The sequence below is a fragment of the Cydia pomonella genome, chromosome 14 (assembly GCF_033807575.1).
Source record: "Cydia pomonella isolate Wapato2018A chromosome 14, ilCydPomo1, whole genome shotgun sequence".
NCBI lineage: Eukaryota > Metazoa > Arthropoda > Insecta > Lepidoptera > Tortricidae > Cydia > Cydia pomonella.
The window spans coordinates 9,429,530-9,497,347 of NC_084716.1; the positions used below are offsets into that span (position 1 = coordinate 9,429,530).

Consider the following 67,818-nt stretch of genomic DNA (forward strand, 5'->3'; position numbering starts at 1 on the left):
CGAGAAGCTCAATTTCTCGAACTAGTGCTTTTTACTTTTTAGTTCCAAACTATACTTTCGAAACGCAGTAATTTTATATTAGATTTTTTACTTGGAAATTATGAAATTAAAAACGCTTACGAATACTAGGAGTATTTATTTAAAGTATTCATTAATATATAAATGACGAAAAAATATTAAGAATTTGCATTTTATAGCCTACTCTGTCTTAGGTATCTATGTATGAAATATTTACTTTCCTAAAAATCGTTCTTTGATTTGGCTGAATGATACAAGCATAGGTATGCCTAGAAAAAAAAGTTTAAAAGCAAATCAGCCCGCCCTTTTGAAATAACTTCTAACATTATTTAAACACATTAACGCATATAAATATATAATTTGGTACGAGAAGTTATAAAAAAATATTGAAAATGAGTGATTCAGACATTGATATGACACCACCAGACATTCGTGCTAGAGCAGCAATTGCCAATTACTGTGTTATTCCAGAAAAATCTAAAAACCAATATAATGCCGTCTATGTAAAATTTATCGAGTGGAAAACCTTACATAACGCAAAGTCTTTTTCAGAGACTGTTTTGATGGCCTATTTTCAAGAGCTGTCTGAAACCTATCGGCCATCAACATTATGGTCAAAATATTCTATGTTGAAAGCTGTTATAAAGTTAAAACATGACATAGATATAAAAACTTACACCAGATTGACTGCTTTCTTAAAAAGGCAAAGTGCAGGATTTCAGAGTAAAAAATCGAAGGTACTAACAGCTGAACAAATTGAGACGTTTATTAATGAAGCTCCAGATCAGCAACATCTAGCTACAAAGGTATAAACTTAAATATAAATCTAATAAAATATGTACACAATTTAAGTAAATTAACTCTAAAAATAAAGTAGGAAGTTAAAAAAAATAGAATGAAATAAACAATTGTCTTACAATATATAATAAATATGTAACTTTGTTCATAGGTTGCTCTAATATTTGGAGTCTGTGGCGCATGCAGACGCGAAGAGCTCACAAATGTATCAGTAAAAGATATAGAAACACATGGGGACATACTTCTTGTCAAAATACCAAATACAAAAAATAAAATTCCCCGGTCCTTCACTATTGACGGCCCATTTGCAGAAATAGTCAAGAAATATCAGAGTCTGCGGTCTTCTAAGGGCAAAAGTGACCGTTTCTTGCAGAATTTTCAAAGAGGAAGGTGCACTGCCCAGGTAATAGGCTTAAACAAGTTTGGGAATATGCCGAGAGATATCGCTCAGTACTTAAATTTGCCTGATGCAAATCTTTACACTGGACATGCATTTAGGAGAACCTCTGCTACATTACTTGCCGACTCAGGAGCTGACATAACAACTTTGAAGAGGCATGGAGGTTGGCGGTCAAGTAATGTAGCAGAAGGATACATAGAAAACTCCGTTGATAACAAATTAAAAATAACTCACAACATAACTATGAACTGCGCTAATTGTACCATTAACTATAATTATTACTGAAAATAAAATATTTCTGATATCAACCTTGTTTTAATACAAATATATATTTTTTTAATTCTCATTTAATCACAAAAGCAAGTAATTCTTCTTAGACCTCATTTGATATAGTTCTCTTTTCATAATGTTAAACATAATCATCATTTCTTCTAAACATGGTCATCAACGTGGCACTTGAGCAGCAGTTGTATGTACATAAGGACCGTGCCAGAATGATAGTGGACAACTTTATGATCATATAAATACTTGTTAGTCGTTTGTCAGTTAGTACTGTGTCAAAGAGTAAAACTTTTTAGTCGTTTATAAAGGCCAGTTAAGTGTATTTTTTGACAGTGACAAATACCAGTTTAAATTCTAATGCATTATCAAGATGGCACGAATAAACTTAGAAGTTCGCAAAAATATTTTGGACGACTGGTGCAAATTAAAGGGTATGACGTTCAGAAGACTCGCTAAAAAGTATAACGTTAGTCCATCAGGTGTGCACAAATTAATAAAAAAGTTCGGTGAAACTACTAGTTTACAAGATCTGCCTAAGTCTGGCAGAAAGCGAGGTACGTGGGACTCGTCACTGGAGAAGAAAGTGATACGGATGTTTCTACAAAAACCGTCCCTTTCGGTACGAGACGCCGCGAAAAAAGCCAATACGTCGTCTTCGACGATTCAGCGAATCAAACTCAGGTGTAACTTAAAAACATACAAGAAACAAAAACAGCCCAAACGAGATGATAAGCAGACGGCAGCTGTCCGAAAACGTACTAGAAAACTCTACGATATTGTACTAACCAAAAAAAAGCTATGCATAATAATGGACGATGAAACATATTGTAAGTTTGATTTTAAAACCTTACCAGGACCCCAGTTCATCACGGTACCCGCTAGTAAAAAGGTTAATCAAAAGGATAAGGCCATCTGTATTGAGAAATTCGGCAAGAAGATATTAGTTTGGCAGGCAATCTGTCAATGCGGGATGCGGTCTAAAGCATTCTTTACCACAGAAAACTTGAACACCGAATTATAGCGCAAGGAGTGCTTGCAGAAAAGGCTGCTACCCTTTATCAAAAGGCACAGGATACCGACTTTATTTTGGCCAGACTTGGCATCATGCCATTATTCTAAGGTCACACTAGAATGGTATAAAACCAACAAAGTGGACGTAGTTCAAAAAGACATGAACCCGCCTAACTGCCCCGAAGTCCGGCCTATTGAAAGATACTGGGCTATAATGAAGCGGCACCTACAAAAAAATGTCAAAGCTGCAACGTCAGTCAATGACTTCAAGAAAAAGTGGAATAGGGCATCAGAAAAAGTGACAGACTTCGTCGTCCAAAATCTGATGAAGAATATAAAAAAGAAAGTCAGATTGCAAGCAAAATAAGTAGTTAACAGTGAATTCCTAAAAATAGTTTATTAAGAGGATGTTAAAGTTTGGTTTATTTTATGTTTTATTTTTATATATTACTCAGAATTAAAAAAATGCACCTTTCCAGTTGTCCACTATCATTCTGGCACGGTCCTTAGTAATTGACTGGTTGACTTCCTAGGAGCCGCTTTGAGTGAATATTATCCTTCCGCCAATTTGTTAGGGACCTGCAAAATGTTAATAATTTAGTAACATTTATAGATTTCACCAGCTTCTTGTTCAAAAAATAACCTTAAACATAACTAATAATGTGATTTAATGTTTCTTTTACCTCTAATTATCCTTGAAAGTCTTCAAATATTCAAACAATTCATGATATTTTAGTTGTAAACGTGTCCTTGGTCACATGTCGCAGATCACAAATTTGGCACTAAAACTCTTGTTGCATGATCTGTTTCTGTTTGTTGATACTGTAATGTCTTGTACTTCTGTTTTGATAATGTTAAAGGTTCTAATTAATGTCGTTTCAGTATTATAATTAATTATCTGCATTCAATTTAGTTTCTCAACTCGAGGCCGATGGCGCTGATTCCAATAGTATGTTGTCACTGTCAGTGTCATTTGTAAAGTATGGGTTCGTTCAAAAATAACTTCGAAGCAAGCATATTTTATCGCAATGATATATTAATTTATTATTTTTTCGCAACTATATTAAAAAACGTCGTTTACAACTAGTGTGAAATAGAATGTCTTTTTACCACTAGTACCGAGGTATCTTGCCACGAGCTGAAAGAGACATTCTTTTCACACTAGTTGTAAAATGTACTATTTTATTTCAGATGTCAAATAACAAGAGGCAATTTATTGTGGTGGAATTTCTGGTGTTATCTTATGAAGGTATTGACAAGTTTATTGTCGTACCAGACCTGTGGCTTATAATACGGAGGCCGGTAAACCAGAGCACCTTTGTATCATATCCTGATAATGAAGATCATGAAGTAGTTAAAGATCGTGTTAAGAGACGAGAAGAATATAATGACCAGTGGAGGTTTTATACAGCAAAAATTAAACATATTTCTGGTGAGTATTTAACGGTTATGGTTAAAAAAAATAGTTATGGTTTAGATTATAGAAAATAGTAATATATTTTTATTTTTTTAGAGACATACGAAGGTGCAGAAAATTGGATTGCAAGAAATAATTGTATAGAAAAAGAAGAAGTTATTACAAGAAGAAATTACCGATTTAAAGCTAAGAAAAGAGTAAGGTTTAACCCTTATAACTTTAAAGCACCATCTACTGACCACCTGTACTACCAAAGGGAGGAAACTCATGATCTAGTTTCTAAATTCAAAGATATGGCAGTAACTTACCTAGAATATCAAAAAACTACGACGTAGTACTGAGAGATGGCGCCCCAGTAACTGCGTTACTGCCCCTCACTAGTTATGACAAGTAATTAACTTTTTTTATAGCCGTCCATAAAAACCCGGCATTATAATTTTAGGTTAAGTTGTAAATAAATAAGTTTTACTGTAATATACACTAATATATAAATTATTAGGTACTATCACGTAGTATTATTTCCTACTGATCTCACTCTGAGTCACGGTTACTTTATGCCTACTGAAGTTTATGATATTTTTCCCTTATTCCGTCAGCGATAACGAAATATTTAAAATATGGCCATATATTATTTATTGTGGTCTCAATCCTTATAAGGTAAAAGTATCCATTATGAGACACTTTCCGCATTTATGATACATACCGGAAAAATACTAATTTATTAAAATAACACGATATTAAACTCTTCATAGAATCAGCACAATATTTCATTAATTTTGAAAGTAATTAATACGTTTTGCTGTTAATTTTTAAAATCAACTTAATATTTAAAAAATGTTGAACCTACTCTAAAATCTGTCACGAAATCGGCTTTTTTACCATTACACATACAGTAGTACACACTTGATAAGGCGCGTTGTGAATCTTCGTTCGCGCAGAAAGAAAATACGGCTCCGAAAATTAACGAAAGAAAACTTAAAACTTACAATCAACCGTAAGATCACAGCGCAAGGTCTATAGTACACTACAGGTGTTAGTTCCGTCTCACTCGCACGAGCCACGTCTCTCTGCAATTACACTTCTAGCCAATTTTACTAGCTAGTGGCCTAGTAAAATTGGCATTATATTTTAATTATATTTTTTTATTATATTTTTGATGCAATTACTGTCGTATTACAAAAAACATAGTTTTACCGCTTACTAGGTACCTTAAATTAATGTAGGAATTGTATTGTATTGTAGGTAAAAAAATAATTGTTCATTTCGGACCACAAAAAAAAACCATAGTTTTGTTAGGTAATATATATAGTATTAGGAGTACAATATAATTATAAAGTTAACAATCAAATGAATTTAATTAAAACAATTTTCAAGTTATATTTAATGTACGATATTTAATAAACAAAGCACATATTTGTCATAATGCAGTGTATAATAAAAAAAAACTTAATCTAAAGGGCGCACTCCTGCTATCTGAATATCGACCTGACCATCGCTGCTATCACCATCACTATCATCACTCGAACTATCCGATGACGATGACGTATCTTCGTTGGGGTTTATTATAAATTGGTCCAATCTTTCGTCGATGGCCTCCTCCAATGTCAGAAATTCGTCTTCGCATTTGATGGCATGATCTACAACTGTTTGCCACTCGTCTGGCCCAATGGATGCAAATTTTTCTGACAAAAGACGCTGCACTTCGGTCAAATTCATGACGACATTGAATTTGCTTACGTGACCTTTCACCTGCGACCAAATGTTCTCTATTGGGTTGAAGTCCGGATGGTAGGGAGGGAGTCTTAACACTGTATGGCCATGAGCTTCCATTATGGTGTCAAGCGAGTACTTTACGTACGACTGTTTATGGCGTAAGATTATATCATACAATTCCGGTTTAAATGCCTTGATATCAAAAGGTATATTTTTCTCTTTCAACCAATCCTGCATCACCTTTTTCTCGAGTTTTTGACCGGTGCCCTGTCCTCTAATGTGCTGTGGTATGGCGCATTATCAATGACGAATACAGAATTTGGTTGCAGATTGGGAATCAATTTTTCTTGCAACCATCTCTCGTAATTCTCTTTGTTCATTTCGCTGTGATAGTCGCCTGTGTTCTGAGCCGATTTATATATGAGCAAGGCATTAGGAATAAATCCACTAGCACCCCCAGCGTGAACTACAATCAACCTCGCGCCTTTCGAAATAGGTTTTTTTACACCTTTGCCTTGTACGTCAGACCACGCTTGTTCTTTGGTGTGGGTCGAATGAACATAAGTCTCATCGCCATATACAATAGGCCTTCCTTCGAACCGGTACTTTTTTATTTTTCTCAAATATTGTATTCTTAACAGTCTTACTTCGTCTTTTTCCGCCAGCAACTTACGGTTGGTTTGAGTTTTCCTAAACTTAAATCCTAATTCTTTTACAATTCGGCGCAGAGTTTCTCTGCTCCCTCCGAAGTCAATGTCTCTTTTTAATTTCTCCAATAACGCTCTATTGTGACCACTTGTTTTTCTTGTATATGAAAATCATAAATTTTCCTGCGTATCGCTTGATATGAAAAATCATCTAAATCCATCCGATATTTTTTTTTCAATTTACCCTTTTTTGGTGTTCTAAAGGAAGGGCCTGCAGTGTTTGGACACATAGGTTGCTACTTCTCTTTCAGAATTCTTGTTGTCGTCCTTTTTGAAATTTGTGTCGCTTCAGCCGTTCGGTCAATAATTTTCGAAAATCGATCCTTTGTAAATGTTGTGTTCTTAGACTCCTGAGCTTCTTTCTTCATAAATTCGTGTACATTAGAAATAATTTCCCTAGCTTGTCTTTTAAGTGGTCGTCCTCTTTTTAAAGAACTCATTTTATATCACAAAAAACACTTTTATTGCCACGATGTGTACAGTTGCTTGCTCACGCGCGCACTCGATCAGGAATATGGCGGCTGACTAACATGCGATGCGGTGCGCGCCAACATGGCGACGGCTAGTGACCAATAGCAAACCCGGAAAAAGACGCGCGCTGCGTGGAGCGTGATGATTGGCCAACACCATTTCGCGCGCTTATAAAACTCATCTTCTGCGCAGGTACATCGACGCGCCTTATCAAGTGTGTACTACTGTACCTCTAAATTCCTTGAAATGACCAACGGCCGGTCTGATGTCATTCCTTGTTCTTTGTTATCGACAGGACGTGAGTAAATTAGGTCGATAAGCTACTGACAGTAGGTAGCCATTAAAAAATGTCGCCATAACATTAATTATTTCGCGAAAACATTATTAAGAGGATAAAGGCCGCTTCGTTTATTAAAATACATATTGTGGTTTCGTGATATAGCCGTAAGAATTTGTTTGCGTACTTCCAGGGTTATTTCAGGCACTCTGGGTTTTTCCCACTAGATAACTCGGCTGTTTTCATGACTTCATCCCACGCCCTGTTCGAACACGCGATGATACTTCTCACAAAGAAATAACGTAAGTATAAATTGTAGGTAAAGTAATTTGCGCAGTTGCTAAAATAACAAAATTGTTTGCAAAGATGTCGATAACCCAGACAACCTTCAGCCGTATCTAGACACGCAGATTACTAAGGTGACCTAGCAGTCAGGTTCATTTAAATAACTGCGGCTGCCCAATTTCAAAACGCAGTAAGTGACAAACAAAATTTGTTGAATGAAATCAGTCAAATCGGGCTCATACGACTTCATCAGTACAAAAAATACAAAAAAAATTTTTTTGAAAACATTTGTCTCTTACTGTGCTTTGAAATTGAGCAGCCAATTTGTGCGTTTCTGTATGCATACATTTATTTTATCGATTGGGACCGAATGTTATTTCTAGATGCAAGTTAATTAAGTTACGGCTAGGAAAAGTCGATATAATATCGGTAAAATATATGAAGAAGAAATAAAGCCGGTAAATTTTCCGCTGATATTTTATTGGGACAATTGTTTATTGTTGAGCAGTAAATGTATAACACCTGAAATTTTTTAGTATAAACATTTTAACTTCAAAACAATAAAGAATATTTTTTTTTCTTATGGTTCTTTTATTAGTTACAAGGACAGGAGAGTATATATAAATATATATAAAATATACTATGCAAAAGTACAGTAAAAACAATTTTTTTACTTAGCGGCTGTCTAATTACCGACGGATGGTAAAAGTTAATATTTACCCTCCGTCGGTAATTAGACAGTTGGTAAGTAACATTTTTTTTAATTATATTTTGGTATATTTACCACAAATAAACTAGTTTCCTTACAAGAAAGAAAAACTTTTTAAAAAATATATTTTTTTACGCCTTAAGCATCAATCATTGCCCATCACTATAGCAATTCCACTATATAAGGTGAAAAGCAACGTTTGTTGCTTTAGTTACGCTTCGACCACGGTCAAAGCAACATCTCCCAGTTAATATTCACATTAAAATTAGAATCAAAGGTAATTATTGTGCAGACTTAGAGTTTAATTTTCAGGTTTTGCCTCATAAATACATATGAAATGAAATGATAGATATAGATATAAAATGAGCAACAATTTACTAAATAAATTGTCACTTTTTTTCAGATGGAGACTCGTTGGGCGCGAATGAAGCGTAGGAGTAACCGGTCAAAGCCAATGACTGAAAAAAAAACGGTGAGTGTTTAGCTCTATCACTTAAAGAAAAAGACGTAAGATTTAAACTAGCATTTACTTTTTTTCTGTGTGTGTTTATAATTTCATTAGATTTTTTCTAAAATAATTATTTTTTAATTTCAGTTAAGGACCCGAAGCTGCGGTTGAAAGTGGTATTAGACCCAAGCTCTACCAAACAGTTATTGGAAATTCTGACCGGAAATGTCAAGCCTACAATCACAAAGCCAGTCCAGAAGGATGAAGATGCTAACGAGATTGTTTGTAGGTACAGGTGAATTTCATTTTATTAATAAGTGTTTCATGAAAATAAATGCTAATTTGATTTAAATTTGGTCGGATGGCTAAGCGGTAGGATGCTTGCCTAAGAGCTAAGGAGGCGTAAGTTCAAATCCTGGTCTGAGCTGAAAATATATTTTCCATTGATTTTTAATAAAAATATAATTTTCAATTTACAGATAGCCAACGCGGAGCCACAACAAATCCATCCAGAACACACATCGCGGAGAATATAGAACTGACTCGGCAGCTGAGGGTTGTCTTAGACCGGATATCACCCAAAAGATTAGCGCAATTGAGATCTGGGCAGCCGAAGGCAAAGCGCTCAAAGTCGACGAACACTACAACAAAGAGAGTCAACTTGATGCCTGACAGCGCTGATGACGATGTCTCAATTGCGGAAATGATTGATAATAACGGCGACGTGGTAGGTACCTACTTAAATGACAACGGCCTTACAAGTGCAGGTCCTGAGTCACAACAGTGCGGTCATGAGTGGCAAAACTTGAGTCGTGCTGCAGTGTCTGCTGACCTGTTTTGTGTAAGGCGACCTTCAGCGCCGGGCCATAGTTCAGCCAATACCGCGGATGGATTTGATGGCAGCTCCGAGGTTCATCAACAAAGTCATCATCACCGAAAACTGTCCCCTATCCTCGCCTAGTAAGTCGTCAAATGTCTGGACCATCTAATATCCAAGCAGTTCATCATATGACGGCACCATCTTCTGAAAGAAACGATCTTGATCATCATCAGAGACAATCAGTCCCTCATGTTGCCTCATCATTTCCTCTAGTAGGCAGCCCTCGGCCTTCATTAACGGTCCATCATCAACCATCTCACTGGATGAGTGCACCATCTCATCAAATACACCATCCCAGGCCTAATAATCCAGTCCATCATCAACCATCTCATCGGATGAGTGCACCATCTCATCAAATAGATGGTATTGGGCCTACTTATTCATCTCACCAGTCGGTGGATCAAATAGCCTCTTCGTCCCTCCAAATACCGCATCCCGGGCCAATAAATACCATGCAAACTTCCACCGAAAATTGGTTTGAACGAGATCTAGTGAGTAGGTTTTTTTTTAATACGTCATAAATTAAAAAAAAAATTTTTATCAAACCCTTACGTGTGGGGTATCTATGGATAGATCTTCAAAAATGATATTTAGGTTCCTAATATCATTTTTTTCTAAACTGAATAATTTGTGCGAGAGACACTTCCAAAGTGGTAAAATGTGTGTCCAAAGTGGTAAAATGTTGAACAAGATCTAGCAAGTAGATTTTTTTTAATACGTCTCAAATGGTACGGAACCCTTCATGCACGAGTCCGACTCGCACTTGGCCGCTTTTTTACTGTAGTATACGTTTCCCGCGCGAATATAATACACTTGTTTCGTGTAACATTTAAATAAATTAATGGACTGCAGAGTAAGTTTTAGAATAATTATTTTAGAATAAGTAAACTGTCGCCATATAGGGACCGTGCCTCTAGACTTTCACGCTAACTGGTGACAACAATTTAAACCTTTTGGGCAAAAATTTTGATCTTTAACATGTGTTTTATTTCATTTTAATTTTAATTTTAATAAATAAATGGATTTTTAGCAGTATCTTTAATAATGAAGTTTTGTTATTTCTTAAAGTATCTAATTACACTAGGTCGGAAGTGTAAAATACATTAACAAATTAAATTTTATTGTTTTTCTGTGACTGGTTGGGGCGCGCGGTAAATAAATAACTCTGACAGGGGCGCGAGTTGAGTTGGATATAACCTAGTGGTGATGTTTTCTGGAGTAAGAAAATGTTTTTCTTCCACTAAATTCGATAAAGACCCGAACTTAATTTTTTTTCACATTGTGCATTTATTTCTACTTTAAATATGATCAGTTGTTGTCTGTAAAAAAATCCATTTAATTATTTTTTTCCATTTTTCATTATTATTTCATTAACAACTGACGGTATTTTTGCCCAAATGTTGCAAAAATTCAACACCAGAGCGCGTGGTTTTCGACAGTAGTGCTGCCTCCTATAGTTCCTGCACGGTCCCTATAGCGTCTAAAAATAGTCTTTTTTTTTTCAGATGGAAAAAACGAGCAAAAAAAAACGTTTTTTGTGGTTAAGTTTAACGATATGCCTTTTGAGGACGTGGACAATTATGTCTGCGTGCCGAGAAAGTGGATTAAACTGAGGAAATTGGGCAAAAATCGGGTGATTATTATTTACCCGATTGACGAAGATCGTCAAATAACGGCAGGTCGTGTTGAGCTATGGGAAAAGCCAAAAAATGGATGGAGGCTGTGGGCAGCCGAAATAATATTTAAATCAAGTAGGTAGAAAAAAATAACGGCGCGAGATTTAAATTTTTGGTGGTAAATTAATAGGAAAATTTTGTATGTTTTAGGATCTTTTGAGAGTGCCGACCAGTTCACGTTCACGATGAACAATTATAAAGAGCTGAAGGAAGTTAAAGCGTAATAGGTAAGAAAATGAAATTATAATTGTTTTAAACTAGTCAGGATTATAATATTGCTATCACAAGTTACTACGGGCGTCATATTTATTTATATCAATATTGTAATAAAAATTTATTATAAATATTAGAAATATTGATAATATTTAACGGGATGGTGTGTAAATTTATGACTAATGAGTATGTAAAACCAAGTACAGAAAATTACGATTATAAACAATGATTCTTGTGGTTAAATTTAATGATGTACTGTGAATAATAACACGTCAGAGCCCTCACTATCAGTGTTGCCAATGTGTGGAAAATTTCCCCAAATGTGGGATCGTTTTGTGCGTGAACTTAGGCAAACAATTTAGAATACATTCATTTTCACCTTTGCCTAAGTTCACACTCCTTCTCACTCCCAGTTTGGCCAACACATTTTTCCCCCTTAACTACGGAAATATACAGAGTAGACGCGTATGATAAATTCCTTTACCAAATATTAATGCGGGCGATTGTACCGACAATCAGCGCCATCTGTAGCACTCAGAACGTATATAGTTCGAACGACGAAGGACAACACTACAGTTTGTTGGCTGCTGCTGGACTGACTGGTCGGCTTCTGAAGTATAATTTATTAAAATCAGTGAATATTTTTATAAAATTAAAGGTACGTTGAAGTGCTTTCAGTTAGCTTTTGTGATTTTTATTTGAATTTTTGGTAAAATTATTATTTGTTTAATAGATAGCTCTGACTTTATTTTGTGTTATGTGCTACTTATTTTAATTAAATAATTAAACTTTTTACTAATTTAAATGGCTGTAAGGAGTCTAGTTTATGAATTAAGGCGGTAAAGTAAATACTTTTAATTCTGTTCTATGGGCAACTTTATATCGAAGTTATGCTTAAAAATTTAAAATAGTTTTTGGGGTAAAGGCATAGGGTCAAAAAACAGTAAATTTTTGTATAATTATTAAACACACATTTTAAAACTCCATCCACTTATAATTAGTAGATTTCATAGAAATCTAACTATTGCATTTGTCTTCATGACGCAACTTTCCAAAAATTTTGTCATATTTGACTAAACTCGACAAGCTGAGTCAGAAAATATATAGGGTTCAAAAGTTTATATATGTATGTATATATATGTAGTTATTGAAAAACGCCTTAGATGGTACGGACATATACAAAGACGACCCGAAGACCATATCGTCAAAACAGCCTTAAACTTGCCGACGACGAAGCGTGGAAGCGGAAGGCCCCCCGCCACTTGGTTGACGACGGTCCAAAAAGACCTTATAGTACAAAAAATCGACAAGAACCTAACCAGGAATCGTGCCACCTGGAGGCTTAGGACAAGGAAGGCCGACCCCAAATAGGGATAAAGGTCCAGGATGATGATGATGATGATGATGATGTATGTATATATATATATATATATATACGATATAACGCGGCTTGTCACGACGATGTCGTCCACAATTCTTTATGGATCTTAATAAAACTCAACATACTTATTCTGTGGACGATTACGAAGGTCAAGTTCAAATTTGAGCTCAATCGGTCGGTTAGTTTAGAAATTACTGCATTTTAAAATTTTGAAAATTCAAAATTATCATTATTTCTGTTCTTTTTCTTCAACTAACTTTTGAACGTGTCAATATAATCAAATTCTGTAAAATGCATCCGAAAGCTGAGAAAAGAGCTTCAATTTACATATTCACGTATATTTTTTGAGCCAGAAATGTCCATCGTAGAATCAGTTTAATGAAATTTTACTCTTGCAGTCGTTTTGACTCGCAGTCATCTGGTTTGGTTGTTATCCGATAGTACATAGATATAAACGTTCAACTATTTTTTTTTCAAGTGGAATATATAACATAAGAAATCTACTTCCATTTCGGCTGCCGAATGGCTTTATTTTTTTTTTACATTGATTTAAAGTGCTAGTGTCCAGTTTTTCAATTTTTTATTAATTAATTATAAACAAATCTGTGGGTTTTGTCACCTAAAATGCATATTACCATATTTTATAAATAATATTCTTTCGATTAAAACAAAAAAAATTCTGGCTAAAATTAATTAATTAGTCGGGTAAGAGTAAAGTAAGTTGACTATTTTTAATCTTTCCAGATGCCACAAAACAAAAGATCGTATGAAGGATCAGCAGACGAGCCTAATTCCAAACGCCAACGCCCTTTACCGGTTCAGGCTCACTATGATATTCTCAGACTTTGTGAACAAATGCTGGAGAAAATAGAGAACGTCATATACTGGGCCGAACTGGCGAAGGACGTGGTGGACGAGATATTGAGCTCGTCTGCTGAGTGCCGTCAAATAGTGGTCGAGATGATAGAGAGAAACGCCTCCGAAGATACGGAAAATGTCGAATAATGGTAATGACAGTGACAGTTAGGGCCAGTTTTTCAATCCAGGATAAAATTTTATCTGCATTGTGAATTTATCTATATATTATATATATATAGATAATTCAAAATATAGTTTTTAATCGAGGTTTAAATTTTAGCCTGGATTGAAAAACTGGCCCTTAATATTTTAGTTACGAGTATCGGTAATCGGTATATAAAAGTATAGATATTTATGAGTCTACTGTATAGGTTATGTCTCCTAGGGTACAGTCTTAAGTAAAAATGTTACATCACTTAACTACAAGCTCGTATAGTTTTATGTTAAGGCTATAACCTTTCACTTTTTGCCAATATTGTACCCCAACAACCTCAATGGAATTTACAAAAAAAAAAATTGAGTATTTATTAGAGCGGCTTTAAGGGGGGGTTAAGTTATAGCATCTTATCTCCTTATCGTAAGGGTGTTCCTTTTCTACGAGATTCGAATATAAGCAAGGAAGGAACGGAGAGAAATCGTAGTCAGTCGTCGAGTAATCCAGCAACAAGAAGCCTCAAGAAAACCAAGAAGAAGCGAACCGGAAGCGGTTCAATAGCGCAGTAGGGATTGTAGGAGTAAGTACCTATTTTTATACCTTGTATCGCGAAAGTAATAAAAGTGAGTTCGTGCGTATCAGTAGTTTATTTTAGCTATCTCTTCTCGCGCATCGTATTCGTTCCTCTTCACGCGGCGACGTAGAGGGCCGTGGTCACGGTTTTGGCAGTAGGAGTGGTGGCGACAGCCCGGTGCCTTCTCCGTGAGCTATCGTCGGCAGATATAGCGCCGCGGGCTGCTATATTTTCCTGGTCTGGGCTGCTATATTAACTTAACTATGCTATAACTTTAATAAAAATCTATTTTCTTCACTTTTTTTTTTTAATTGATTCATTATATATTTGCGAACACAAGGAATACAAAATTGAAGCGTCAAGTCGTTTTGTTTAATTACAATGAATTTATTTCGGTTGGTCTCTCGAGAGATTTTGCTGTCTTTTAGCTGTCTTGTATCATATTTTTTTTCTAAATACAGCTGGAAATAGCTTAAACTATGCATACTATATTATAATACCGAATGTCGGTAATGTAGTTATGATATTATTGCATGCCTTAAGCGCCAGCGTAGTTTTTTTTTTCAATCCACGCGGAAAAATTCAAATCAACTCGAGTTAAATGATACTTTTTTTGTTTTTTTTTTGCAATATATAAGCAAATATTCAACGCAAATTTTAGTACTTACGTAAGAATTTTGTCTTAAAAATGTGGGTGAATAAAATTAATAACAAAATTCTATTGTTTTTTATTTGGAAATCATTTTAAATTTTTAAAACTTGCAAATATTGTAGACAAATTTTGTTCTTGTAAAAGCAAAGGATTGCTTAAATTTATTTTCTTTTTAATTAATAACTTCACGCATTTTTTTTCAATTCGAAAATGTATTATAAGTCTATCTAAAAATCAAAAATATTAAAAGGACTTTTTTTTGTGTTATCAAAAACCTTTGTTTAAATAATATACGAATAACACGAACGCTTAAGGCATGCTCATTTGATTTTACCAAACTTTTTTATATAAACAGGGTGGAGAAATAATCTCAAGTGATTGAATCTGAGGCCTTAATTTTACACAATTAAAATAATTCGTTAAATTTTTTTGATATTCTTTTAATTTTGTCATTGAAATTTATACTGTTATGTGACGTATCGTTTACTATCGTATATGTATATATTAATGTTGATGAATTATAATAACTTTTTATTTGTTCTGTATTTTAAACTACCTACTCATTAAGTGAAATGTAAATTTGTTTATGTCTTTAACCAGAACTTAAATACGTTATTTATGGGTGTGTAATGCTTAATATAATTTATTTTATTAATGTGCACCGTTCACTATCAGAGGGACGATTCCCTAATCAAGTACATGGTGAAGGAAGACATCCTTATCCGTACGAAGACGTCGTACTACAAGCAGTCTTGGGTCTTCTTCCAAGTGTTTTTGTACGTGCAATTGAATCAAGCACAGGTGTATCTAAGAGTTCCGCCCACCGAATCTTCAAAAAGAACGAATTCCACCCGTATCATGTACAGCGAGTACAATCATTACTGCCACGGGATTATGCTCCTAGAGTTGCGTTTTGCCAAACGATGCTAGAAAGGCACAGAGAAGACCCTCTATTCTTAGTGAAGATTTTATGGACCGATGAGTCAACATTTAAAAAAGATGGTTACATGAATTTGCACAATTTGCACGAGTGGCATGTAGAAAATCCAAATCTGATGAGGCAAGATAAGTCACAGTATCGATTTAAAGTAAACATGTGGACCGGGATACTAAATGGCAAGATAATTGGACCTTTTGAGCTGATGCCAGAGATTTTGAATGGCGAAGTTTATTTGGATTTTCTTCAGAATACTTTACCAGATCTGTTAGAAGACGTGCCACTGAACATTTACAGGGAAATGTGGTCTTATCAAAATGGCTGCCCAGCGCATTATGCCCGTTTGGTAAGAGAACATCTTGATGAAGAATACCCGCTCAGGTGGATAGGGCGCGCTGGGACAGTTTTGTGGCCACCCCGTTCGCCTGATTTAAATCCCCTGGATTTTTTTTACTGGGGAGCGGTCAAAGAGAAAGTTTACACAAAAACAATAGAGAATTTAGCCGAGCTGCGTGAAAGAATAACGGAAGCGGTTGAATTTGTAAGTAGGGGAAGATTTGCCCGGAAAATAACCAGATCTTTTTTAAGAAGATGTCGTGCGTGCATTGCCGTCGAAGAGAAGCAGTTTGAACATTTACTATTGTAAAAAAATTTAAACCTGACATTTTGTTTTAACTCATTTTTCTAAGATGGGAAAACTGATCCTGACTTAAAGTAAAAACATTGAGTCATTATCATAACGTACTGACTTGTTTGTGTGAGCGTCTGCGGTTACACAACAGAATAATAACACTGCTGTCTCACTCGCACTCGTCGGTTATTTTATCTATCCGTTTCATCTTTGATAAGGGTGGCGTCGCTCTCTGTCTCGCCCACACTTCGTAAAATGACTTTCTCCGTGTCTCTCGACCTTGAAACGAAGTTTAGCAAAGCTTTAAGTAAGCCAAAATCATTTTAAGGTAGATTGAAAATTATGGTCAAAACTGGAGTTCTTTACAAAAAAAAAACTTGACCAATTATTGAAAACGTATTCTAGCAAGTGTTATACCATTTTTGAATCCTTATTAAACGCGCCAATTTTTAACGTTACTTGCCAAACTAGCGTAGTACATTTTTTTTCAGTACAGTCAGTTAAAGTTAGGCCAAACAGTAAATTTGAATAATTTGATTTCGTAAAAGTTTAATTTCCTTCCAAGTAGGAGGAGTTGGTTTTCAGTTTTAGGCAAACATCTACAGAAGCATTATTCAAGATTACATTAATAATAATAAAAATTACAAATTATGGAATTTTTTATTAATAACAGTTAAGAGACCATTACAGGGTGTGAATTTTCTAGTAAATTTTTAAAGTGAACTTAATTTTTGAAGAACATGAGATTGTTTTTTTTTTGTTTTTTTCTGATAACTGTTATAACTTGGCCTATCATCCATTCACGGTTCGATCTGTTCGATTTCTGGGACACCCTGTATGAATCACACTTTCTGAATAATCCCTCAGATAATTCTCTGGAAGCTGGGTGTTTAGTCCCGGCCCGGCCCGGTTAGTCTGCAGGATTCAACAGAAACTCTGCCAGTTCCATGCACCGCAAGATCACAACATTGACGGTGTGTTTAATTGTGTACCTATTTAATATGTCATAATTTTAATAATATTATTTTTATGGTTTATGGTTATCCTTTGTAGCTGGATTCTCTAGAACTGCTTGTGTAACAAAATGGGTCAATTTGCAGGGCACTGCCAGTGTTACTGCACCTTTGCAAGTTATAGGTGCCACTCAACTGTCTGCATTAATGGTATGCTTATAATTATATAACTAATATGTAAATTACATCAAAAATAAATGAATATATAAAACAACAACTTACATGAAAAAATTAAGTACCAAAAAGTATTCGTAAATTTATATCCAATTTTATTTGTAACTTTTACTTTATACTTTCACGTATTTATGCCATTTATGGATATTACGATAAAGATACAAGACCGGTCTGGCCAAATGGGGAGTGAACCTGTCTATGAAACCGATGGTCCTGGGTTCGAATTCTGGTAAGGGCATTTATTTGTGCTAAAATCACAGATATATCCTGAGTTACCGAGTGAGTGAGTGTGAGTGAGTTCTTGGCTTACCGTGGGGCTCAGTCAACTTGTGTAAGAATTTCCCTATAATATTTATCTTATACCTTTAAACGAGCAATTCTTGTATATATATACAGGCTGTCCCAAAAAGGACACGCCATAGCGACACTGGAGGTAGACCAGCCTGAGATGGTTCCAACCAACCTAACATGACCCTAGTAAAAGTTGCACCGTTTTCAAGTTATTGGCAATTTAACGTTTTTCGTGAATTTTGACCGTTTTCAGCATTGTTAGGCTCAGTGTGCACTTATAAAGCCCTTAAAATAAGTTTTTTTTATGTGTACGACACCATGAATAGTTAATTAGGATAATAAAAGAGATATTTCATCGATAACCTACGTGAAATGTAAAAAAACAAGAGCTTGATCTAAAGTTTTATTCGCAGCGAAACATCAATTTCAACTTTGAACACCTGCCGTGAAAAAAAAAACTACTTAAAAGGTAACAAAAAAATAACGCTATAATATTAAGCATATTATGCAGATTCTAAAATGGTATAAAACATGCACATTTCTGCCATAAAATAATGAGTTATTATCATCTTTCGAATGCCTCATAATTCTCATAAAGCTAAGTTATAAATAAATAAATAAATATTATAGGACATTATTACACAAATTGACTAAGTCCCACAGTAAGCTCAATAAGGCTTTAAGTTGGCCTAGGGAATCTGCAATCCTTTTTGGATATGTTTCGAGCTGCCTCCAATGACGCGTACCTAATTCATCTTGGATTCTTATTGGCTTTGAGTGCAAGTTCTCAAATGGTTAAGAGAGTGAGACAACATGAAATGCACTCGCTCTATCTTGCTCTTTTTATCTCAACTTTGTCACACGGTCAACTGCTACCTGGGATTATCCTACGAATTATCTCTTTAAAAACAGAAGGAGGAGGGATAGCCACTAGTCATCCTTATCTCTAGTAAGTATTTAGGAATCCTAATCCTGATTAGTTCGTTACCGTGTGTTTCGTGCAATTGTTGTGTTATCTTTGCTGCTGTGTATTCATGGTCCTAATCAAATCTACTTGGCTTTCATCTGGACTCTGATTTCTTTTTGACTTGGTATGTTTGTGGGACTGAAACGACAACTTGGCACCGCTCACGGACACTGATTATTGCTTTTTGGAACCTCTCCATCACAATGGCAGATCACAACTACACCGATCGTGAGTACAGTGACATGCACATGATCTATGGAGAAACTAGGCGTGTCTCTAACAGAGGAATTGTCTCATACAACGCCAGATCGGCTGCAAGACTGTACAATCAAAGGTATGCCAATCGTCATGCCACGAATCATGAAATCATTTTAAGAGTTGTGAATGCATATCGAAATGGCAGAAGGCCAGGACAGGCTTACGCTGAAGGAAGGCCCCGGACTATTGACGACGACGTGGTTTTAAATATGGTACAAAGAGAGCCAGAAATTTCTCTAAGAAATATTGAACGTCGTATCGGCGTAAATAAATCCTCAGCACAGAGAATTTTAAAACGTCATAAATATCATGCGTATCATGTTCAACGCCTGCAAACACTTCTTCCGACAGATTACGCACCCCGCGTTGAATTTTGCCGACAAATTCTTCAAAAACTGGAAGAAAATGAAAACTTTTTTAATGAAGTGATGTGGAGCGACGAATCCACGTGTAGAAGAGATGGGTATCTCAATCTCCACAATATTCATAGCTGGCAAATTGAAAACCCACACGAAGGGAGAGAAGACCGGTCCCAACATCAATTTAAAATTAATTTGTGGACGGCAATATTTAATGGCCAAATAATAGGACCGGTCGAGTTGCCAGCTATTTTAAATGGGAGAAATTACCTGCAGTTCTTGCAAAACGATCTGCCAGTTTTACTTGAAGACACACCGGCCGCACTGAGACAGAGGATGTGGTACCAGCAAGATGGCTGCCCAGCACATTTCGCTCGCGATGTTCGCGACCATCTCTCGCAGACATTCCCAAGAAGATGGATCGGCCGATTAGGACCAGTATTATGGCCACCGCGTTCGCCGGACCTAAATCCATTGGATTTTTTTTATTGGGGATGCTTAAAAGACAAGGTCTACTCCGAGCCAATAAGGTCCCAAGACGAACTACGGCGACGTGTATTTCAGGCAGCACGAGACATATCCGAAATTAACTTAAGGAAATTAACAAGAAATTTCAGAAGACGCTGCCAAGCGTGCATACGAGTCGTTGGAAAACAATTTGAGCACCTGTTGTAAAAAATAAAAAAATCAATGAAACTTCAACCTGTATTACATTTTTTTCGGACCTTTCTTACTTCATGATATCCTTACTTAGTAGCAATGATATCATAACAGCTTACGCATTCCGGAATGCTTGGAACGCTTGCGGAATGAAAAGCTTACACTTCTGTCTTCAAAGAGATAAGCCCTACGATAATTCCAGGTAGCAGTTGACCGTGTGACAAAGTTGAGATAAAAAGAGCGAGTGCATCTCATGTTGTCTCACTCTTTTACCATTTGAGAACTTGCACTCAAAGCCAATAAGAATCCAAGATGAATTACGCGTCATTGGATTGCAGATTCCCTAGTCCAACTTAGCTTTATGAGGCATTCGAAAGATGATAATAACTCATTATTTTATGGCAGAAAGGTGCATGTTTTATACCATTTTAGAATCTGCATAAAATGCTTAATATTATACCGTTATTTTTTTGTTACCTTTTAAGTAGTTTTTTTTCACGGCAGGTGGTCAAAGTTGAAATTGATGTTTCGCTGCGAATAAAACTTTAGATCAAGCCCTTGTTTTTTTACATTTCACGTAGGTTATCGATGAAATATCTCTTGTATTATCCTAATTAACTATTCATGGTGCCGTACACATGAAACAAACTTATTTTAAGGGCTTTATAAGTGCACACTGAGCCTTTTACTAGGGTCATGTTAGGTTGGTTGGAACCCTCTCAGGCTGGTCTACCTCATATGTGTATATATGTATATATATTATATGTATATATATTTCTGTGATCTCGGAAACGGCTCTAAAGATTTCGCTGAAATATGGTATATGGGGGTTTTTGGGGGGTATACAATCGATCTAGATTAGTCTTATGTTTGGGAAAACGCGTGTTTTCGAGTTTTCATGCGTTTTTCTTTCGAAGCAGAATATGGTCGCTAATTTCGTTTTGCCGGCCACTGTCCGTTTGGTCCAGCGGGTTAAGACGCAGACTGCTAAACGAATGTTACGGGTTCGAATCTCGCCCGGTGACTAACTTTTGTTTTTTTTTTATATGTTCAAGTTTATACATAATTTTTTAATTTTTATTGTTTTAGACAAGTTTAATTTAGTAAAAAAATGTAGTTAAGATTATCACCTATACACCACCATATTACAATAAATAGTTATAACCGAGCAAAGCTCGGTCGCCCAGGTACTTATTTATTATGTCCAATAAAATTTAACACTCAATTGATATAAGCCTAAATTATGCTTATCAAAACGTTATTATTAATTTATTTACTAAATGGCAACTTTGCACTTCCAAGCCTATTTCGTACAGAGTAGTAATTAAAAATATGTAACTCTCACAGGCGGATTCTCCGGTAGCTGGTTGCTCTACAGACCCAGCCAGGCTGCAGGGTTAAGCAGAAACTCTGCCAGTTGCTGCTACTGAACCAGCTACAATGATAGTATGTTTAATTCTATTGTATACCTAATACTAATAAACAGCACTGGTAACATAACTGATCAATCAAGGGCTTCGCCGCAAGGGGGTTGAGTTACCTGAAAATGAAATTGGCGCTAGGCCAAACATGTACACTGGGCCAGCAAATTTAATGCCGTTTATTACATAAGTCACGCTAAAATAATACAGCATAGCTCAGCATTCGTAGAATTCGAGTCCTATCAGATCGCCCAATTTCGATGAGTTGAGCACCATACAGATCAAACACTCCAGTTGGCTCCAGCTTGTCTTTAGGGTATGTTTGACGCGGCGCTACCGCCACTGTGTGGAAAAAAAGTTAAGATTTTGATATAATATTAAGTACATCCTAAATATTACTGTGTAGGTGTATGTTAAATGTTGCACTAATTATATCTGTTTATGTTATCTTTTTCGAATTCAAATTTGAACAAAAGCAAAAAATGGAAAGGAAATGGTATTTTAAAACGTCTGAATAGAAACAAACGTAGCGAACTATCCGAGACTGAAAGAAAAAATTACAGAAATAAAGTACACGGAATAAAACGATTAAAGAAGAAAATTGAAGGAAAAACTAAAATGAACCACATTGAAAAAATATGCAATGATGAATCTGTCAGACGACTATTTAATTTAAATTTAAGCCACTCATTTGCTCTATTGCTCAAGAGCCAACTTATTAATTGTCAAAGACAGGCAAGGCAAGGCAGGCGGTATAATTTACACCAAAAAATAATGGCTTTAACCTTATACAAAAAATCTCCATCTTGTTATCGTCTGCCTACACGAATTTTTTCATTGCCATGTCCGTCCACATGAAATAAATTGTGAAATAAGGTCCCCATGAAGCCGGGAATTAACCAACAGGTCTTTCCTGGAATAAGATCAATGGCCGAAACATTCGTAAACGATGACAAAATTTGTACTCTGGTATTTGACGAAATGGCGATTAGAAAACATGTAAATTACAACACGCAATTAGACTGTGTTGATGGCTTTCAGGATCATGGAACCAACCACGGAAGAAACGACATAATTGCTTGCAACACTTTAGTATTCATGGTATATGGACTAAGAAAATCATGGAATAAACCTGTGGCTTTTTATTTTTCGGGTAAATCGGCGACTGTCTGCAACCGAGAGTGTCTGCAACTCTCGGTATTAATTCAAGAGGTAGGTTTTCACCAGACGATAATTAATACATACGATATAAACATGCACTTACTTTCGGCAGCACGACAACGACCTTGCAGTTGGTGTGAACTCAACACAAAATATCTACACAATTACATTCACTCGTATGTTGTATTTTTAATACACTGGTTGTACACGTCATAGGCAGGTTTCAGCTTAAAAACATGTTTCGGCCGAAGGTTGATTGATAGTGAAATTTCCGTCGGGCACTATTTTTAGTGTATTAAAGCTTGGTTGATTGTGATCTCTTAAAATTAAAACTCGGAATACATGCTCAGTTTCGAAAAAAAAAACATGTTTTAGTCGGATAGTAATATTTAATTAGACACTGATATATTTTAGGTACTTACCGAATACTTTCGGAGTGGACTAAATGTCGTAGCAACCATCTGCGATATGAGCTTCGTAAATTTAAAGGCGTTGCGTTCTCTTGATTCAACTGACAACTGACTGACTTGGTTCAGAGTCACCATATTTCACACACGATGGCCGAGAAATAATCACAATAGTGGACCCGCCTCATCTTCTAAAATGTCTAAGAAATATGTTCATGGCGCATGAACATATTTCTACCATCATTCATCATTGAAATTCCCGTAGATGTTCTAGCCGATGGAAACGTCACAACAGGTGTTTACAAAGTATTTAATTGCACATAGTCGTAAAATATTATTGATTGATTTATTTCAAAATAGATTGTGGAACATGTACAAATATTTGTACGCAGTATCTTAGGGGGCTGTTGACCGAGCAATAAATTCCGTTTCAGTTTGAGCAAAAATCCTTTTATAATTATGTCTCTTCGTATATTCTCCTCTGAAAGTTCCATAAGACCCTCTCGTTCGGTCATTTCTCCCACTTCCCACGTCTCATCCAGTAGATACTATATTCATAAATTGCATAATTCGACTTAGATTCATAACATTTATCACTCCTCCTTATGACATCAGGAATGCGTGGTTAAAATTGAATGCCACCATAGCACAGTAAAACAAATAATCGTTAGTACTTATAAATAAGTAATCACTCAACCATTCCAATAGTTTCAAATAGAACATTGATTGTCCAATGCCCAACGATTGTAAATGTAAATATATAGGAACGGAAGGAACATCTATCTACATTTTGCTTACATTGTCATGTCCTGTGAAAAAGCCCGTGAGGCATACTCGAAAAATAAATGTTTAATTTTTAAATTTTTAAACTTCATAATGTGTATAAGTGATAAAAGGTAATAATGATACTGTATTGATATTGCTTTATTGTTTCAGATGGCACAATTAACATTGCTGGGCAGAAAGTATATTTTTTTACCCATCTTCTGAAATGTTTGAGAAACAATTTTCTCAATAAAAACATTATTTAGGAAAGAAAGAGGGTCTCATGGAAAGATATTCAATTTATATACGACATAGACAATAGATGGGGACACACAAGGGTCTTACCCAAATCAACTGCACATCACGTTGACTCAGACAAAATAAAAAAAAATTAAGGTCGGCGTAGCGGCGCTAGTTTTCAGTTCTCAAACGGCGGCTACGGTAAACTATACAGCAGCGCTTAGTAAGTTCCTATATTTGAATTTAACTATTTACCTGTTTCATGTGTCATATATTGCCATAAAATTACGAAAACCTTATAAGTATGTATAGGTGGCGCTGCAACAGTAATAAAAACTACGATAGAATAAAGACTCTTTTTGCGTCTGGACACTAAGAACCATTTACGAGTATAATTTGCGGTATATTATTTTATTAAGGGGCTAATGTAATCACACTTACTAATAATTTACTACTGTCCTTTGACTTTCAGATAAGCTTCACACTGGTTCAGACTCAAGTGACACCATGGAAACTACAGCGGAAATCATCGAATTTTTCGACACCCTATTCGACAGTGTCAACGGCTTCTTGGCGCCACCACCACAAAAGGGAAACTGAGAAAAGCAGTTAAAAAAAAAACTCAGCACACTCGTTTCTGGTTAGAAGCCATTGATTTCGAAAAATCCATTATGAAGATACAAGTAGCAAATTGGCTGTAGCAAGGAAAGCTTTCGAAGCAGAAATTCGAAATCCAGCCGTTCTTTTTTTCGACAAATTTTCATGTGTGTGTTAACGATCCCGTTCGTAGACTTGTTTTCATCATTTGCAAGCCTGAATGTAATTTACTTAATTATGACTCTATATCTGTCTAAATATTATCTTAATATAAGCATCTGAAGACGTTCTAAAGGCACGTTGTTTGTTATGCGATCGGAACACGTTTCAAAGTGCATGCAGTGATAACCCCTGATATTTATTAGTAGATTAATTAGAATACCTAGATATATAAGTACCTCAACTGCAGGAGATACTCGACTAATGTCTTCCGAGGCAGTTTTCTTCTGGCTAGCTAAGAAAACTCTAAATACAATGACGTGGCCGAAGAAGTATGCAGTAGTTATGCTCACAGGAGTAATTCCACCGGGCAAAAATCCTTACAAGTGTGTGCCAAAAACCTGGTTGGTGTTCCAAATTTCCGATGAAGTGGTACTGCCCTACCCCACGGCAGAGCAGCTGCCGCTTTCAATGGACCTTATCATGAATTATGCTCCGCCGATTCTGAGTTGGCCGAGTCACGCGTCTACTTTTGTTTGTGAACTAGGTGAGTATTATTGTTTGATAAAATGTTATCTACTATGTCAGCAAACGTGATTTGTGCGTATTTTGTTTTAGATACTTACGACCAAGGCTTGTTCCTCATCACACAGATGGATGACAATATGCTTGAAGAATATGCTATTATGGTGTGCCGAGAAATTAGTCGTGAAGTCAGAGACAGGCTGGGTTGTAAGCGTCTATTCTTCGTAAGGTGTGGGAATGGTTTCTGACTTTTGATTGATTAAAACACAAAAGGATCACAATCATCTTCATTTATAGACATATTGGATACAAACTAATCATAAGGGTATGACTAGTTGCTACGTGAGTGTAACGTGATGTACTTTTGAAGAGCTTCAGAAGCTTCTTGAAAAACAGGACGCAAATGATGAGACACTCTCTCTGTTACTAAGCAAGGCTCTAAATGATTTGACCCAATTAGATCAATGGAGCGCCGAGGCTGTCGATTAGCGTCAATTTCACAATTGGTGGAGATTGATTGATTCTGATCGTAGAAAACTCTTCAAGTTTTTGCGGGCTGAAGTTATCGCTCCTCTGACCTGCAGGATTGCTTATTTGTTATTGCTTATCCATGCCACGCTGATCAACAATTATTTGCACTTTTGTTAACCAACTGGTTCGATACACTGAACATTAAACACTGCCAAATGAAAAACTGGTAGCTATTTGTTTCATACGTTCTATCGCAAGAAGTGGTTGGAATATTATCACAGCATTTATAGGTCACCCAAATTGTTTTCAATGAAAAACTAGTTCGAGTTCCACTTAAAACCTCACCGATCGCAATACTGAGGCAATCGATGTAATCGACTGATTGCGTAAGACTGATGTGATACCAGAATAATGTACATGTTTTCAATGTCACGTACTGTCTAGTCGTACATTTGTCTACGAAACCGGTTTATCATTGAGCTACGCCTCGAATTCCGTCGCTATCGCGTTGGAATTGACTTTGGCCTTCTCAAGGTTGGGAAGAATGATAAGGTACTTGTTTGTTTACTAGGGCACTATAACACAGCGGATGTATATTTACAGTCGTTAAAGTAGTTTATGGTATTGGTATTATTTAAAGAGTGTAATGCCTGAATGTTTACTTTCGGCAAATGGCTTTATGGCATATTGGAATTCGTATTATTTGTTCAGAAGTTTCTGTTTTTTGACTCGAAACAAAGCATTTTTTTCCCGATCGTTAATAGTGTGTCAATTGATAAGACATAAACTTTGTATAATATACTTCTAGCGTAGGGTAATTTAGTGCAACGTCTACTTAAAACGGTTCTTAACAAGTCTTGGTGTCAACAATCAATTGACGCCCATCAGTCATTGCTATCGGACTATAAAAACCGTGATAAGTGTTGTGGTTTGTCTAGAAACCGGTTCGTCGGTAAAAAGGTCAGTCAGGCACCAACTCAATAAACTTTTGGAGAGCACGATGCCGATGGGTAATAGTCAGAAGCCGATATCACAGCCGATGTCTCCTGATGACGTTACTCCTGACAAGAAGCCTGAGCAATGGAAAAAGCATAAACGAAGCTCAGAGTCACTGGTTTCTGTCCGAAGCTATGGGTCTTCTATAACCGTTTGGTCCACAACTAAGCCCCCAAATCATTCTCCATCCAAATTTGCGCCTATTATGAGGTCAAAGAAGAATGTGACAGTTTTAATTTAATTTTAATTCTTCAGCTTGTTCACACATGTATTAAATAAAATCTATTTACTGTCAGTTTGTTTTATGAACCTGACAAACCTTTCAGCCAGCTCAATAAATACTCAATAGAATAGAATAGAATATTTTTTATTCGTAGACACAAACAAGACACATTAAATTACATGATATAACAAAAACAAAGGAAGTATAAAGTGCCACGAAATGGCCTCATCTCAGCATGTTGCTGGTGGCCAGCGCTGATCTTCCGATGAGACCATCAAGTGAGAAAAATCACGATCATCAATAGATGACGTCACAATTTATTTCGAGTCATAGTCGATCAATGAGATTCACTGCAACTGAAATCTAAAACACATTCTCGCTGTTAGTCAGTCTCTGGAACAAGAAAAAGGTGTTGATACTTTACTGATTTTCTAAAAACTTGATTTCAAATAAAGAAATCCACTTACAGCTCGGTGCAATGAGCACACGGTATGAAGACCGAAAGGTAGTCGCTCAATTCTGGAGCTTCACTGTCATCTTGAATTCGCCGCATCCAAGGGTGTTCGTTGTAGAACCGAAGTAAGGCTGCCACCCCTTCAACGCGAATTGAACAGCCCATCAACTCGTCGCCATTTCGGAAGTGAGCTGAGATTGCCTTGCACAGCACAACTTCTAAGCTGTCTGCAGTGAATCCGAGCCACTGACGTGGTACTATGCACAACTGTCTGTGAATTACTAAAGACATTGTTGCAGTAGCGTTGTATTACTGTTTGACTAAATATATGTGCAGTTCGATAACAGCTGCTATTTATAATACCGGAGCACTCTTATCACAAATGAGATTAACTAAGAATGCACGTAGGATGTAGTCAACTACTCATTTTTTTTACTTCGTGGCACTTAGTACAGTATCTTCCGATCTAACACAACGAACTTTATTTTACCACTGCTTTAAATTTGACTTTGCTGGTACACACTGACTTTGTTGACAAGTCACGTTGCAATGACATTCGCACAGCTGCGATCTGCGTTTATCTATTGATTGTCCCGATGGCTTTATTGGCAATTGAAGCTGATTGACAGGCAAATATAAATCTTGGACGCCATATGTGTTCTCACTTTTCTGTTAGCGACGAAAATGGGTGCCAGTTCTATTGTTATTATTGTAGTTTGTGGGCCTTTGAATGCCACGTCGACCAGGCATTGGTCTATTGTGACAGCCCTTTAAAGTTCATTACTGATGCCCGTTGAATCCAGGAAATTCCAGATTCTTTGGGCCGTAATGTTCTGTACCTCATAGGGTTGCAATACGTGCCGCCCTAGGTGGGTACTACTTTTTGACATTAGTGGTCCACAGGAGCAGAGAATGTGCATTGCAGTCTCCTCTGACTCATGGCAGAACCTGCATGTCGCGTCTTGTTTCTTTCCGATTTGAAACATGTGTTTGTTCAATTTACAGTGTCCAGTCAAAATTCTGGTCACCGCGCAGGCTTTGTGTCTTTTGAGCCCTAGAAGCTCCCTAGCAGTTTTGCTGTTGAACCCTTTGATTAGAGCTTTCGAGTGTTCTTGTCCTTTTACGAACTTCCACCAATCGTTTGCCCTTATTTTTTCTAAATTGCTGAGCAGTGAATATGCATCCCGTTTTGTGATTCCACAGAACGGTTCTGGGCCACATTTTTCCCTAGCTTCTCGTGGGATTTGTGCCAGTTCTAAGTCCACTCCTTCCTGCAATCACAAAAGTCACGGACATTCGTCACGCTTGAACCAGAGTTACCCACCTAGCCCAACTAGGTCTCGTAATTTGGCTTCGGATCATAACACTATTGAAAGAGCTGCGCAAGTTATGGAGGATCATCTTCTTCGTAGGCTGCACTCTGTGTGCGAACACTAACATACCATCGAGTTATATTGTACTGCGTACATAGAGCCGGCAACGCGAGTTCACTGTTTGTAACACGAGTTAGAGCCGGCCGGCTCAACCTTGGTTAGTCTGAGCCGGGCGCTTGCCGCGACGTGCCGCGTCGAGAAGTTTCAGTTAATTCTCAAAATGCCTTCGTGTGTGCTGAGATACTGCACCAATAACTCAGAAAAAGTAAAGAAAACACACGGAGTGACTTTTCACGGGTAAGTTACCTATTTATCAGTCAATCATACGCACGAGTTACAATATTTTCTTTTATTTTGCAACGAACTCCCGCGCGCTCGGAGTCGGCAGCCATACTTCGGCGAAATTCATAGACTAACAACATTTTATGTACGTAAAGATGTGACACTATCAACGTGACACTTTAAAAATGGGTAGTATTTTGTTGTGGTGCGGGATGATGATATCTGTAGTTAAATTTTATTTGAACTTTTCTAAAGGTTTCCGCGGCCGGGCCATGAAAAAAGAGAATTATGGATTAAATTTGTTCAAAAGGAACGAAGCGAAGAATTTTGGTTGTCTTCGGACTATTCCCGCATATGTTCCAAACATTTCAAAGAAGATGACAAGTACACCACAAAGACTGGACGAATTTTCTTAAAGAAATCAGCTGTACCCTACGATAGTGTAAGAATTTTAACATTTACCTTTATATTGAGATTTCTGTAACTGCGAGTTCTGTATACAGGGTGTAAAAAAATTGTCGGAAATATTTATAGGGAGTATTTATTTCATGAAACTGAACAACTTTTCCCAAGAAACAAAGGTCGACATATGAAAAAAATTGTTGGACCTCCCATACAAAATAGACGGCCAGCTGATCGATTTACTATGGGAGGTCCAAAATTTTTTTTCATATTTCGACCTATGTTCCTTGAGGAAAGTTGTTCAGTTTCATGAGTAGAACACACCCTTAAAATATTTCAGACTATTTTTTTTAAGGCCGTCACACACTAGGCTATAATATATTTTTCTATCTTAAGATACGTGACCCCTGGTTACCATACATTTTGTACTAAAATAGAGGCCAGAATTGATGGTGGCCTACGATTGGTGGTTCTTCTGGTGACCCCATTTAGACATACATTTTGTATGAAAGTAGAGGCCAGTTAGACCTACCAGTTGGCTTGACCTCTGTTTGCATACAAAATGTATGTGGGCAGGGATCACCAGAAGTCGTATCTTAAGATAAAAATATATAGTATAGCCTAGTGTGTGACGGCATTTACACCCTATATAATATTTTAGATCGTCTCCTTTTCAACTGCTGTTTTTAACCAAATCAAAAGAAATATATTATTTGGACATCAAAAAGTACTGAATGCACATCAGCGTATGTCTGTCTATGTATGTTTGTATTCTACTCTGAAGTCGTTGTTTTTCCTAAATTACAGCTTTTTTTAATAATGTACCTACGGTTAAATAGTTCAATACATACAACCCATAAAAGTGTGACCCTTTTTCTTTTCAGTCAATAATTTCTGGTGAACCATCATCATCTAAACAAGAACTACAGGAGGAATCAATTTCTGAACCAGTAAGCAGCTCCGAATCAATTTTTGATACTCCGAAAATAATTGTACTGAAGAAAAAATTACGTAAAGAATCAATAGCTAGAAAGAACCTTGCTGAAAAGTTTAAAAAAGTACGACGACAAAATTATTATCTAAAGAAAAAATGTGCCTCTTATAAATCAATGGTCCAAAATGTAAAAGATAGATTCGGTTTTGATTTAAATACGACTAATAATTTAATGACTAAAGCAGAAGTTGTTGAATTACATAAGTCTTTAATGAAAAAAAATAAACAGAACAGACACTATTTACTGTACACTGCACCTTTACGTAAATTCGCGTTAACATTGCACTACTATTCGCCAGCTGCGTATAAATACGTTCGAGAATGCTACAATAAAGCTCTCCCTCATCCAAGAACAATTTGTAGATGGTATTCGACAGTTGACGCTGAACCTGGTTTTACAACGGAAGCCTTTGCGGCATTAAAGTTAAAATGCGAATCCAACGCCAAAGCCAATAAACCTGTAGTTTGCGCCTTAGTTTTCGATGAAATGGCGATCAGGAAGCAGAAACTATTCAATAATAATAAAAAATTAGGTGCAGTTAATTTTGGAGCAGGCCCTATGCAGGGCGAAGACGATGAGACTGTGGCAACACAAGCATTAGTGTTTATGCTGGTAGCCCTTAACGAAAATTGGAAATTGCCTGTAGGATATTTCTTGACGGCTGGTATAAATGCTGAAGCAAAGGCAAATTTGATAAAAGTATGTTTGGAAAAATGCCACGAAGTTGGTGCCACAGCTGTATGTCTCACTTTTGACGGCTGTTCGGCAAACATCAGTGCTGCTGAAAAATTAGGTTGTGAGCTATCCGATGTCAACAATATGAAGACTTACTTTTCACATCCGTCTACTGGAGAAAAAGTGTGCATATTTTTAGACCCATGTCATGTTATAAAACTCATCAGGAACACTTTTGAGAAGAAAAGACTTTTATTCGATGAAAAAAACAAAGAAATAAAATGGCAACTACTAATTAATCTTAATAAGCTTCAACAAAATGAAGGACTTAGATTTGGTAACAAATTAACTCCTCGTCATATAAATTTCCGTCAACAAATTATGAAAGTTAAGCTCGCTACACAATTGCTGAGTATGAGCGTAGCAAAAGCTTTATTTCTTTGCGATGAAGTTTTAAATTCGACACGGTTTCAAGATTCTTCAGGAACAGTGAATTTCATAACTTTGATGAATAACTTCTTCTATGTTATGAATTCAAGAAAATGCCCTTTTTATGGTTTTAAGCGTCCTGTGGATAGCAAGAGCAAATCCGAAATATTTTCTTTCTTGGATAATGTAAAGTCCTATATACTGGCATTGCAATTTCGTTCCAAATCAAGAAGAGTAATAAAACGGAGAAATGAAATTCCCAGGATAACATTACAAATCTCAAAGTCAAAAGTAGTCGAATCTTCTAACAAAACTGGATTTGTTGGGGCTCTTATTTGCATCGAATCGCTTAAGACTCTTTACAATTACACGGTCGAGGAAAAGAAGATGCTGAATTATATATCTACTTATCGCATAAGCCAAGACCATTTGGAGTTATTTTTTGGTTAATAAGAAAACACGGCGGTTACAACAATAACCCAAACGTATTACAATTAAGAGCAGCTTACAAAAAAACACTTAATCATCTAGAACTCCGTTCTACGTTTTCCGGCAACTGCATTCCATTGGACAATTTTTCAATTTTAAATTCACCGTCATTAAACATAATAAATAGCACGTCCCTTGCTAACCGACATGAAGAACAGTCGTATGAAGTTTTACAAACGACGCGATCACTGCCATCCGATTTGGAAGCTGAAAATAATTGCAACATTTTTGCAACAATGCTTGAACAAGACACTTATATTACTTGTGAATCAAAACTGATAGTAGGTTACATATCTGGATATGTGTCTAGGCAACTAACACGAAAGATAAAATGTGAAGAATGTGTTGACAGCCTGTCCACGTCAAACAAACTCCCACATCACACATTAATAACAATAAAAGATATGGGTGGTTTGTGTTACTCCACAGAAGACGTGTACATAATATGCTTGGCTACTGAGAAAGTTGTACGTAATTTAATAAAGCAAAGCGGCGGGAAAGGTCTAGCCTCAAAATATGACTATAATTATATAACGGTGAACACACTAAAATATTTCATTGGGAAAGAAATATTCGTAAATTTAACCCAACATTCAATGAATCAGCCATCAACATTAAATCATCGAATCCATTTAATAAGAGCCATAATAAACCAATACACCAAAATTCGATTACACCACGAAGCGAAAACTGATCAAAATGTAGATTACTCCACAAAACGACAGAAACTAACGAAACTTATACTATTTAAAGGAAATTAAAATATCATTACATCACACATTAATGGTTTAATGTTGTTGCCAGATTCAATGGATATAATCCCTGTTTACTTATACGAGAAGTTTGCCCGACCCTGCCGAAGGTTTCCCCACTGTCAACGCCAATACATAAAGCGTTGACGCACGGGAGGAGACGCGCGGGGTGTTGGAAAGTCAATGGCACACTTTATTAATTGACATGCTCGTATAGAGATGTCTTTAGAATATTTTGGCTCTGGCAACTTGTGCGCTGTCATTTTTTTTTTTGCTATCACGGATCGACCGGTAAACATCTCATTAGATTTTACTCTCGATATTATAAGTTATTTACTTAATGTTAATGTCCTTATTGACGACTTTACATTTGTGCATTTTGGAAATACACGGAGTGTTAAAGGACGACGTTGTTTTAGTTCACTATCGCACCACTTCCTCCTGCTGCGTATGCACCCAGTGACGGGCTCTGCTTAACAGGTTAAGATGCCCAGCATACCACGAGAAAAGGAGAAATCGTGATCCATCTAGTAAGTGGCTGTCGATCGAGTGGCAAAACCTTCAAAATATAATCTCTTACGTCGTCCTACAACGTTAATTCTACATATTTTTGACATAAATTGCCACGATGGCTGTAAATGCCACTAATGTCGTCATGGGCACTCCCGTCATCGAGAAGCTGGACGGGAACAACTATCTAACGTGGAAGTTCGCATTGAGGATGATTTTGATCACGGAAGGATTGTGGGACACAATAGACAGGGAGTCGGACGAGGCTTTGACGGGCACAGATGCCGCGCGCGACCAGCGCGCTTTGGCACGTGTCTGTCTCAACATAAAACCGGCTTTATTTCAATACGTTCGGACTGCGACAACAGCTAAAGAAGCGTGGAAAAACTTGTCGGACATATTTGAGGACAAAGGGCTGTATCGGCGAGTGTTACTTTTAAGACAACTACACAGGGTAGATTTCACTGAGCATGCAGACATGGCTACATATATTGAACATGTAATGTCCCTAGTTCACCAACTCGCTGACATCGGCAGGGTGGTCGAAGATAAAGAAGTGGCCGAAATCTTATTGAGTGGCCTTCCGGCAGACTATGACACATTGGTGAGCAACCTAGAAACGTATTGTATATCTTCTGAAGAGCTGAAAAGCGACCTGGTGCGTACTCGTCTTCTTCAAGAGGCGCAAAGGAAGTCTGCGAATAACGGGAGCTCGACAACAGCATACATTACAAGCAAGATTAAGTGTACATACTGTCACCGAGTCGGTCACATCAAGCCCAAGTGTTTTAAATATAAGAAAGATAGGAAACAAAGGGATTCTTCCAAGTCTGCCACCGCCACTGCAGCTTTCTTCGCCCAGGACCGGACAGATGTCTTCTTGGACTCAGGAGCGTCTTCTCACCTTTCTAATGATCCAAACTTGCTCAGCAATATAAGGGATACAAAGAAGCAATCCATAAGTTTGGCTAACAGCGAGACAATGTCAAGTTCCAAAACTGGAGATCTTAGTGTTGCTTTAAATGGACAGGATAAAAACCTCAAGAACTGTGAAGCATGCATTAAGGGGAAGCTTTCGGCCGAGCCTTTCCCTAAGGCTAGTAACAGTACAACAACGCAACCACTACAGCTGGTGCACACTGACGTCTGCGGACCAATGCCTGAGACGAGCCATGGAGGAGGAAAATATCTACTCACCTTCACGGATGACTACAGCCGGAAGAGTTTTGCCTACATAATGAAGAACAAATCACAGGTGAAGAAACCGATGAGTACTGCACTGGGAGCAGCGACTCCAGCACAGCTGATTCACCAGATGCCGACGGCCCACAACCAGTGAGCCTTCCTCCTGTGGCAGCTGAAAGTGATGGAGCGTCTCGTCCTGTGGCCGACGCTACACCACAACGATCGTCTCGCTCCACGCGTAATGTACTCCCTGCGAGGTATTTAGACTATGATTTATCCTTACTCGCTCATGGTCCCTCTCCATCGACTGATGAACCCATTACCTATGAAGAAGCTGTAAGTGGCTCTAATAGCCAGCAATGGCTAGATGCCATGAAAAGTGAGTATGATGCTCTAGTTAAAAACAATGTCTGGGAATTGGTAGATAGGCCCGTTGGTAAAAATGTAATAAAATGTAAATGGGTTTATTTGAATTGAATTGAATTGATATATTTATTTCGAACTTGACGTCCATAGGGTTAGGTAACAATGACTTATGTATCTAGAGTTAGTATTACAGTTAATTAGACAAAACAAACAATTGGACAAAACAAACAAAACAAAACATTACATAATATTTATAAGTTTCGCGGCAGCACAGCAACAGGTGAGTGTAGCTGCACGTACCGCTTGACTAGGGGCGAGTCCCAACGCTGCGCCAGCGTACTTAGGATGCTGTTCGTGCTGCTTCGGCTGCGAGTGAGGAGTGAAGCGCATCGCTTCCTCATAATGGCGAAAAAACAGTCTGTTCGTGCCTCAGCAAACATCGCTGAGGCACTACAATACCGCGGCAACCTGAACAGCATCCTAAATGCATCATTATATTGGACACGCAGAGCGCTATACGCCCGCTGCGTAAAGTTGGCCCACAGACCGCACGTGTAGAAAGTTTGACAAAAAGCTTTGAACAATATTAACTTTACTTCTTTACTAACACGTGCAAACCTGCGGGACAACATGTTACAGCGGACACACAGCGCCCGGCGCTCCCGCTCGATGTCCTCGATGTCAGACAGTGTGTCCGTGACCCAGTGGCCCAGGTACTTAAATTTGTCCACTCTTTTTAACGGAGTTCCACAAAGCTTAACCTCCTGCATTTGGTAACTTTTGTTACCTGATTTAAATTGCAAGAGCTCACTTTTAGACGCATTGTACCTGAGCCCATGGGCCTCAGCATACGTTTCACAAATGCCTAACATTTTTATTAGACCCCCCATCGAGGGGCTCAGCAGCACCATATCATCAGCATAGCTCAAGTTGTTGACACACATGTCCTCTATGTGACATCCGACACAAGCGCTGTTGAGCTCCTCGATGAGACCATTCATATATAGATTGAACAATGTAGGAGAGCTCAATCCACCCTGTCTGACCCCGCACTGCATTATGTACTCCTCAGATAAGGCGCCTGCCCATTTAACACTGTTTTTCTGGTTACCATACCAGTGCCGAAGCAGTGAGATTACGTCACGGGGGACCGTCGTATCCTTGAGTAATTTCCTCCATAATAGGTCGTAAGACACCATATCAAACGCCTTTGACAAATCCAAAAAACAGGCAAATATCGGCGTCTCACGTGACGTATAGTAATTTATAAAACTAAATATGATGCTTCTGGTAATTTTGATCGTTTTAAAGCAAGATTAGTCGCCAGGGGCTTTACCCAACGGGAAGGCATTGATTATAACGAAACGTTCGCTCCTGTTGTCCGTCACTCGACAATGCGAATTTTATTTTGTATAGCTAATCAGTTAGACTTAAACATTGACCATCTAGATGTGGCAACAGCAATGCTGACCTTAATGAGACTGTATATATGGAACAGCCTATTGGTTTCAGTGATAATAATAAAAATAAAGTATGTTTGTTAAAGAAAAGCATTTATGGCCTCAAACAGGCAAGTAGAATGTGGAAGTGTAAAATACATAGTTTACTTAGTGAGCATAATTTCACTCAATCCAAGTGTGAACCCTGTGTATATGTAAAAAGTAACAAGGATGATTTAGTGATTTTGGCTTTATATGTTGATGACTTTTATGTGTTTCACAGCCAAAACAGTTCGATTAAGCGAAATTTGTTAAACATTTTAGAAAGTAAATTTAATGTTAAAAATTTAGGTCCGCTTAAGAGCTGTTAAGGTATAAATGTGTCTAGGGATAAAGTTAAGGGAACTTTGACTCTAGATCAGAGTGAATATATCAGAAAACTACTTGTACGTTTTGGCATGGAAAATTGTAAGGCCGCAGCCACACCTATGGAAATTAACTGTAAACTTGTAAAATCTGAAAATAATGACTGTTTGCAGGATGATGTTTTTAACTATCGACAACTTTTGGGTTGCTTGATGTATCTGTCTGTATGTACACGGCCAGATATATCATATGCATGTAGCCAACTTAGCCAATTTAACAATTGTTTCGATAGGTCACATTGGTTAGCAGCTAAGCGTATATTGCGTTATTTGGCAGGTACAATTCATTATTCTCTATGTTTTCATAAGAATGAGAATTGGTCTATGTATGCTTATACTGACGCAGACTGGGCCAATGATATTACTGACAGAAAATCCTATACTGGCTATGTCATTAAATTGGGAAATTGTACAGTTAATTGGGAGTCTCGCAAATAAAGGTGTGTCTCTTTGTCATCGTGTGAATCAGAATACCTAGCAATATCTGATGTATGTAAAGATGTATCATTCATTAAGAGTCTATTGTCTGAGATTTTGCCTAAACAAATTAATTGTATTGTATATAATGACAACCAAAGTGCTCAAAAGCTTTTACAAGCTAAGGAATACTGTCATAAGCGAACGAAACACATCGACATAAGGTACCATTATGTTAAAGATTTAATATCTAAAAATGTAATTAAAGTAGAGTATATGCCTACAGACAAAATGATTGCCGATGTGTTGACAAAACCTTTAGGTAGAGTTAAGCATAATGAGTTTATCAAAGCTATGAACGTTTGTTAATACTTTCAATAACTAGAGCATATAAAGTAAGTTGTGATTGTACTCTAAATTTATATTAAGTATTTTTATCTGTTGTTTTTTTTGTATAAAAAGCTAACAGGTTTATTATTATTACTAGTATATGGTAGAGTCAATATGAATTTGTTTTAAATGTACATTCAATGTTTATTTGTGACATTTAATATGGTAGAGCCAAATTTAGTTGTTTCATGTTAGTTTTCTCTTTAAAATATTTGACTCTACTATGGTTATTATTTAGATAACAGTGTGCCCTTGAGGGGAAGTGTTGGAAAGTCAATGGCACACTTTATTAATTGACATGCTCGTATAGAGATGTCTTTAGAATATTTTGGCGCTGGCAACTTGTGCGCTGTCTTTTTTTTTTTTGCTATCACGGATCGACCGGTAAACATCTCATTAGATTTTACTCTCGATATTATAAGTTATTTACTTAATGTTAATGTCCTTATTGACGTTACATTTGTGCATTTTGGAAATACACGGAGTGTTAAAGGACGACGTTGTTTTAGTTCACTATCGCACCACTTCCTCCTGCTGCGTATGCACCCAGTGACGGGCTCTGCTTAACACGGGGAACGGGCCCCGGCAGGCGCAGCCGCCCTCCCCTCTCACCGCCGCGGCGCTGCCAGTATTGCCACCTTAGCCCTTTTGGGGCTAGATCTAGCCCTTTTTACCTTACGTGAACCCGTTTTTAAATGATTTAGCCCGGAAAGGGCTATCTAGCCCTTTTCACTTTATTGAAAATATTACACCAAAATCTGAAATCATCATCTAACATAATTTTGCGATTTATTTATATTTTTCTGGTAGATAGCATTTGTTCGATTATGGCAACATACCGCATATCTACGCCGCTCCGATTCGGGTATTCCCCGAGCATTGTTTTTAGAAAATTAAATCATTGATTCGTCTGCGTACCTATACAAAGTGATTGTGAACATTTCAAAAGTTCTCGTGAGTAATAAATAACTAAGATGGATTTGCCGCTTCAAAAAAAGACTGCATATAAGCAACATTACAAAAAAGAGTGGGAAGCTGAGTTTAAGTGGTTAAAATCAGTGCCAGGAGATTCATTGAAAGCTCGGTGCTTGTATTGTAAAGTGGAAATGAAAGCAAAATTATACGACATCAATCGTCACAAGGACACAAAAAAACATAAAGAAAAATCAATTCCATTTACGTCATCGTTACAAACAAAAATAGTTGTGCAGAAAGAAGATACTACCAGTGCCAATAAATCTGAAGCATATCTTAGCTTATACATAGCAGAACACTCTTCAATTAATAGTGTTGACCATCTTACTGACTTATGCAAAGAAATTTTCAATTGTGACTGTCTGAAAGGAGGCGCAAATGAAATCCATATGCATCGTACTAAATGTACGCATATTATAACTGAAGTTCTGAGTCCGTATTTCAAAGATTTACTGATCAAAGATATTGGGACGAGCCCTTTTAGCCTGATACTTGATGAGTCTACAGATGTGTCTGTCACAAAACAGTTAGGAGTGGTGATTAAATATTTGAACGAAGAACGAAACGAAATAGTTTCGACATTTCTAGGTCTTCAGCAATTGACTTCTGCAAATGCCAGATCTATAGTTGATAGCCTTATCAGTCTTATTAATGACCTACAATTAGATATTAAAAAACTAATGGGAATCGGAACCGATAACGCCTCTGTAATGGTAGGAATAAATAATGGGGTGTTCCAAATTCTGAAAGAAGAATATAACTTACCCCATTTGGTTTTGAATAGGTGCGTTTGCCACTCCATACAGTTGGCTGTATCACACGCTTCGCAAGAGACTATTCCACGAAATATTGAGTTGTTAGTCAGAGAGATATACAATTGGTTTTGTCTATCTCCATCCAGACAAGATGAATACAAAGAAATTTATGAAACCATAAATGTGGGCGAGAAACCGCTGAAAATTCTAAAGATGTGTGCCACTCGCTGGATTTCTATAGAGCCAGCCGTTACTCGAATACTTTCTCAATGGGATGAACTCAAACTTCATTTTCGAATTGTACAGGCGCCAGAAAATTGCTACACAGCTACAATGCTACATTCGATGTTACAAGATGAGAAGAATAAACTGTATTTAATTTACTTAAAATCAGTGCTTAACGAAGTTCAGCAAACATTGAAAATATTTGAAGGCAAAGGAACAGATCCGGTACTACTCCTAGATGCACTGAAACGACTCATTCAAAGTTTGTGCCATAAAATTATCAACCCGAATTCCCGAATAGACTATTTTGTTCAACGAGTCAACGATTATGTTGATCCGAACCCATACATGGGATACATGTTTGAAGATTCTTTAAGTAAGTCGAGTCAAGGAGAACCGGAAAAAAAAGCACTCAAACAAAGATGCATTGATTTTACTCTGAAATTAATAAGTGAATTACAGCAGCGCTTGCCAAGTAACTTTAAAAACCTGGAGACCATGACAATTCTTTCTGTTAAAGAAACGTTAAAAAAGAGCAAATCTGTACTACCCATTGTTAAACTTGCTGAATCGTTCGGTGTGCAGCCTGAAGAAATTGATAAAATATTGACACAATATAGGCACATTGCTAACCAGGATTGGGAGAATAAAGAAGACAGCGTAAAATTTTGGTGTGAAGTGATTGTTCATAAGGATGCTGCCGGAAACAACCCATATCAGGAGCTTGGAAAATTGGCAAAAATTATTTTATCTTTGCCTCATTCTAACGCCGATGTAGAGCGCGTTTTCAGCTCAATGAACTTGATCAAAACCAAAACGAGAAACAGTATGGGGTTAAAAACAATGATTGCAATTTTGAATATACGATGGGGATTAAAACGACTCAAACAAACTTGCTTTTCTCACAAGTTTTCTGAGGACATAATTAAAAAATGTGGAAGTAATTTGAAATACACTTTCAAATTGTCAAAAAATACCGTGGATTGCAATGAGCCATCTACTTCTTCTGCTCCACCAAATCAAATCATAGAAGATTCAGATGAGGACTTTGATTTTTGATTGTTTTTTGTTAAATTTTGTTTGATTTTTGATTAAGTATTTTTTGTTAAATTTGATTTTTGATTATTTTTTGTTAATGTTTTTTTATTACCAATATGGTAAATAATTATGTTTTAAATTTAAATTCTTAAAAAATTTAACCGGTTATGAATCATTTTAGCTTAATTCATTAACTTAATAATATTTTAATTTTTGAACTTAGTTGATTGATTAAATCTTCAAAATTTATTCCATTTTGATAATATTGTTAGTCAAACTAAAAATTAAACAAATGATTGAAATCAGTATTAAGGTGTTTTATTAGCCTGTATACAGCAAGGCTCAGCAAGTGCTCCATCTACCCCTATCTAGCCCTTTTTAGCTTCTTCAACAGCCCTTTTTACTAAAACTAAGGTGGCAACACTGGGCGCTGCCCGGCAGAGACCCTACGATCTTCATCGCGCTCACGCGCATGTTTTGCTATCGATTATTCGATATTTGTAATTTTTACGATGTAACCATTTTAATACATATGGAAAAAATCTAATGTGTTGGAGTGTCATTTCAACGTTACCCAAGTACCAATATCTGATGGCAAAAAGAAGAACTCGGCAGCTTTCGGCGGAAACATATTGGTGACCCCGACGTGATATATCTAGAAACTTCGACGACGCCACTCATCGAAACTTGTGGTCACAGACACCGAGCGGTTGAATTGAAAGTTCAAACCTGAGCAACGAAATATGTGAAGATAGGTATTCGTTGTTGGTGGTTGTTTGTGACGAAAGTGTACCAGGTTTAAGTTGGTGTAAAGTATATGCAGTAATAAAAACGTAAGTACAGCTTGTACCGCTTTTTTCTATTTGAGTGAACAGTGAGTTGCGTATTACGTGTTTTTAGTTGTCGATAGGTAATAAAAGCTGCATTACTACTTACCTATTTTGTGGGGCTATTTTTTATTTCGTCTATTTCGGTTTCTATACAAATTTAAAATCACTTTTTTTTCATTTTCCAAAAGAATCAGCTTGCCTACTAATATAAACAAAAGGTCTCTCAAGTAAATCTACAAAAGTTTACAATAAATAACTTTCTTTAGTGCTAATTAACGTAAATAAGTTACTTCGATTTAAAATAAAGCTATTCTTGTGCATTTATATCTTATTTATAACATTCCCGCACCTGTGTGAAGGCTTTTTGCATAAATGCACGTATTTTAAGTTCTTAAAAGCACTTATTGGTAAAATTTGGTGAAATGCAATCATCTTAACCTATTTATTGAGAAAAAAACAATAACTATCTCTGCAGGTACTTATTGCTTTTGCTGTGAACATAAACTACTTCGCTAAAACGCAAATTCCAGGTTTCCTACGTTTCGTGTTCCACGGGATCGTCGCGAGTCCCGCAAGTACGTGCGCCAAGTACCTACGAGTATCTTGGCGGCTGGGGACGCGTCACAGATCACCTCCCCTAGATGCTGTGCCCATTGAAGGACTAGCTGGTCAGATCTTGCACTTTTATTTTATTTAAGTTTACGTTGGTTTTAAACTCGTTGTTTGCGTTTATAATAAAGTGACAATGACTGAGTCGGAACAAAAATTAGCTGTTTTGAGACAAAAGCGCAGCAGCATCAAAGGGCAAATAACAAAGTATGAAAATTACGTGTCTAGTTTTAAATCAGAAAATGCAACAACGTTACAAACCCGTGAATTTCAGATTAGATTAACTAAATTTGAGGAACTGTCAACAAAGTTTGATGACATTCAGTCACAAATCGAAGTATTTGTAATGCCTTCAGAGCTTGAAGGTGAAATTGAGGAACGCGAACGAATCGAAAGTAAGATTTGTAATTTAATTGCTACCTCCGGGATCATATTGAACCCCGTAGAAAATAATGACGCGGCTTCCTCTCATTTATCTGTCAGGTCTAATGATGGTGCTGCGTTTGGTCATTACCAACAAATAAAATTACCAACAATCAAGCTACCTACCTTCGACGGAGATCATCTAAAATGGCTGGAATTTCGGGATATGTTCGAATAGCTAATCCACGACAATGATCATATTCCTCCCTAGAATAAGTTTCATTACTTACGCTCTTCCCTCGAAGGTGGCGCTGCTGTCGCAATAAAGTCAATTGATTCTACGGCAAATAATTACAATTTAGCATGGGAACTGTTATGTGAGAGGTTTAATAATAAAAGAATTTTGATAAATAATCACTTAAAATCTTTGTACAATTTAGAAGCATTTACAAAGGAATCGCATACTTCATTGAGGCTCATGATTGACCACGTTTCAAAAAACTTGCGTGCATTAAGTAGCTTAGGTGAGCCTACTGATCACTGGGACACACTGATCATATTCAACATGTCTTCAAAATTGGACGCCGCCACAGGTCGCAAATGGGAGGAACATAGAAGTACCTTGTCAGACTTAGTAACTTTAAAGGAGTTCTATCAGTTTTTGCGCGATCGAGCAGATGTGCTAGAAACAATACAATATAGTAAAGTTGATGCAGGTCGTAGCGAGCGTCCCACAATTAATAAAAATTCGTCAGGTAAACAAACAAAATTGCTTCATATTGCGTCAACGAATGGTAATAAAGTTGAATGTGCTTTATGTCAGCAAGACCACAGGCTTGAGTACTGTCCTAATTTTAAAGTAATGAACCCAGAGTCAAGGTTAAGTACTGTGAGGCGGTTGAAATTGTGTGTTAACTGCTTCCGGCCGGGTCATCACCAGTCTCGTTGCCGCAGGGGTCCGTGCACCATCTGTAACAGAAAACACAATGCATTAGTACATATACAGCATAACAGTAGCAACAGCAATGAAGCAATTAGTAACAATAATTGTGATAATCGTCAGGACAATTCTATAGATAAGGTAGATACTCCTCGCAATGATGGGCAAACCAAAGAGCAGCCAAAATTACCTAATCCTTGTGTGCGTGTTAATGCTGCTTTCTGCGGGGAAGTATTGTTGTGCACGGCAATCGTAGACATAGTTGGTCCATATAATACAATCCGCGCGCGTGCTGTTTTGGATAATTGTAGTCAGTCATCGTTTATCACTGAAAAGTTAAAAAACATGTTAAACCTACCGGCATCTGATGAAGATTACATTACCATTTGTGGAATCAATGACAACGACTTTGATATTCCTCAACGTCATTGTGAGATAAGTGTCAAGTCAAGACTTAATTCATTTAATACATCGGTGTCATGTCTGGTTATACCTAAACTTACGGGCACTCTCCCGAACGCGCCTGTAGACTACACTAAACTCAATTTGCCTGAAAATATAGAACTTGCAGACCCGGACTTTTTCCGTCCCTCTAATGTTGACTTGCTTCTCGGAGGTGACGTGTTCTACGACTTGGTGGAAGAAACCCTCGTCAAGTTAGGAAAAAATAAACCTACATTAGTAAAATCTCACTTGGGTTGGTTAGTTGCCGGACCGATCGGTGATCGCACCCATAAAACCAGTAAAAATATAAAATGTAATTTCACTCGAGAAATAAAAGATAGGCTTTCCATGTTCTGGGAACTCGAAGAGATACCCACAAAAAACAAACTCTTGTCTAGCGATGAACAATTCTGCGAAGATCAATTTAATAATGATGTTACTCGGCTTCCCGATGGCAGATTTTTCGTGAAAATGCCACTCAAGGCGTCACCAGAGCAAAGTCTTGGTGATTCTCACTGTATAACTCTCACTTAATAAATATGTTCGCGTACGTATTACGCTTCATAAATGCATGCAAAAATAAAAATGTAAAGGGTTCACTTACCGTACAAGAGTTAAACACTTCCTTATAACTGTTGACGAAATTGTCACAAGCGGTTTCTTTCACTCATGAAATAAATTCTTTGAGACAAAATAAGAAATTAAAAGCTAAATCTAGCATTTTATCTCTTAACCCATTCTTAGACGATAACGGTGTACTAAGAGTTGGTGGACGTTTGCATGATGCTCAGTGTTCATACGATCAAAGGCATCCAATGCTATTAGATGGCAAACATCCGCTCGCTAGATTAATTTTTAAAAGTGAACATCTGCGTTTACTTCATTGTGGCCCGCAGCTACTCCTCAGTGGAGTTCGGGAACATTTTTGGCCAACTAAGGGTAGACTTTTGGCTAGAAGCACTGTGCACAACTGCCTCACGTGTAAAAGATTAAAGGCTAAAACCATGCAACCTATTATGGGAAACCTTCCTAAATCGCGTGTAGTTCCTGCTCCACCATTTGAGACCTGCGGCGTCGATTTCGCTGGGCCCTTTTCCATTTTGAACAAAAAGGGTCGAGGCGCGAAAGTATCAAAATGCTATTTGTGCCTGTTTGTTTGTTTTTTCACAAAGGCGGTTCATTTAGAAGTCGTTAGCGACCTGAGCACAAATTCTTTTATTTTAAGCCTACGCAGATTTATATCGCGATGCGGAAAACCGAAAACTATTTATTGCGACAACGGTACCAATTTCGTTGGCGCAAACAGCGAGCTACAACGTATGCTTAAGGCAAGCCAGGAGCCCGTCAATGGGTTCGCATCCAGCAACGGCATAGATTTTAAATTCAGTCATATTCTCCCAATTTCGGGGGTTTATGGGAGGCGGGAGTTAAAGCCGCGAAATTTCACCTTAAACGTGTAGTAGGATCTTCTAACTTAACCTTTGAGGAGTTAACCACACTGTTCACTCAAGTAGAAGCTATATTGAATTCGCGGCCGTTGACACCTTTGTCTTCCGACCCATCCGATCTCTCACCGCTTACACCTGGTCACTTCCTGATCGGGCGGCCATTGGCTTCGTTGCCATCTCCGCCTACACAGAAGATGAACCTCAACCGCTACCATCATCTTGAAGCCCTTAGACAACACTTCTGGAAGCGATGGACTCGGGAGTTCCTTTCTGATCTTCAACAGCGTGTGAAATGGAGAGCCACAGGACAAGGGGTCAAACTTGGGGACCTAGTTATTCTCAAAGACGACAAATTACCGCCATTGAAGTGGAGTCTTGGCCGCGTTGAAACTTCAATGCAAAAAATGAATCATTATTTTTTTATTTTCCCGAGGAGGGTAAAAAACACGTCTTATAATGAAGAAGGTAAGGGAAGAAATAAATATGTATCATTTTTTTTATAAAAAATAAATAAACTGGTATATTCTATAGTATTTGTTTATTATATTATAAATCGATATTCTAATTACAAAAATACAATTAAAACTATAACTATGTTATATTATAACTAAGAGATCACTACAACGATTATTATTACTAATACTATTATATATATATATATATATATTTTTTTTTTAAATTAAATTAAAGTAACACATTTAAACACTTGCATCAAATTAATTACTACAATAAAGTGTACATAATTATTTTATTTTATTTTATTTACAGTTGCTTCATTATAATTACAAATGCTAATAACTAAACAATTTACAATACATAATATTATTATTAAACACTATTTTCTTAAGCTATAATGACCCCATGCTAAAGTGTTAGTAGAATTCGGTATAATGTAGCGTTTACTATCATCATAAGATAGACTAATTTTATTGATATTTTGTGTGAAAATTACGTGTTTTATGGATCTATACATTGATCAAGAGTGTGTCTTTTGGTGATCTATACATTTTTGAATATTTTTTTGTTTCGTCAAAAAGACAAGTTTTGTAGTCATCCATTTTCATCTTTTTTGTTACAGCTTTGTTAACACCCTTAGCTTTTGCTTTAAATTTATCCGTATCTTTTACAGCATCAACACTTATAGCATACATTTTTGATCTTAATCCTACGAACTCCTTTAATATTTTTCCCTTGATTTCATCTTTGAAAAATCCTAGTTTCTTTTTGTTTAATTGTGGGAAACCAAAAATGTTGTTTTCTTCATACTCCGACGTATCAAAAAACTGAGGTATGTCTGGTTTTATGGCTAAATAAAAGTCATCTATAAAGTATTGATAGATAAAACTATCTGTGTCCGTATACAGTAATTTAACATTATTTTCAAATTTTATTTTCATATAATTATAGTGAAAATCATACATCAATGTTTTTGATATGTCTAAAATACAAAAACCTAAATAAATTGGTTTATTGTAATACAACTTAGTCTTATTCAACTGAATAGCAATTAGATTTTCTGAAAATATCCACACGCTGTGTAGTTCAGGTCTTGCTACTAACGACCTAATTAAGTTATTACACTTCAGTTATTACAACAGTGATTAGACTTTTGAATTAAAATGGTACTTTTTACACTCGTCGGATTCGGAAATCTCCTTCGTGATTCCGTAAATGAGATCTTTAGCTTGCTGTAAGTGCTTATTTGTTTCATTTTCCATCACGAAATATTTTGCACGCACATCCGCAAACATCCAGTGTTTAGTTGTATCAGAAACTTTGGATAGTTTTTTCATATCAAATATTTCTATTTTGATTAGATGTGTCGAATTCGTACCATCGTCTTTGTTTGTAGATATATATGATATACCACCCCCTTTACAGCCTTTTCCTACAGTGGAAGACACGTTTTTCTTCCTCTTTATCTTTGGCTGGTCAAAGAATGCATCGATATTTGAGTGTGTGTTTAATTTTCGCTTCACCGGCTCGTCTGGTACACAAGTTAGGCTGTCCTCTGCATCTGACACTGGATAATAGTACTGCTTAAATGTATAGTCTTGGCCGTCGAAGACATTTGATGGGGAGTTCTGTATTTAAAAACAAAACATGTGTTACACAATTGTAAATTTACATAATTTCGTGATTACCACAGTTCTTAAAATCTTAACATTAGAAAAACATGTGCAATATTTGTAGTTAATAATTGAAGACTTACCGACATATTGATGCCTTCTGGTGTAGGAGTACAGCGTGGGTCAATCGATAGTAGTATAAAAAAGAAATCGTCGTAGGTCTTTATATATACAACTCTTGATCATTAAAAATCTTGTTTCAATACAAAGTCTTGTTTGATAATTGATAACTTGTTTTGCTTCTAAATACGTGTTATTGGAATTTGGCTAACAATTATGATAAGCTCAATTACTAAGTAGATTATACATACATTAAAGTCACATTAAAATTCCATTGTGTGAAATAGAGATTTCAACATTCAACTTTGTAATGAACGAGAATATTTATAAAACTAGATATTTGAAGTATTCTAAAAATAATAAAATTAGGTTAGGTTTGATTTGAACTTCGATGGCATTAGAGACAGGTTGGTTAGGTTTAAAAGTATTAATAGACGATCGAATATGGTGCGCTCCGTACCGCGAACTTGGTCTGCTCGGAACAATATTCGATGGTGTGTACAGCGGTCCGCCGGACAATATTATTATTATTGACGGTGCGGTGGTTCGATGATTCTCCCAAAGGATATGGTGCGGTCCGCACCAAATTCGCTCGTGTAGACGGGCCACCGCACCGTTCCGAGCGTTAGTCGCGGATCTACAACCGAGCGAGACACACGTCACAATGTCGTCTGAATCCGTAAATATAGCTGAAAAACAATTAATAGTGGAAGTGTTAGAACTTTACAAAGGTTTTCCGTGTTTGTGGGATTCAAGTCACGAACTTTACTGCAACAAAGATGCCCGCAGTCAAGCGTTACAAATAATTTTAGATAAATGGAAAACGGGTTACCCGCAGGCTACTACAGAGGAAGTTAAAAAAAAACTGGAACACCTTAGAGCTGCGTATAGACGTGAACGAAAGAAGGTAGGTAAATTACAAGTAAATATCACTCTTTAAAATCAGTATTTTATTTGTAATTAACATTGTTTTTCTAAATTTAATGGACTAATCCACTTTCTTACATATTTGTAATTCCTTTATTTTTATGAACGGTAGTACAGTGTATAACTATTTGTAGGTGGAATCCAGCAAATCAACTGGAGCTGGGTTGGGAGACGTGTACACGCCGTCCCTGTGGTACTATCCATATTTGACATTTCTTCATGAGAAGACTATGCCGGTATCCCAGGGAATCGATAATATACAAGGAACTCCAGATTCAGATAGCGAGGTGGGTAGTTAAATATTTAGCACATTAATCATTCTTTCTTGAAAATCAACACGGCCTTGATTGTTAAAATATTCTGTGAATATCTGTCTCGCCGCATTACCTTCTGCAGTACGCTGTCTATCTGTTCTATTGAGATTTACTGAGATATTATTATTCCGCCAATCTCCTGGACGGAAAGTATTGTTTGTAGTATCTTCCCGATCGACACAATTCCCTGTGACGTAGTTTGTAGACTTTTTTCTTAGAAAGTTGTGTAGTAAACATGAAGCCATTACTATTATTGGTACTTTTTTAACATTCATTGTGATGGGTTTTTTGAATACCCTAAAGCGTTCAGCTAATATACCGAATGTGTTTTCTACAATTCTCCTAGCTCTGGAAAGTCTATAGTTGTATATTCTTTTGTCATGTGTCAAGTTTTTCTGTGGGTAGGGCTTTAGAAGATTTTCATTCATGGCAAATGCACTGTCTGCAACTAAACAATATGGAGCAACTATATCAGATGACGGCAACACAGATGGTCGTGGTAAATTCAGTTGATCAGACAACATTTTATCATGAAATGATGTGTGATTAAATACTCCACCATCAGAAATACTTCCATTGGTACCTGCATTTACGTAAATAAATTCGTAATTGGCATTAACAATGCCAAGCAAAACTATGCTAAAAGTTCCCTTGTAATTGTAATACGTTGAACCGGAGTTTGGTGGCTTTTCGATAAGAATATGTTTCCCGTCCATTGCACCTAAACAATGATTGAACTGCCATTTTTGTTCAAAGTCTTTTGCTATTTGTAGCCATTCACTTTCTGTTTCAGGAACCTGTAACAAAAAAGGTAAAGAGTTCAACCAAGCGGCAAAATGAACTGTACAAGAAACAAGAAGAACTGATTCAGTCTGCGGCAGAATTAATCAAAGACAGCAACTCGCAGGACACCTCAGCCGATGCCTTTGGACGCTCAGTGAGCTTTCAGTTGAAAGAATTACCAAAAGTTCAAAGATGCATAGCCGAAAAAATAATTGGAGAACTACTGTTCTACGCTAAATTAGGAGAGCTTACTTTAGATACTTCCATAAACTTTAAAAAAAACATACATACTGCCACACAATACTCCTACTACACCCACCCTTATAGAAGCCATATTTATCCGCATCATGCATTCCCGTCCTCAACGTCTCCTCAATATTCACAAACATCACAGTCACCTAAATATTCACACACATCATCTGAACAATCGCAACCATCACAGTCTCCTCAACATTCAATAAACTTAAATAAAAACTTACATACTGGCACACAATCCTCATACCACACTCACCCATATAGAAACCATTTATATCAGCAACATTCATTACCGTCCTCACCATCTCCTCAATATATACAACAACCATCCCCGTCTCCTCAATATTCACAACCATCACCGTCCCCTCAATACATACAACAACCATCCCCGTCTCCTCAGTATTCACAACCATCACCGGCACCGTCCCCTCAACAATCGACACCCTCTCTACCACAAACACCGGCAGATTCGATTACTCTTCATTCAGCAGACACACATTTGAGTCAAGTTTTATTACCAGCTGACACTCTACTTGAGTTGACCCCAAGTGGGGAAACACAACATAATGAGCCAGACACTAGAGGAAGTGGTAATATGGATGTTTTTAGGGGCACAGGAAAACAACTTCAAGAATTCTTGATTTTTAAAAAATAATTACCTATGTAAATGTGTACACACATATGTGGCATTATCTATGAAAAGGGACCTAGATTATGAATACACTAATAACTCAATACCGACAACAAGGTCCCTACTCGTGGATAATGCCACATATTTTGATTTTAAATAAAAAATAGTATGAATTTTGACTTATTATTTATAAATACGTACCTTCATATAGTTTTTAAGCACTTTACATATTGCGTGACAGGTCTCTGGTATTATCTCAGACAACAGTTGCGATGATATACTTGTACCAAATTTGAGTTCGCTGAATTCTCTCCCTGACGCGAGATATTTTAAGGTTGCTAGCAATCTCTCTTCAGCTGTCACAGCTTTTCTCATGACTGTATCGGTTTTAGTTATATATGGTTTCACAAGTTCAAGCAATTCACTAAATGAATCGGAACTCATTCGGAGATATATACGAAAATCGTCATCATCAAGGTCTCTCACAAGTCGCACATGACTGTATGACTCTCGGTTTTTTAAATAGAATTTTGCCCATTGTTTTCTTTTTTTCCTCTGCTTTTTGATAGGTGTAATAGCTACGACGGATGCCACAACTAACGCGATTTTAGTTTGTTTGGATAAAGTCGGAGGCATGTCGACCTCACCGTTCCGTAGCACGAAAAGCACTGGACGGTGTTTGTACGGGTGCGGTGGTGTGGCGTGTAGAGCGCACCGCACCGGTCCGTCGGTTCGACGCACCATATTCGAACGTCTATTAATACTTTAAACCGTGACCCGCTGTTGATAGGTTAGGTTAGGTTAGAACCGTGACCCCTGAGCAGACAGAAACGTCTGTTGGTAGGTTAGGTTAGGTTTAAACCGTGATGCGCTGTTGATAGGTTAGGTTAGGTTAGAACCGTGACCCCTGAGAAACGTCTGTTGGTTGGTCTAAGAATATATGAAAGGCTCATAACAGTTTACTCGTAAATGAGCAATGTCGCCTAATTAATGGATGCAGTTAGGGAATCATTAATTACCTACCCAATAGCAGAGTCCCATCGAGAATTATGTAATTACGATGTAATAAGGAATGAGCATCATAAATGACAGCAACGACCAATAGGAGAGCGCCATCCAGAACCAAGACCCCGCCCACTTGATAACTTCAACTAGGAGGTGTGGCCTAATTAATGGAATGTCATTAGCTAATTAGAACCACTAATGACCGCAACGACCAATAGGAGAGCGACATCTTGAACCAACACCCCGCCCACTTGTTGACACCAAGTAACACCTGAGGTTCTCAATGTGGCTGCTAAAAAAAAGGTCATCAACCAAAACCAGGACTGTTTGACCCTCCAAAGCTGAGCCAGAACGCACACATCCCTACTACTGTAGACGTCCGAACAGGAAAAGGGCTAGTTGTCTCTAAGCTCTGTCCCCTACCTTCTAACCAACGATGACCAAGCAACGATCTTGAAACCAGGAGGTTTCAAGGCCCCGGAGGATTTTAACGCCAATACATAAAGCGTTGACGCACGGGAGGAGACGCGCGGGGAACGGGCCCCGGCAGGCGCAGCCGCCCTCCCCTCTCACCGCCGCGGCGCTGCCCGGCAGAGACCCTACGATCTTCATCGCGCTCACGCGCATGTTTTGCTATCGATAATTCGATATTTGTAATTTTTACGATGTAACCATTTTAATACATATGGAAAAAATCTAATGTGTTGGAGTGTCATTTCAACGTTACCCAATATCTGATGGCAAAAAGAAGAACTCGGCAGCTTTCGGCGGAAACACCCACCCTACCTCGCCTTTTAGATATAAATAATTGATATTTCGTTATAAGATTTGATTTGATTTCAAGAAAACTGTAATATACTAATAATTAAAATATACTGTAACGTAAATTACTCTTTTTATTTATTCCCTAGTTATCAGTACTCACAAACAGTATCGAGTAGGCAAAATACACAATATGTTGCATCTGCGCGCGATACTCGTTATCTATGAGAACAGAACCCCCACTCCGCGCGTCCCGCGCCCTGCCCCGCCGCACGCCCGCGTGCAATGATTTTACTGGGAATAGCTCCTCTATGTACGCAGTACAATATAACTCGATGTAACATACTCGAAATCGTGGCACTGCACGCTAGAGACAAGTAGTTCATTATTACGATCATCTGTAGCTAGTTATATAACTTATATTTATGTCAGTTAGGTCAGTGATGTGACACGGACATACTTAGCATATCCAAATACAGTGATCTCTTGATAATACTAGGTATCTCTCAGACCCCTGACATGGTTATCTAAATTAATATTTGCACCCGTATAAGTACCGACACACACTGGAGCATCTCACTTATTCAAGTTACTTTTTATCAACGTGTTACGTTCTCTAGAACATATCAGTGCGAATAATGGCGCCTAAAAAATTCACTGTCGCTAAATTTACGGAGATCTCCCAGCCGGGGGAAAATCCTTCCGTGATTTTCCCGAAGTGATACATGATTGTAACAATAGACTAATATTGTGGTACATAAATCATTGTTTAAGTCTGTATAATCGTAAACATTACTTTAACGATCCATTGAAAGCTACATTAAATCATAGCAGTATGTGATTCGTAGATCTGCGGTGTATAGCAAGAATAAATCATACTGGTTGTAAAAATATTTTCAATTTTATTTTATTATGTCATTTGTTGGTAGAATATTTTGATGTAGAACAAGAAAACTATTAGCAAGATGTTTAACACGTTTTGAAATGAAAACTTTTTAAACTCGATAAAACGAATATACATAATTTATAGGATTTAAATTAAGTGCGAGGGAATGAGATAGAATACATAATAGTGTATGTTATTGCGTCTCCTCTTTGTGCGATCTTTCGTAGCCTCCCCACTCTTGTCTCCCGAAATACCGTATATTGTGCTACCTACGTAAACTATAGGTAATATTTCTTTCTTTCTTCAACTCTTGAGAAATATACTTTGGCTACAGTAATATTTCATTTGTATAAAACAAAAAAAATAGATGTTAATCAGGGTTTTTTTTCATTCTCGGTACAGACGAACGTCACGTTTGTGTCAAGATAAGCCTACGAAATGTCGAAAGCTTCGTAATTTCACAGGAAAACATTTCAACCAACCACATTTTGCGTCAATCAGTGTCTTCCCAAGAAAAAATACTTAGTTTTATTGCAGGTGATGACTGCAATTCCCAATAATTCAGAGAACAATCACGGTTTTCATGACTGCTTTTATTTCTACCATTAAAAAGTAATTGCTAGTTTATGAGCCACATGCAACACCTGAGATGATAATATGAGAGATCGTAATAGCTCTATTAAGTATTTTCGCGGAACAGTGACAGTGACACGTATTTACTAACCAATTTATATTTTCAGCAGCCACAACGATTTTTCCACTTTGTGATTTATGAGATACCAAATATTACATCCACTTTAAATAAACAGCTAAAATATTCGATGATTCTAGATTCTAAAATAAATTTTACGAGCCGTCGATTGAGGTTATATCATATCCACGCGGTAGATGGCGTCTTTCATAAGGCATAAAAGCTCTCCACAGAGCCTTCGTACTTCATATTCTTTTAGTTTTCAGCCGGGGTAACATCCACATAATTGTGTCAAATTTTGTGGTGGTTAAGTTTGATGAAATATCTACCTACGGAACGAATCCATACAAATGTGTTCCCGCGTGGTGGCTTAGTGACAGTGAAGGGACCCGAGTTCAAGTTCCATATCCGTCAAAGTTCCAAATTTTTTATGGCTTCAGAAATATCTTAAAATGCGAGCCGGCGGTTGATGGATGGAAGAAGTTTACAGGAACCGTTATACACAAAACAGGTACCTACTTATATCTATTGTGTTTTAATTAACCTTTCGTCACTTAAGTGATATTTCTATACAAGAACAAAATCACTGTTTTGTCCTAGCGGGTCTTTAGGAACTACAAAATTTGGATTACCTAATTTATTAAATTTCTCTGAAATATTTCGAGGCATATTTATTGCGCTTAAATATTTAAAACACTTTAGAGAACGAACATTATGTTTTCAGTACTTATACTTGGAATTATTACTAGAAAAAAAATTAAAAAATAAGAGTGCGCACATCCTTCAAGTAGCTGTTTGTCTAACATGCTTTCTTCGAGTATCTGTGTATTTTATTGTGTCCGACAAGTGTTGAACATAAAATTAAAGCCAAGACTTTTTTACTTTTCTGCTATATACGTGGAACACGTGGCTTTAATAGAAATTCATTTCAATTACAGACACGTATCGTATACATGTTAAAGTGATAGAATTGTAACTTAGCACTCACACCTTCGAGCAAAATGGTAGTGCCTTCTATTCGTTAAAACGCTTTCCACTGTATACTTGCTGCTTCAATCACTAGATGTCGTAAGTATGACTTGGAATACGTGTGCCACTCCTGGGGCAAGTAGCACAAATATGTCAGACACATTGCGTAAGTATCAAATGACTGAATTAAAAAAAAAAAACACTAGATTGAATGATCACTAATTAGACCTGCAGGAGATTTATATACTGTCCGTAGCACGCGTGTTAATGAGGTGCAATAATAAGGTCATGGAGATAAGATTTAGTTTATTTCTAGATTGAATGATCACTAATTAGACTTGCAGGAGATTTATATACCGTCCGTAGCACGCGTGTTAATGAGGTGCAATAATAAGGTCATGGAGATAAGATTTAGTTTATTTAGCCTTTTAAGTATCAGGTCTCCAATCCAAGAGCATCCTAAAGTAGCTCTTGGAATCAGGATGAGCCCTTCAGTCAGATTCATTCTTCAGCCAAAGCTTCAGGTTCCAGTACTTTGTCTTGGTCATCGTCATACCGATGCTTGTTACTGCACCCTTTATTTCGCCGTATACCTCAAAATTGTTTCTAAGGCTTTTGAAGATCATCAGCTCTGGATCCTTATGTGGAAAGATGTTCCATTGCCGTGGAACTATATATATATAGTGATATTTGCCGTCTACCATCATTGTTCTGATGGCACCTAGTTTAATGAAGCGATCTTATACGCTGCGATCTTTAAATTGGGTCGTGGATATAAACACAGACACTTGGTATCACACAGGTTATCGGTAATAAGTAAATGAATTTAAAATTGCTACCACCCGTATAAAGTCCACATCTTTAAATTTAAATCCAATATAAAACTGCTAAATAGCTGTTATTTTCAAGATATGGTGTTCCTGAAATTTGATAAACAACAAGTTATCTGATTCGTCAACAAATTATACTTCACAAAGTCAAGTTCAAATTAAATTAAAAAGAGTTTCCTTCATACACAAAAAGAAAATTATAGGAATGCATACAATCAACAGGAGATCATTTAAAAAACAATAATCTTATGATTGAAATACAAGTTTTATTTAAGGGTACAATTTAAATAAAAGTATACACAGATTAAACTAATTTAAATACAGAGATCTCTGGACGAATAATAAAACCTTAATCTAACTTACTTTTTTAAATTTTTAATTAACTGGCACTACTTAACTAAATCACGAAAAAAGGAAATCGTTTTCACGGCGGGAGATATTTTCCTTTCCCGTGGAATTGAGTCTATGTATAACTTAATTACTTTATACACAAAAATATAATGGGTAGTTTGAAATAAAGATTGAAATCTTTGCTGACGGATATGCACTAAAGACGATGCTATTGCCACTTTTTTATCACTTTTAAACTTCGATATACAAGTGTCTATCAAAACAAAACAAGGAGTCCTTCCTAATCTTGCGTTGCAATGCACGACCATGGGAGGTTGGGGAAGCGTGAGATTGCCCTCGTTGAACCGCCTGACCTCCTGGACGAAGTTTAGAAATTCTAAAGTATTTTTAGGTACACCATGATCGGGCCAAGCTGTATAATTATAATGTGTAACAACCTGGCGAGCGTCGGTGCCATCTGTCAGTAGTAGAGTACTTTTAACGTACTGGGGAAAACGTTCCACTTTCATGGTCGTTACCTGAAACTTTCTGTTGAATGACATAGATGATAGAGGGACGTCACTCCAATAGGTATCCCTATTATGCACTTTACCTTTCCATTCTTCACTTTCTGACATAGTATCACGATTATTTTGACATGATGCATCCAAACTAAGCGGTAGAAATTATATGCCGAGCTTTCAGTTACGCCTTTCGCAAGAATGTACTGTTTCTTGATCAGTTCCATCACAGTAATTGATAAAGGTACTCCTGTTCCGTTCTGTCGGGAGCACGACCCTCGAATGGTCAAAACATCCATGGACGAATCGGTTGAGGTCCCGGTTTTTGGAACTTTCCTCGAATGTCCCTTCGACCTTTTCACTTGAAATCCGGTTGTGCTCTGCAGTGACTCGTTGCTACCAACCACAGCTCTCCATCAGGCTGACGAAATCTTCCAAATTAAGGTCTTTGTATGCCATTATTCGATTTAATTAAATTTATTTTGCACTAACTATTGTCACGTTTAGTTTTAACGAGTTTCAGCGAGACTTCATCCTCGTCAATGGCTTTAAATGGGATTATGGCATTTATTAACAAATATGGACTGTTATCACTTACACAGCAACTGTTGAAATGTCGTCATTCCTATAGGAGGTAAACCGCAAAAAAAATCAAGAGCATGTATAATGTAACGTTATAGAATTTCACGTCATCTATTGTGCCGTCATTAAAAACGTAATATTTGAAATCAATAATTTACACTATTACTAACTGAATTAATAAAATCAATTTTCTTTGTTCTAAGCTCAATGCGTAAGGCGCTATCTATTTTGACGCATATCTTGTTTATCGAAACCTGGCGGAACGCTTTGGCGCGACACTGTCTGCGGCGTCGAGACCAATTGCTTAGAATTGTGTTTATTACATGATAGTTTATCAAAACGAGTGTCCCTGCATACAAATCGCTCCAACTTGAAGTTATGTATGCTTTGGGTTATTTCCTTGGCATTGATGAAAGACATAATCGCTTTGTTATCGTAAACAAACTGTTTTGCGTAAGGCGCAGTGCCACCACCTAAAATCGATTCGACATTGGACTAAGTCAAACAGACTTTATATTTCCAGGGCGGATAACTGAGCTTCCAGTCAGTTAGGGACGTTTACAGGTGACACACGTGTGTAAACTAACTGTTTCAAGGTTGCTTTAGTAGCGCAATTTCATTACCAAGTGCATTGCTCCCAATAAATCGACAACTCGTGGTTTATTGATCAGTACAGTAATAAAAATGTTTTGACATTAGCATGTGAATATTAAGAGTGAAATACATTTTGAGTGAATAAACAGTTGCTTAAAACTTTTAAATGAATGTAAGTTGCAGATTGAAAAGAAGTGAGAAGAAATTAATGGAGATGTATACGATCTGACACAAACGGATATTTTTAACTCGAGAGCTTTTAATACATTTAAATTTATAATTAATTTACAGTAGAGAATACAGTTTAAACTCTATTGCAATAGAAGGTAAAACGATAGAGGAGTAGCTTTTGCGATCGGGCTTTTCATTACAATCAGATTTTTTTTGATTCCTATAATTTTACCTTCCTTTCCTACATAAGCTGTCACGCCATCGATCGTCACTCCAAAGCCTTCTGTATTTCCATATTTGCTGTAATGGCGAGACTGGTACTTCCATAAAGTTCACTCCAAGTTTTGATACTGCTGCCACTCACGAGGGACCACGCAGATAGTCTTATGCTTATTGACACTGAAAAACGAAGACTATTATTCGTAAAAGACATAGATATTTAGAATAGTATCAGTAAAATAATTAGCTGTACTAACTCTTTACTACAGGCAGGACAGAGCATCTTTAATAATATTTCCGAAGAATCCGAAGGCTTTATGTTAGACACCAGAGGTTTGCACAGTTCTAGATCAACAAAGAAACTCTCCAGTCTGGAGCGAGGATTGACGTTTATAAAGAGACTGAGTTAGTTAAGTTTAATGATTGAAGATCAAAGGGTCATTAGTGAAGTGTTCACCTCAATTGCATCGATTGGTGCGCAGTTGTTTGTTGTTTTCTCAAACTTCACTCTCGGTTCTAACTATTCTAAGGGTTATCTGCTGCTGTATTTAGATGCTTAAGCAGCATCGCGTATTCCAGAAAAAAAAAAAGAGTATTAACAGATAGAAGATCAATTTTTCTGAATAGAAATAGAGTCGAAGACACTTACATATCAGGCCAAGTGCAGGAAACAAAAATAGAGTCGTAGGGCAACCTGTCACCGCATCATCATGTCGCCAAGCGTAGCGCCAAGTATCACTGTATACCAGGAATGAACATAGGATACTTTTTATTCCGGATGGATACCGTGAATGTCTGGAATCGATATGATGATGATAATATGTGTAATTCCTCATTCCCAGGCAGAAGGTACGACTTTGCCGCTTTCAATAAAGATATATTCTCTATACCAGTAACCTGCTATTAAAATCATAAGTATATTATAATATTGGAAAAGATTAAAATTTGTTTTCAAGACATTTGTATGAGGGCAAAATTTCAACTCTTATTACTACTCTTATTATGTTACTTTAGAATAATTAAGACAAAAAATAATAATTTATTAATTATAATAAATTAATCATAAAATTGTAATTTCTTTAAAACTTCGAAATGTATTATGGTTGATAAATGCGTTTGATTACTCTACATTCATTCCTTTGTATTTCAGATATGAATAATACGTCTCCGGAAGTTTTAAAAGTTAAAACACCAACAAAATTCTATAGAAGACGAGCGGAAACAGTATCAGGAGACAGGAATCCAACACCGTCACCTACCCCTTCTTCTTCGTTCGAGGTACCATTTTTAACGGCAACACCAACTCGACTGTCAAGGAAGTGCTTGTATGAAGGACCGAAGAAAAAGCTCTCGAGCCTTTTCGTTTTCGAACGTACAGCCTCCAACCTACTAAAAAAAAAATACGGCGCAACGAGCTCATATACGAAGATTTCTGGCGAAATCCAAGCAACCGCATAATAAAGAAGAGTGTTTTCAAAACGAGGTGTCAAAGACGCTATCATTGATGCAATTCAGGAAAAAAAAATGAAAAGAAAAAATGGACGAAAGAAGAGAATAACTTGTGCTTATCCTTATTTTATAAGTCACCTTCAGCGTATTATTTTTTAAGAAGGCAAGGTGTAGTCCTTGCGGCACCGTCAACCATCAGATCTTGGCTGTCAAGGTCAAGTGCCCCAGGACTCAATGATGAAGTTTTTCGACAAATAGCGAAAAAAATCGAAAGTTTGAGTTTATTATCCTCCTTATTTTTTATCCCCCACAAATGTAAAGACAGAAAATTTACAAATGCTTTTAAATGCCACAATAAATAGATTATTTGATCATGGATTGTTACCGTAAGCTGTGGTGAGCGACCAAATGTCCACAAATCAAAAAATATTTAAAAGTCTAGGAGCATCTAGTACTAACCCGTATTTTTATGTTAGGTACCTGGGTCGAATATGGCCAGCCCGAAAATATGGCCACACCCCTACACGTCCAAAACCATGGCGCCATCTATAACTTTGTTTATACGCGTTAAAACGTCCATGTGTGAGTAATGCTCAGGTGTCGCCGCCATCTTCCCCGCGGCCCCGCTAGTCTCGCAATGGCAGTCGAAGTGAAACCACGTGTTACGGATACAATTTTTTTTGCTTTTGCTTAAAAATATTTATTCTATTTTAGTCTTTAGTAATCGTATATTATATGTGTATATTTATTTTCGAGCTTACTTTTGTATATTTTTGGTTTTGATCTTTTAAGTAAATTACGAGTATGACTGAAATTATGGCCACTTAGTGGCCATATTTTCGGCACCTACTGGCCATATTTACCTTATGAGTTTTTGACTTTCGGCATCTGCTGGCCATATTAACCGTAGATATTTTTTTCAATGTTATTTATTTCTTTTTCCTTTCAGAATATGGCTCCACGATATGTTTCAAAACAGATCCGAGGAAATTGGGCAGAGTCTGATATGAAATCAGCAATAGCAGCCGTTAAAAGTGGTGCCATGAAGGTGTTATCTGCTGCCAATTACTATAAAGTTCCCAGACGAACACTTCGACGATATCTTATAGAGAAAAAGGAAAATAAATCCAAGTTGGGAAGGAAACCACTTCTTAGTAATCAGGAAGAAAAGGAGCTAGCATCTCGTATCGTACGACTGAGTGATGTTGGTTATCCATTAACGTCACGTGTGCTTCGTATGTGCGTCCAGAAGTATTGCCAGGGAAAAAATATGGCACAGGCTAGACAAGACGTCTTAATTGGCAGAGATTGGCTGAGAGGCGGAGGAATCGCTGACTCCCGAGTCACAGGCTCTGACCTAGTTCGGGAGACAAAAGCTGGACCCTGGTGAAACTATTACAAACCTAATTATAAGTTTTTCTGTATCTAGTATAACATAATATCGACACTCTATACTGTGTTAGGTTTTTAAGTGAATAAAGATTTATTTATTATTATGTTAATGTCCTTAAACTTATCTCTAAGTGTGTCTCTATGGTTCATTTTATATATTGCACGAATAGCCCTCTTCTGCAGAACAAAAATGGTATTTATCTCTGAAGCACTGCCCCATAGTAAAATACCATATTACATAATGCTATGAAAGTAACTAAAGTAAACTAATCGAGCTGTTTTCACGTCTGTTAAATGACGGATCTTCCTCACTGCAAGATACTCCTGTTTTGGAATACTCCCAGGAAAAAGCGTCCACATAACATTTGCCAATTTGGATAGTTTAGACAATAACGCGATCAGGCAAAAGATCAATGAATTCTACACAGTGAAGAAACGGGTGCCTACTTTACGTACCTTGTTGACAGATTTAAGAGAGAGCATTGGATTTACCGGATGTCGTGAAACGTTGGGTTTTTTGAACTCAAAGCCATTGTAAAATTTTATTATACAATGACTTTGAGTTAAAAAAATATATAAACGAGCGTAGTATAATCATGGAGAGATAACATTGCAGCACGGAGGCACAGATTTTTGAGTAAATACCGCCAGCAAGAAAATCCGGTAATTTTAATTTATTTGGATGAAACATATATTCATCAAAATTAAAGGCCAAAAAAATCATAGCAGGATCCATCTACTAGCGGTGTAGTAAAAAAAATCCCAAGGGAAACGGTAATACGAGGGCGGGATGATAAGTAACTGGCCTTAGCTATTAAAAAAGTTTGAATTTAAAAATAAACTAGCGTAATTTAAGCTTCGTGTCTCTGGCTATCTGTGTTCGAAATTTAAATTTGATGGCTTAAATATTTTATCGATTTTCTGTTATTTGAAAATATATTGTGACGATTGTTTTCAAAATGGATAAAATTGAACAAAGAGCGGTGATAAAGTTTCTTTACATGAAGGGTATGAAGGGGATAGGTATTTATGAAGAGTTAAAGAATGTTTTAGGTGAATGTGCTCTTTCTCACGCCACAGTAAAAAACTGGGTGGCTGAATTTAAACGAGGCCGTACAAGTGTCCAAGATGAAGCCCGCTCTGGACGTCCAAAAAGTGCCACAACTCCGGAAATGGTCTCCAAAGTGCACGATATGGTTTTGGCAGATCGACGATTGAAGTTATCAGAAATAGCTGACACTACAGGGATATCAAAGGAACGGGTACATCATATTCTAAGTGAAGAATTAAATATGAAAAAGTTATCCGCCCGTTGGGTGCCGCGATTGCTTACGCACGATCAAAAAAGAATCCGCGTGCAAAATTCGGAAGAATGTTTGGATCGTTTTCAGAAAAATAAAGCTTCTTTTTTGCATCGATTTGTAACAACAGATGAAACATGGGTTCACCACTACACGCCAGAATCAAAAATTCAATCAAAACAGTGGACTGAATCTGGATGTTCGGGTCCCAAAAAAGCTATGGCTGTAAAGTCGGCTGGAAAAGTTATGGCTTCCGTCTTTTGGGATGCTAGTGGAATTTTGATGATAGACTACCTTCCCAAAGGTAAAACTATTAATGGGGAATACTATGCTAATCTTTTAGATAAGCTTCATCAATGCATTCATCAAAAACGACCAGGCTTAGCAAAAAAAAAATCATCTTCCATCAAGACAACGCTAGGGTTCACACATGTGTTAAAGCCATGGCAAAAATCGGCGAATTAAAGTATGATTTGCTGCCCCATCCACCTTATTCGCCTGATCTGGCACCATCCGACTTCCACCTGTTCCCGAAGCTTAAAACTTTTTTGGGTGGACAGAAATTTGCCACTAATGATGCCGTCATAGCCGCTGTGGAGGAGTATTTTGCAGGCCTCGAAAAGAATCATTTTATGGAGGGCATCGCAGCTTTAGAGCGAAGATGGAATAAGTGCATAGAGCTAGGTGGAGACTATGTCGAAAAATAAAATTAGTTTTAACACCGAAATTCAAGTATTTTCTACTTAGGCCAGTTACTTATCATCCCACCCTCGTATATTGTACATGCCAGGTGCGAAAAGGAATTTGTGCCCAATGCCCTTGATTTTTAGCACAAAATCTATGTCAGCGGATTATCATCATGACGTGAACACAGAACTTTTTAAAATGCCGGCAAGAGAAATTAATCCCTGATTTAAGAGTGTAACAATAATTGATAATGCAAATTATCATTCAACTCAGGTAAATAATCCACCCACAATGCATCAGAGGAAGGCAGACTTTCAAGATTGGCTCACTCCCAATCGCCTATGAAACTTTAATATCGAAAGAGCTGATGTGTCTGGTGGACAGATACAAGCCTGACGCAAAATATGAGGTTGACGAAATGTTAAAAGAAAATGGTCATGAAGTTTTATAGTTGCCCCCATATCATTGCGACTATTGAACAAATATGGAGATTGGCTAAAAGGAAAGTTGGCGGCAAAAATATGTTTTACTGAAAAAAAGGAAGAAAAAGCGATTTCAACGGAATTTCGTACTGTAACTCCAGAAGACTGGAAAAAATACATTGATCAAGTACTGCATGTGGAACAAAATTATATAGATCGAGATGGACGTCACCACATGAGAACCATTCATTATAATGTAACCAGTGACAGGGACTCGAGCAGTGAGTCTGAGGAGCCAATTGAGTTTTTGGAATCTGATTTTGAGTATGATATTTATTTAAAAGTAATAGTTCTAGATTACTTCGGAGAATGATTATCTAGTAACTGAAATGTTCTTTCTTTTTGCAAACCCCTATTCTTTTTCGAATACCTATCTAACGATACCCTACAATAGACAGAGGAAACAAAAAACAGGTTTTAAATGGCGTACCCATCTTACAAGAACGTACTAGTAGTGATTTAGAAAACATCTCAAAAGTCAAGTTTTTTTTTACACCTGTTGGCAATAATCAAGACTGATGCTGAACCATCTGCCTCTGTTCAGTCCACATACCGAAAACTAAGAAGGAAGAAGTAGAAACATATTGTTCTGGAAGACATTCCAGATTCCATAACGATGAGAAGTTCATCATTCATAGTAGACATACTTACTATGAATGATGAACTTCTCATCGTTATGTTTATATTCACAGGCTCTTTCTTGATTATTTATTACTCTCCAGGATTAGGGTACGAAGGTGAGTTCAGGTGGGAGAGATTGAAGACAAATACTGTTCCATATATTAGCAAATATTAACAGCTCTCTTAAAATGTTTAACACAAAAGTGACTTCGGAGTGCCACAACGCATCCACGTGTAAGTTGCCCACAATCGTAATATCCATTTACGACTGAAAAGATTTTACTAAATTTAAACCTTTTTTTGACTTATTGACTGCTGTCATCGATCAGAGTAGCTCGCTGTCTAATGTGCAAAAGCTTTTTTACTTGAGAAAATACTTACAGGAGGATCCGCTGGCGGTTATTCTGAATTTGCCGTTGGTAAATGAGTCATATAAGGAAGCAATACAAGAATACAACTATTAAAAAGAGATTTGACAACAAGGCTAGATTAGTAGAGAATCATATATAGTAGATATTTCTAATATACAAAAGGGGGCAACGGCTTCCATACAAAACATTTCACAAATAAATAAACGTTGATAAATGAGACATGCTTTTGATATCAATTTTGACTTGTAAGTTAGATAAAATCACACACTGGGCATACCAGTTAGATCCGGAGTCAGGCACCATGCCTACTGTGACTAGTTGAAGTATGAAGGTAATACAAATCAATACCTGCGGTTACAAATGTGGTATTGAAGTCGTTGCGGACCTGTAAGCATTGTGATAATAAAGACTATCACATATATAACATTCCCATATTTAAATTAAAATGTTACCTATTGCTCGGAGGCAATCTTATATAAATTAAAAACACGTGCAATATATGCCTTAATAACCATGATGGTAAATGGTTATTTTTAAATTGTAAAATGTGTAAACAGAGCCACAACACATTGCCGCAACAGGAGCGCAATGTGAATTTGGACAAGCCCAGGACAAATTATGATGACAGTCAGCAACCACTACCTTCCGATGCTGGTGGGTTTGAAATTACTGTTAATACTATTTATTATTGTGTGTCCAATAGACCCAATAGTGGTGTTTCGCTGCCACCCATATAGGTCAAATTAGTAATTGAAAATAGTGAAGCGGGGGTATGCCAGGACGTACGTATAAAATAGAATAGAATAGATTTTATTTGTATTGATTGTACATCGTCATATTACCTGAAACTACTTTTTAAAGTATTAATAGACGATCGAATATGGTGCGCTCCGTACCGCGAACTTGGTCTGCTCGGAACAATATTCGATGGTGTGTACAGCGGTCCGCCGGACAATATTATTATTATTGACGGTGCGGTGGTTCGATGATTCTCCCAAAGGATATGGTGCGGTCCGCACCAAATTCGCTCGTGTAGACGGGCCACCGCACCGTTCCGAGCGTTAGTCGCGGATCTACAACCGAGCGAGACACACGTCACAATGTCGTCTGAATCCGTAAATATAGCTGAAAAACAATTAATAGTGGAAGTGTTAGAACTTTACAAAGGTTTTCCGTGTTTGTGGGATTCAAGTCACGAACTTTACTGCAACAAAGATGCCCGCAGTCAAGCGTTACAAATAATTTTAGATAAATGGAAAACGGGTTACCCGCAGGCTACTACAGAGGAAGTTAAAAAAAAACTGGAACACCTTAGAGCTGCGTATAGACGTGAACGAAAGAAGGTAGGTAAATTACAAGTAAATATCACTCTTTAAAATCAGTATTTTATTTGTAATTAACATTGTTTTTCTAAATTTAATGGACTAATCCACTTTCTTACATATTTGTAATTCCTTTATTTTTATGAACGGTAGTACAGTGTATAACTATTTGTAGGTGGAATCCAGCAAATCAACTGGAGCTGGGTTGGGAGACGTGTACACGCCGTCCCTGTGGTACTATCCATATTTGACATTTCTTCATGAGAAGACTATGCCGGTATCCCAGGGAATCGATAATATACAAGGAACTCCAGATTCAGATAGCGAGGTGGGTAGTTAAATATTTAGCACATTAATCATTCTTTCTTGAAAATCAACACGGCCTTGATTGTTAAAATATTCTGTGAATATCTGTCTCGCCGCATTACCTTCTGCAGTACGCTGTCTATCTGTTCTATTGAGATTTACTGAGATATTATTATTCCGCCAATCTCCTGGACGGAAAGTATTGTTTGTAGTATCTTCCCGATCGACACAATTCCCTGTGACGTAGTTTGTAGACTTTTTTCTTAGAAAGTTGTGTAGTAAACATGAAGCCATTACTATTATTGGTACTTTTTTAACATTCATTGTGATGGGTTTTTTGAATACCCTAAAGCGTTCAGCTAATATACCGAATGTGTTTTCTACAATTCTCCTAGCTCTGGAAAGTCTATAGTTGTATATTCTTTTGTCATGTGTCAAGTTTTTCTGTGGGTAGGGCTTTAGAAGATTTTCATTCATGGCAAATGCACTGTCTGCAACTAAACAATATGGAGCAACTATATCAGATGACGGCAACACAGATGGTCGTGGTAAATTCAGTTGATCAGACAACATTTTATCATGAAATGATGTGTGATTAAATACTCCACCATCAGAAATACTTCCATTGGTACCTGCATTTACGTAAATAAATTCGTAATTGGCATTAACAATGCCAAGCAAAACTATGCTAAAAGTTCCCTTGTAATTGTAATACGTTGAACCGGAGTTTGGTGGCTTTTCGATAAGAATATGTTTCCCGTCCATTGCACCTAAACAATGATTGAACTGCCATTTTTGTTCAAAGTCTTTTGCTATTTGTAGCCATTCACTTTCTGTTTCAGGAACCTGTAACAAAAAAGGTAAAGAGTTCAACCAAGCGGCAAAATGAACTGTACAAGAAACAAGAAGAACTGATTCAGTCTGCGGCAGAATTAATCAAAGACAGCAACTCGCAGGACACCTCAGCCGATGCCTTTGGACGCTCAGTGAGCTTTCAGTTGAAAGAATTACCAAAAGTTCAAAGATGCATAGCCGAAAAAATAATTGGAGAACTACTGTTCTACGCTAAATTAGGAGAGCTTACTTTAGATACTTCCATAAACTTTAAAAAAAACATACATACTGCCACACAATACTCCTACTACACCCACCCTTATAGAAGCCATATTTATCCGCATCATGCATTCCCGTCCTCAACGTCTCCTCAATATTCACAAACATCACAGTCACCTAAATATTCACACACATCATCTGAACAATCGCAACCATCACAGTCTCCTCAACATTCAATAAACTTAAATAAAAACTTACATACTGGCACACAATCCTCATACCACACTCACCCATATAGAAACCATTTATATCAGCAACATTCATTACCGTCCTCACCATCTCCTCAATATATACAACAACCATCCCCGTCTCCTCAATATTCACAACCATCACCGTCCCCTCAATACATACAACAACCATCCCCGTCTCCTCAGTATTCACAACCATCACCGGCACCGTCCCCTCAACAATCGACACCCTCTCTACCACAAACACCGGCAGATTCGATTACTCTTCATTCAGCAGACACACATTTGAGTCAAGTTTTATTACCAGCTGACACTCTACTTGAGTTGACCCCAAGTGGGGAAACACAACATAATGAGCCAGACACTAGAGGAAGTGGTAATATGGATGTTTTTAGGGGCACAGGAAAACAACTTCAAGAATTCTTGATTTTTAAAAAATAATTACCTATGTAAATGTGTACACACATATGTGGCATTATCTATGAAAAGGGACCTAGATTATGAATACACTAATAACTCAATACCGACAACAAGGTCC

General features: G+C 37.0%; 5 protein-coding genes and 3 long non-coding RNA genes across 9 annotated transcripts in view; 3 read left to right on the forward strand and 5 right to left on the reverse strand.

The window, feature by feature from the left end:
* Positions 1–2,887: 2,887 nt before the first annotated feature.
* On the reverse strand, positions 2,888–3,692 carry LOC133524907 (uncharacterized). The gene is made up of 2 exons (XR_009800480.1): positions 3,193–3,692; positions 2,888–3,088 (listed from the first exon to the last, which is right to left on the reverse strand). It is a non-coding gene; the product is annotated as an uncharacterized LOC133524907 (long non-coding RNA).
* A 17,504-nt stretch (positions 3,693–21,196) lies between these two features.
* Positions 21,197–25,099, forward strand: LOC133524865 (uncharacterized). Of its 2 annotated transcripts, XR_009800464.1 has the most exons (4): positions 21,197–21,660; positions 22,677–22,847; positions 24,140–24,431; positions 24,681–25,099. It is a non-coding gene; the product is annotated as an uncharacterized LOC133524865 (long non-coding RNA). The 2 variants fall into 2 exon arrangements; XR_009800465.1 differs by lacking the exon at positions 24,681–25,099 and having other exon boundaries at positions 24,140–24,662.
* Positions 25,100–27,307: 2,208 nt separating this feature from the next.
* LOC133524866 (uncharacterized) lies at positions 27,308–29,763 on the reverse strand. Its single transcript, XR_009800466.1, has 2 exons — positions 27,647–29,763; positions 27,308–27,572 (listed from the first exon to the last, which is right to left on the reverse strand). It is a non-coding gene; the product is annotated as an uncharacterized LOC133524866 (long non-coding RNA).
* Positions 29,764–46,958: 17,195 nt separating this feature from the next.
* Positions 46,959–47,996, reverse strand: LOC133524869 (uncharacterized). The gene is made up of 2 exons (XM_061861016.1): positions 47,602–47,996; positions 46,959–47,473 (listed from the first exon to the last, which is right to left on the reverse strand). The coding sequence occupies exons 1-2, from the start codon at positions 47,605–47,607 to the stop codon at positions 46,991–46,993; spliced, it is 489 nt and encodes a 162-aa protein (XP_061717000.1). The 5' UTR covers positions 47,608–47,996; the 3' UTR covers positions 46,959–46,990.
* A 5-nt stretch (positions 47,997–48,001) lies between these two features.
* Positions 48,002–50,661, forward strand: LOC133524868 (bromodomain-containing protein 4-like). The gene is made up of 3 exons (XM_061861015.1): positions 48,002–48,485; positions 48,640–48,792; positions 49,613–50,661. Exons 1-3 carry the CDS (start codon positions 48,243–48,245, stop codon positions 50,510–50,512), a joined length of 1,296 nt encoding a protein of 431 aa, XP_061716999.1. The 5' UTR covers positions 48,002–48,242; the 3' UTR covers positions 50,513–50,661.
* LOC133524867 (uncharacterized) lies at positions 48,508–51,253 on the reverse strand. The gene is made up of 2 exons (XM_061861014.1): positions 50,690–51,253; positions 48,508–49,616 (listed from the first exon to the last, which is right to left on the reverse strand). The coding sequence occupies exons 1-2, from the start codon at positions 51,230–51,232 to the stop codon at positions 48,801–48,803; spliced, it is 1,359 nt and encodes a 452-aa protein (XP_061716998.1). The 5' UTR covers positions 51,233–51,253; the 3' UTR covers positions 48,508–48,800.
* Positions 51,254–65,209: 13,956 nt separating this feature from the next.
* The window catches only part of LOC133524871 (bromodomain-containing protein 4-like), a 2,661-nt gene continuing 52 nt past the window's right edge, over positions 65,210–67,818 (forward strand). Inside the window, exons 1-3 of the mRNA XM_061861018.1 lie at positions 65,210–65,694; positions 65,849–66,001; positions 66,822–67,818. The exon at positions 66,822–67,818 is cut by the window's right edge and continues 52 nt beyond it. Of these exons, the coding sequence (XP_061717002.1) occupies positions 65,452–65,694; positions 65,849–66,001; positions 66,822–67,721 (1,296 nt within the window). The 5' untranslated portion in view covers positions 65,210–65,451 and the 3' untranslated portion in view covers positions 67,722–67,818. The remainder of the gene's footprint in view (positions 65,695–65,848; positions 66,002–66,821) is intronic.
* The window catches only part of LOC133524870 (uncharacterized), a 2,744-nt gene continuing 642 nt past the window's right edge, over positions 65,717–67,818 (reverse strand). The window contains exon 2 of the mRNA XM_061861017.1: positions 65,717–66,825. Within this exon, the coding sequence (XP_061717001.1) occupies positions 66,010–66,825 (816 nt within the window). The 3' untranslated portion in view covers positions 65,717–66,009. The remainder of the gene's footprint in view (positions 66,826–67,818) is intronic.

Excerpts from the sequence above, each read along its gene's own strand:
- LOC133524868 (XM_061861015.1), top strand. The coding sequence starts at position 48,243 with ATGTCGTCTGAATCCGTAAATATAGCTGAAAAACAATTAATAGTGGAA. Across the intron at positions 48,486-48,639 it reads ATAGACGTGAACGAAAGAAG|GTGGAATCCAGCAAATCAAC; the intron begins GTAGGTAAATTA and ends AACTATTTGTAG. Across the intron at positions 48,793-49,612 it reads CTCCAGATTCAGATAGCGAG|GAACCTGTAACAAAAAAGGT; the intron begins GTGGGTAGTTAA and ends TTTCTGTTTCAG.
- LOC133524867 (XM_061861014.1), bottom strand. The coding sequence starts at position 51,232 with ATGGTGCGTCGAACCGACGGACCGGTGCGGTGCGCTCTACACGCCACA. Across the intron at positions 49,617-50,689 it reads TGCTTAAAAACTATATGAAG|GTTCCTGAAACAGAAAGTGA; the intron begins GTACGTATTTAT and ends TTTTTGTTACAG.